The following is a 71,257-nucleotide window of genomic DNA, read 5'->3' on the forward strand; positions in this document are numbered from 1 at the left end:
TTATTGACATTTCTCCTGGCAATCTTGATTCCAGCTTGTGCTTCCTCCAGTCCAGTGTTTCTCATGATGTACTCTGCATATAAGTTAAATAAGCAGGGTGACAATATACAGGCTTGACGTACTCCTTTTCCTATTTGGAACCAGTCTGTTGTTCCATGTGCAGTTCTAACTGTTGGTTCCTGACCTGCATATAGGTTTCTCAAGAGGTAGGTCAGGTGGTCTGGTATTCCCATCTCTTTCGGAATTTTCCAGTTTATTGTGATCCACACAGTCAAAGGCTTTGGCATAGTCAATAAAGCAGAAATATATGTTTTTTCTGGAACTCAACTGCTTTAGATGACGTGAAAAGCCAGGTAAAAGCAATGTCGAATGAAAACATTCCTTTCTGAACTTCGGTCCTATCTTGGGTGAAGCATGATTGGCGGAAACCTATATTTGCCATGGTTGTAGTTGCCTTGATAGTTCTGCTTTGTGGACTCTGCATTTTACAATGTATTATGAACTTTGTAACCCAAAGGTCTGTGTCGTTCTCCCAAATTGGCAGTTGGAGAGCCAGGGTGCAATATATCCTTAATGAATGATGCTCATAATATGAGTTAAGAGCATCAGGAGTGGGGAATGAAGGAGAAAACAGACAGAGCTGGACTCCATCTTAGGCCAGGCTGTGAACATTAGGCTACACGCATGGTCACCCTCCCAATGGACTCTGAACTTTGTGCCTGGTGTCTATAGAAATGGCATACCAATGGAAAACCAGACCCCGCCAGATAAAAGAGCCTCAGGACTTGTACTTGGAGTCTCTGTTGCCTAAAAGAATATGCTAATTATCTCTGTAACAGAACAAAGTTGTAAATTCCATTATGTTTATCGGGATATGACCACAGGCCTATTGATAAATATCCACTGTTTATCTAGTCTTGTGACGCATGAATCATGTGTTAACTTTGATCGTATCTCTCTTTTACCTTGTTCAGATTAGTTTCAGGGAATTTGGGGAGGCGGGTTTGAGCAAGTACACTTAGGGTATATAAGGTTTTCACAAAAACTGGTCGGGGTCCTCGGCTAAGAGGAGACTCTGCCTTGGGCTCGCCGATGTAATAAACTGCACTCCACTATCTGCATTGTCCTTCTGAGTGAGTTTGTTTCCCGGAACATGTGGCTACAACACCACGTTCTTATTCAATATTATTCTTTACAGCATCAGACTTTACTTCCATCACCAGTCACATTCCCAACTGGGTGCTGTTTTAACTTTGGCTCTGTCTTTTCTTTCTTTCTGGAGCTATCTCTCCACTCTTCTCCAGTAGCATATTGGGCACCTACCAGCCTGGGGAGTTCATTTTTCAGTGCCATATGTTTTTGCCTTTTCATACTATTCATGGAGTTCTCAAGGCAAGAATGCTGAAGTGGTTTGCCATTCTCTGCTCCAATGGAACATGTTTTGTCAGAACTGTCTTGGGTGGCCCTACAGGGCATGGCTCATAGTTTTACTGAGTTAGACAAGGCTGTGATCCATGTGGTCAGTTTGGCTAGTTTTCTGTGATTGTGGTTTTCATTCTGTCTGCCCTCTGATAAGAGGCTTGTGGAAACTTCCTGATGGGATAGACTGACTGTGGGGGAATCTGGGTCTTGTGCTGATTGGCAGGGCCATGCTCAGTAAATCTTTAATTAAATTTTCTGTTGATTAAAGGGGCTGTGTTCCTTCCCTGTTGTTTGGCCTGAGGCTAAACTATGGTAGGAGTAATGACAATAATGGTGATCTTCTTCAAAAGGACCTAAACTTGAACTATTGTTTTCAGTTCCCCTACCCCGCAGCAGGCCACTGAAGACTCACGCCTCTGCTGGAGACTCCTGGCCACTCACAGGCAAGTCTGGCTCAGTCTTTTGTGGGGATGCTACTCCTTTTTCCTGGGTCCTGGTGCACACAAGGTTTTGTTTGTGCCTTCCAAGCATGTTTTCCCAGTCCTGTGGAAGTTCTGTAATCAAACCCCACTGGCCTCCAAAGTCAAATTCCCTGGGGGTTCTCAGTCCCTTCACTGGATCCCCAGGTTGGGAAATCTGTTGTGGGTCCTAGAACTTTCTTAACAGTCTGAGAATTTCTTTGGTATAATTGTTCTGCAGTTTGTGGGTCATCTGCTCGGCGGCTTTGTGGTGGAGCTAATGGCGACCTCCTCCAAGAGGACTTGTGCCGCGTGACCCATAGTCACATTATATTCCCTTACACTGCTATTTGTATTCCTCCCAATTCATACAATGCTGTTTGTACTCCTCACTTATTTATACATATTCCTCCCTAATACCCCACACTCATGGTATTAGGAGGTGGAGTCTTTGGGAGGTGGTTGGGTCACGAGGGTGGAGCCTTCATGAATGGGATTAGTGCCCTTATAAAAGAGACTCTGGAGAACAAGCTTGTCCCTTCTACCCTGTGAGGACACAGTAAGAATCTGGCCAACTGAAACCCAGAAGAGGGTCCTCAGCACTGATCTTGGGCTTTCAGCCTCTAGACTCATGAGACATAATTTATGGTGTTTATTAGCTGCTTAGTCTGGTGTTTTGTTCCTGTAGCCTGAACAGACTCAGACACCCACCCTATTCTTCATCCATTGCACTCACTCTTCTGGACACCTTATATGATTATCTGTCTATGGTCCGTTTTTCATGCTAGAATACAAACTCCTTAACAGTATGTTTTGTTCACTGCTCCATCCCTAGAACAGTGCCCAACACACAGTAGTCACTCAGTAAATATGAATGGAATCAATGAATGGAAGTTAGAAAGCAGAATTAGTGAAAGGCAGGTGTAGGTTTCAGAGCTCTCAAGGAGGGGGCAGAATAGCTGACTAACAGCTCAGCTTCTAGAGCTTAACAGCCTGGGTTTGGGTTTCAGCTTTGTCACATACTAGTGTACAAAATGAACAAGTAATTTAACCTCTCTGTGCCTCAGTTGTAAACCACAATAACAGAAAACTAACCAAACTGATCACATGGACCACAGCCTTGTCTAACTCAAAGAAACTATGAACCATGCCCTGTAGGGCCACTCAAGATGGACGGGCCATGGTGGAGAGTTCTGAAAAAATGTGGTCCACTGGAGAAGAGAATGGCAAACCACTTCAGTATTCTTGCCTTGAGAACCCCATGAACAGCATGAAAAGGCAAAAAGATATGACACTGAAAGATGAACTCTCTAGGTCGGTAGGTGCCCAATATGCTACTGGAGAAGAATGGAGAAATAACTTCCAGAAAAAATGAAGAGACAGAGCCAAAGCAAAAACAGTGCCCAGTTGTGGATGTCACTGGTGATGGAAGTCGAGTTTGATGCTGTAAAAAATAACATTGCATAGGAACCTGGAATGTTAGATCCATGAATCAAGGTGAATTAGAAGTGGTCAAACAGGAGATGGCAAGAGTGAATATCAACATTTTGGGAATCAGTGAACTAAAATGGACTAGAATGGGCAAATATAATTCAGATGACCATTATATCTACTACTGTGGGCAAGTAGTAGAGGAAATGGAGTAGCCCTCATAGTTAACAAGAGTCCAAAATGCAGTACTTGGGTGCAGTCTCAAAAATGAAAGTGATCTCTTAATTTCCAAGACAAGCCATTCAATATCACAGTAATCCATGTCTATGCCCCAACCAGTAATGCTGAAGAAAATGAGTTTGAACGGTTCTATGAAGAACTACAAGACCCTCTAGAACTAAGTCCCCCCGCCCCCTGCCCCAAAAAAAGTCCTTTTCATCACAGCGGACTGGAATACAAAAGTAGGACGTCAAGAGATACCTGGAGTAACAGGCAAGTTTGGCCTTGGAGTACAAAATAGGGCAGGGCAAAGGCTAACAGAGTTTTGCCAAGAGAATGCCCTGGTCATAGTGCATTCATAGTGCAATTCATAGTGCATTTTCCAACAACACGAGAGACTTCTCTATACATGGACATCACCAGATGGTCAACACCGAAATCAAATTGATTATATTCTTTGTAGCCAACGATGGAGAAGCTCTATACAGTCAGCAAAAACAAGACTGGGACCTGACTGTGGCTCAGATCATGAACTCTTTATTGCCAAATTCAGATTTAAATTGAAGAAAGTAGGGAAAACCACTAGACCATTCAGGTATGACCTAAATCAAAGTGACAAATAGAATCAGGGATTAGATTTGATAGAGTGCCCAAAGAAGTATGGATGGAGGTTTGTGACATTGTAGAGCAGGCAGTGATCAAGACCATCCCCAAGGAAGAGAAATGCAAAAAGGCAGAATTGTTATCTGAGGAGGCCTTACAAATAGCTGAAAAAAGAAGAGAAGCTAAAGGCAAAGGAGAAAAGGAAAGATATACCCATTTGAATGCAGCATTCCAAAGAATAGCAAGGAGAGAGAAGAAAGCCTTCCTCAGCAATCAGTGCAAAGACACAGAGGAAAACAATAGAATGGGAAGGACTGGAGATCTCTTCAAGAAAATTGGAGATACCAAGGGAACATTTCATGCAAAGATGGGCACAATAAAGGACAGAAATGGTATGGACCCAACAGAAGCAGAAGATATTAGGAAGAGGTGGCTAGAATACATAGAAAAACGATACAAAAAGGATCCTCATGACCCAGATAACCACAATGGTGTGATGACTCACCTAGAGCCAGACATCCTGGAATGCAAAGCCAAGTGGGCCTTAGGAAGCATTACTACGAACAAAGCTAGTGGAGGTGATGGAATTCTAGTTGAGCCATTTCAAATCCTAAAAGATGATGCTATCAAAGAGCTGCACTCAATATGCCAGAAACTTTGGAAAACTCAGCAGTGGCCACAGGACTGGAAATGGTCAGTTTTCATTCCAATCCCAAAGAAAGGTATGACAAAGAATGTTCAAACTACCACACAATTGAATTCATCTCACAGACTAGGAAAGTAATGCTCAAAATTCTGCAAGCTAGGCTTCAATAGTATGTGAACTGTGAAATTCCAGATGTTTAAGCTGAATTTAGAAAAGGCAGAGAAACCAGAGATCAAATTGTCAACATCCATTGGATCATCAAAAAAGCAGGAGAATGATTGAAAAACATCTACTTCGGTTTTGTTGATTACGCCAAAGCCTTTGACCATGTGGATCACAACAAACTGTGGAAAATTCTTCAAAAGATGGAAATACCAGACCACCTTACCTGCCTCCTGAGAAATCTGCATGCAGTTCAAGAAGCAACAGTTAGAACTGGACATGGAACAATGGACTGGTTCCAAATTGGGAGTATGTCAAGGCTGTATATTGTCACTCTGCTTATTTAGCTTATATGCTAAATAGTACATCATGTGAAATGCCAGGCTGGATGATGCACAAGCTGGAATCAAGATTACTGGGAGAAATATCAATAACCTCAGATATGCAGATGATACCACCCTTATGGCAGAAAGTGAAGAGGAACTAAAAAGCCTCTTGATGAAGGTGAAAGAGGAGAGTGAAAAAGGTGGCTTAAAACTCAACATTACAAAAACTAAGATCATGGCATCCAGTCCCATCACTTCATGACAAATAGATGGGGAAACAATAGAAACAGTGGCAGACTTTATTTTTTTGGTCTCCAAAATCACTGCAGGTGGTGACTGCAACCATGAAGTTAAAAGATGTTTGCTTCTTGAGAGAAAAGCTATGACCACACTAGACAGCACATAAAAAGCAGAGATATTACTTTGCTGACAAAAGTCCATCTAGTCAAAGCTGTGATTTTTCCCATAGTCATGTATGGATGTGAAAGCTGGACTATAAAGAAAGCTGAGCACCGAAGAACTGATGCTTTTGAACTGTGGTGTTGGAGAAGACTCTTGAGAGTCCCTTGGACTGCAAGGAGATCAAACCAGTCCATCCTAAAGGAGATCAGTCCTGAATATTCATTGGAAGGACTGAGGCTGAAGCTGAAACTTCAGTACTTTGGCCACCTGACGTGAAGAGCCGACTCATTAGAAAAGACCCTGATGCTGGGATAGATTGAAGGCAGGAGAAGAAGGGGACGACAGAGAATGAGACGGTTGGATGGCATCATTGACTTGATGGACATGAGTTTGAGCAAGCTCCGGGAGTTGGTGATGGACAGGGAAGCCTGGCATGCTGCAGTCCATGGGGTCACAAAGAATTGGACACGACTGAGTGACTGAACTGAACTATGCCTCAGTTTCCCCATATGTCTAATGTGGATGATAATATAACACCTAGTTCATAGGACTGTTGTGAGGACTAAAAGAGTTAACATTCATAAACTGCTCAGAACATACTAAGCCTCAATATATGTTTGATCATCTAACAAATTATTGTTCAGGGGATTTTTGCAAAAACTAACACCTATGGCATTCATATGTGTTGTGTTAAAAATAAGCAACCCACCAACCAACCAACCAAGATATTTTGAATTCAGCATTCCCTCCCTACACCATGTTATGCAGAGCTGTATAGTTTTCAAATGATTAACATATATATGATTTTATTTTATCTTTCTATCATTTTTCTATCTTACCCTGTGAAATGAGCAAGAAATAATAATAACTATTTTTTGGCAGTGCTTCATGGCATGCAGACTCCTAGTTCTCCAACCTTTGGTGGAACCTGTGCCCTCTGCTATGGAAGCACAGAATCTAACCACTGGACTGCCAGGGAAATCCCCAAGAAACAATTATTGTTCTCATTGTACAGAAGAGAAAACTGAGGCTAGAAATAATACTAGCTTAATATCACACAAAAACTTCGTTAAAATCACCTGACTTCAAATCTATGGCCCTGTCTCTGATTCCACAGGTAATTCTCTCCCCTAGATGTAGCCTGAAACAGGAAAAAAATCAAATCAGAGACTGGCAGAGATTCTCAGAAGTCCTATAAACACCAGTCTCTCCCATTTTCAGAGTTTTGAAATGCACTTAATTTTCTCCAATCATGGGCTGTTATTGCATATAGAACAGGTGTTTCTGAGACTTTAAGGGCAAGGAAATCTCCCAGAAATTCAAGAGCAATGGATCTGAGGCATCAGATGTCTGGGGAGCTCCCTGCTGGCCAAAGACCTGTCTTCCCAAAACAGCGGCCATGGGCTCAGGACTGTGCCGGGGCATGGCGGCAGGGAGGACACAGTGAGTTCCACCCACGAGGTCCTCTCTCTGATCCAGTTTGGAGGGTGCAGGCAGAGTCTTCCTTGGGCTAAACGTTCCGTCCGCCTGCTTCCAGACGCTGCATAGGTGTGAGAATTGGATTTTGCTTTTACAAGTGACCACAATGCTAACCAGGCAGCTTGAGTCCCAGCAGTCAGTGAGGGAAGAAGATGAGGAGGTGTGAACAGGCTGGATGGCTTCTTTTGTTTGTTCTCTCACTCATTCATTCATTCAGTTCATTCATTCATTTAATTGCACACTTAACAAAGGTAAGTTAAAGAATCTGATTACCTTTATTCACAAACAGATTTAAGCCAATCCTCCTGAAACTCTTCCTGACCCAAGAATAACCACCATTTATTGCTGGCCCTACCACCTTCCCCTGAGACATAAACGGAGATTTATTACAGATCTCACACTTTTAATACACTTTACAACTCTACCAAGATAATATTAAAGATCCCCCCAAATTTCAGATCTGTTTTCTTGGCTAATGCCATAAAGAACAGCAAAGCTAGTTGCGGGTCGTCCTTTGAAAACTCCTTTCATATTGACCTGTGGTCCTTCTCTACTTCTCTAACTGTGTTTTCTTAGATTCTATATCTGTCAGTTTGGCAGTAACTAATCACAGGGCCAACCTCAGAGCTAGAGTTGTTTGTGTCTCTCCTGCAAGTAGCCTGCCTGGAGCACACCTTTCCAGTGTAGACCCAGGCCTCTGCCACCTTCGACTCTCACACACCATGTAAATGTTTCTCCTGTCCTAAATCAACCCAGGGCCAGGAACCAGATGACTAGGTAAAGAGCCAGTTGCCCCAAAGCCTGTGGAAATTACTTAAGCCAGCCAATCCTAAACTTTTTACTCAGCCCTGCCTTGCCTTTCCTGCAGAAACCCCAACAAAGCCCGTGTTCTAGGGATCACCATTCTTTCTCCTAGTTTTCCTTCCTGATCACCCTGGTCACCAAAGACAGAAACATGTTAAGATGTATTATTTGAGGGACTAAAGTGATAATTTAATGTTCATTTTGTGACATGCCAATAAAATATTACAGGAAAGGACCAAATGAACAGAAATGATGGAGAATACTTTACATACTATGAGACACAGTAATTATGGGCTTCCCAGGTAGCTCACTGGGTAAAGAATATGCCTGCAATGCAGGAGACGAAGGACACTTGTGTTCAATCCCTGGGTCAGGAAGATCCCCTGGAGGAGGACATTGCAACCCACTCTAGTATTTTTGCCTGGGGAATCACATGGACAGAGGAGCCTGGCAGGCTATAGTCCATGAGGTCACAAAGAGTTGGACACGGCTGAAGCGACTGAGCATGTGTTGAGCATCTACTACAAGCAGGCACAGCACATACATAACCCTTAGAGGGAAACATTATTATACCTATGTACAGATGAGACCATGGGCGCTCTGAGAGGTCAGGGGACAGGCCCAAGTTCACATAGCTATGGAAAAGAAAGTCAGGCTTCAAACCCAGAATGGCCTGATGCCAAGGCTCAGACTGTGGCTAAAATTTTTAGAATTGAATCCCTGAGTGGTTAAAAAACATGTAATATATGTAGCATACACCGAAGATACAAACTGTAATAACAACATGACTGCCTGTGGCCTCAACCCAACTGGAGAAATAGAAGTCTTCCAGCGTTGTCCTGGTGCCTTGAGTGTCTGGCCCCTATTGCAGCTCTGCCTCCCCTGAACCTGACCCTGAGCCTGTCAAAGGTAAACACAGTCTAAATTTTGGGTCCAGGTTTCCCTTGTTTGCTTGCCTTTTATTGCTTTCTGTTGTTTTGCCACATGCATTTATGATAAATATGTATGAAGATAAGCTGTTAAGTTTTAAACTTTACATAAATGGTTTACCGTATGTCTTCTATGGCTTGCTATCTTCCAGAGCTTCTGAGTTTCACCCAGTTGATGTATGTGGCTTTATTTATTTCCAGTGCTGGGATGTGCCACTGTTTGAATATACCACATTTTATTTATCTGATTTCCTGGCAGATGTCTAGATCATTTTCAGTTTCTTAAAAAAAAATTTTTGCTATTACAAACAATGCAACAAAAAATTCTTTCAGGGGAGACTTTCCTGGTGGTCCAGTGGCTAAGTTTCCATGCTCCCAATGCAGGGGTTCTGGGTTCAATCCCTGGTCAGGAAACTACATCCCACATGCTGCAACTAAGAGTTCACAGGCTCCAACTAAAGATCCCAAATGACACAACTAAAGTCCCCAGATCCCACAAGTAAAGACCCCACATGCTGCAACCAAAAACAAAGATCCTGCATGCCACAACGAGCATCAAAGATCCTGAGTGCCACAAGAAATAAGCAAATTTTTTAAATTCCTTTTTAAAATTGAAATAAAATTGAAGTTTAGTTGATTCACAATATTGTGTTAGGCTCAGGTGTACAGCAAAATGATTTGGTTATATATATATATACACATTCTTTTTTAGATTCTTCTTGCATTATAGGTTATTACAAGATACTGAACATAGTTCCCTGTGCTATACAGTAAACTCTTATTGTTTATCAGGGGATCTTCCTGATCCAGGGATCAAACACAGGTCTCCGGCATTGTAGGCAGATTCTTTGTCATCTGAGCCACTAGGAAAGCCCCATTTTGTATATGGTGATGTGTATCCGTTAATCCCATATTCCTAATTTATCCCCAGCCCTCCTCTTCTCTCTTTGGTAACCATAAATTTGCTTTCTATGTCTGTGGTGAATTTGTTTCTATTTTGTAATTAAGTTCTTTCGTACTATTCTTTAGATTCCACATACAAGTGATATCATATAATATTTGTCTTTGTCTGACTTACTTCACTTGGTATGACAACCTCTAGGTCCATCCATGTTGCTGCAAATGGCATTTATTTCATTCTTTTTCAATGGCTGAGAATTTTCCATTATATATATATATATATATATTTATTTATGTATATGTGTATATACACCATATCTCCTTATCCATTCATCTGTTGATGGACACTTAGATTGTTTCTATGTCTTGTCTATTGTAAATAGTGCTGTTATGAATATTGGGGAGCATGTATCTTTTTGAATTATAGTTTTCTCCAGACATGCTGCTGCTGCTACTGCTGCTAAGTCGCTTCAGTCGTGTCCGACTCTGTACAACCCCATAGATGGCAGCCCACCAGGCTCCTCCATCCCTGGGATTCTCCAGGCAAGACCACTGGAGTGGGTTGCCATTTCCTTCTCCAATGCATGAAAGTGAAAAGTGAAAGTGAAGTCGCTCAGTCGTGCCTGACTCTTAGTGACCCCATGGACTGCAGTCTACCAGGCTCCTCCATCCATGGGATTTTCCAGGCAAGAGTACTGGAGTGGGTTGCCATTGCCTTCTCTGAACATATTCCCAGGTAACTCCTGAGTCCCTTGGATGGCAAGGACAGCAAGAAGAACAAACCAGTCAATCTTAAAGGAAATCAACCCTGATATTCATTGGAAGAACTGATGCTGAAGCTGAAACTCCAGTATTTTGGTCAACTGATTTGAAAAACTGACTCATTGGAAAAGTCCCTCATGCTGGGAAAGATTGAGGGTAGAAGAAGAGGGCATTAGAGGATGAGATGGCTGGATGGCATCACTAATGCAATGGGCATGAGCTTGGGCAAACTCCAGGAGATGGTGAGGGACAGGGAGGCCTGGCATGTGGCAATCCATGGGGTTTGGCTGAACAACTACAACAATGGTAACTTTATTTCTATATTTTAAAGGATCCTCCACAGTGTTCTCCATAATGGCCACACCAACTTACATGCCTACAAATAGCATAGGAGGGTCCCCTTTTCTCTGCACCCTCTTCAGCATGTATGGTTTGTAGACTTCTTGATGGTGGCCATTCTGACTGGAGTGAGGGGATCCCTCACTGTAGTTTTGACTTGTATTTCTTTAATAAGTAGTGATGTTGAGGATTTTTCTGTGCCTGTTGACCATCTGTTGTGTTATGTCTTTTTGGAGAAATATCTATTTAGGTCTTCTGCCCATTTTTTTATTGAGTTGTTTGTTTTGTTGTTGTTGAGTTGTATGAGGCTATTTCTATATTTTGGAAATAAAGCCCTTGTTGGTTGCTACCTATGCAAATATTTTCTCCCATCCTGTAGGTTCTCTTTTCATTTTGTTTATGTATGGTGTGAAGGAGTGTTCTAACTTCATTGATTTACATGTGGCTGTCCAGCTTTCCCGATACCACTCATTGAAGAGACTGTCTTTTCTCCATTGTATAGTCTTGCCTCCTTTGTTAAAAATTAGTTGACCCAGCTGTGTGGGTTTATTTCTAGGCTCTCTATTTTGCTCCATTGATCTGTATGTCTGTTTTTGTTCAATACCATGCTATTTTGATTACTATAGCTATTGCATGAAGTCTGGGAGGGTTATGCCTCTAGCTTTGTTCTTTTTCCTCTGGATTTCTTTGGCAATTATAGATCTTCTGTGGTCCCATATAAATTTTAGGATCATTTGTTCTAGTTCTGGGGAAAATACCATTCATACTTTGATAGGGAGCACTTTAAATCTGTAGATTGCTTTGGTTAGTATGACCATTTTAACTATATTGATTCTTCCAACCCAAGAGCACAGGATATGCATTACCCATTTCCTTGAATCTTCTTTGATTTCCTTTATTAATTTTTATATTTCTTAGTGTGTAACTCTTTCACCACTTGGTTAAACTTAATCCTAGGAATTTTATTTTTTTCATGCAAATTTAAACAGGATTTTTGTGTTTACTTTATGATATTTCATTGTTAGTATAAAGAAATGCCACAGATTTCTATACATTAATTTATATCCTTCTCCCTGATGAACCCATTTATCAGTTCTAATAGTTTTGGCTCGATAAAGGACAGAAATGGTATGGACCTAACAGAAGCAGAAGATATTAAGAAGAGGTGGCAAGAATACACAGAAAAACTAACAAAAAAGATCTTCACAACCCAGATAATCACGATGATGAGATCACTCACCTAGAGCCAGACATCCTGGAATGTGAAGTCAAGTGGGCCTCAGAAAGCATCACTACGAACAAGCTAGTGGAGGTGATGGAATTCCATGTGAGCTATTTCAAATCCTAGAAGATGATGCTGTGAAAGTGCTGCATTCAATATGCCAGCAAATTTGGAAAACTCAGCAGTGGCCACAGGACTGGAAAAGGTCAGTTTTCATTCCAATCCCAAAGAAAGGCAATGCCAAACAATGCTCAAACTACTGCACAATTGCACTCATTTCACAAACTAGTAAAGTAATGCTCAAAATTCTCCAAGCCAGGCTTCAGCAATATGTGAACCGTGAACTTCCAGATGTTCAAGGTGGTTTTAGAAAGGGCAGAGAAACCAGAGATCAAATTGCCAACATGTGCTGGATCATGGAAAAAGCAAGAGAGTTCCAGGAAAACATCTATTTCTGCTTTATTGACTATGCCAAAGCCTTTGACTGTGTGGATCACAATAAACTGTGGAAAATTCTGAAAGAGATGGGAATACCAGACCACCTGACCTGCCTCTTGAGAAATTTGTATGCAGGTCAGGAAGCACCAGTTAGAACTGGACATGGAACAACAGTTCAGTTCAGTTCAGTTCAGTCGCTCAGTCGTGACCGACTCTTTAAACCCCATGAAATCGCAGCAAGCCAGGCTTCCCTGTCCATCACCAACTCCCGGAGTTCACTCAGACTAACATCCATCGAGTCAGTGATGCCATCCAGCCATCTCATCCTCTGTCGCCCCCTTCTCCTCCTGCCTCCAATCCCTCCCAGCATCAGAGTCTTTTCCAATGAGTCAACTCTTCACATGAGGTGGCCAAAGTACTGGAGTTTCAGCTTTAGCATCATTCCTTCCAAAGAAATCCCAGGGCTGATCTCCTTCAGAATGGACTGGTTGGATGTCCTTGCAGTCCAAGGGACTCTCAAGAGTCTTCTCCAACACCACAGTTCAAAAGCATCAATTCTTCGTCACTCAGCTTTCTTCACAGTCCAACTCTCACATCCATACATGACCACTGGAAAAACCATAGCCTTGACTAGATGGACCTTTGTTGGCAAAGTAGTGTCTCTGCTTTTGAATATGCTATCTAGGTTGGTCATAACTTTTCTTCCAAGGAGTAAGCGTCTTTTAATTTCATGGCTGCAGTCACCATCTGCAGTGATTTTTGGAGCCCCCAAAATAAAGTCTGACACTGTTTCCACTGTTTCCCCATCTATTTCCCATGAAGTGATGGGCCCAGATGCCATGATCTTCGTTTTCTGAATGTTGAGCTTTAAGACAACTTTTTCACTCTCCTCTTTCACTTTCATCAACAGGCTTTTTAGCTCCTCTTCACTTTCTGCCATAAGGGTGGTGTCATCTGCATATCTGACGTTATTGATATTTCTCCTGGCAATCTTGATTCCAGCTTGTGCTTCTTCCAGCCCAGCATTTCTCATGATGTACTCTGCATAGAAGTTAAATAAGCAGGGTGACAATATACAGCCTTGACGTACTCCTTTTCCTATTTGGAACCAGTCTGTTGTTCCATGTCCAGTTCTAACTGTTGCTTCCTGGCCTGCATATAGGTTTTTCAAGAGGCAGGTCAGGTGCTCTGGATTCCCATCTCTTTCAGAATTTTCCACAGTTTATTGTGATCCACACAGTCAAAGGCTTTGGCATAGCCAACAAAGCAGAAATAGATGTTTTTCTGGAACTCTCTTCCTTTTTCCATGATCCAGCACATGTTGGCAATTTGATCTCTGGTTCCTCTGCCCTTTCTAAAACCACCTTGAACATCTGAAGTTCATGTATTGCTGAAGCCTGGCTTGGAGAATTTTGAGCATTACTTTACTAGTGTGTGAGATGAGTGCAATTGTGCAGTAGTTTGAGCATTGTTTGGCATTGCCTTTCTTTGGGATTGGAATGAAAACTGACCTTTTCCAGTCCTGTGGCCACTGCTGAGTTTTCCAAATTTGCTGGCATATTGAATGCAGCACTTTCACAGCATCATCTTTCAGGATTTGAAAAAGCTCAAATGGAATTCCATCATCTCCACTAGCTTTGTTCGCAGTGATGCTTTCTAAGGCCCACTTGACTTCACATTCCAGTATGTCTGTCTCTAGGTCAGTGATCACACCATCGTGATTATCTGGGTTGTGAAGATCTTTTTGTACAGTTCTTCTGTGTATTTCTGCCACCTCTTCCTAATATCTTCTGCTTCTGTTAGGTCCATACCATTTCTGTCCTTTATTGAGCCCATCTTTGCATGAAATGTACCCTTGGTATCTCTAATTTTCTTGAAGAGATCTCTAGTCTTTCCCATTCTGTTGTTTTCCTCTATTTCTTTGCATTGATCGCTGACGAAGGCTTTCTTATCTCTTCTTGCTATTCTTTGGAACTCTGCATTCAGATGCTTATATCTTTCCTTTTCTCCTTTGCTTTTCACTTCTCTTCTTTTCACAGCTATTTGTAAGGCTTCCCCAGACAGCCATTTTGCTTTTTTGCATTTCTTTTCCATGGGGATGGTCTTGATCCCTGTCTCCTGTACGATGTCACGAACCTCATTCCATAGTTCATCAGGCACTCTATCTATCAGATCTAGGCCCTTAAATCTATTTCTCACTTCCACTGTATAATCATAAGGGATTTGATTTAGGTCATACCTGAATGGTCTAGTGGTTTTCCCTACTTTCTTCAATTTCAGTCTGAATTTGGCAATAAGGAGTTCATGATCTGAGCCACAGTCAGCTCCTGGTCTTGTTTTTGCTGACTGTATAGAGCTTCTCCATCTTTGACTGCAAAAAATATAATCAATCTGATTTCGGTGTTGACCATCTGGTGATGTGCATGTGTAGAGTCTTCTCCTGTGTTCTTGGAAGAAGGTGTTTGCTATGACTAGTGCATTTTCTTGGCAAAACTCTATTAGTCTTTGCCCTGCTTCATTCTGTATTCCAAGGCCAAATTTGCCTGTTACTCCAGGTGTTTCTTGACTTCCTACTTTTGCATTCCAGTCCCCTATAATGAAAAGGACATCCTTTTAGGGTGTTAGTTCTAGAAGGTCTTGTACGTCTTCATAGAACCATTCAACTTCAGCTTCTTCAGCATTACTGGTTGGGGCATAGACTTGGATTACTGTGATATTGAATGGTTTGCCTTGGAAACGAACAGAGATCATTCTGTCATTTTTGAGATTGCATCCAAGTACTGCATTTCGGACTCTTTTGTTGACCATGATGGATACTCAATTTCTTCTAAGGGATCCCTCCTGCAGTAGTAGATATAATGGTCATCTGAGTTAAATTCACCCATTCCAGTCCATTTCAGTTTGCTGATTCCTAGAATGTTGACATTCACTCTTGCCATCTCTTGTTTGACCACTTCCAATTTGCCTTGATTCATGGACCTGACATTCCAGGTTCCTATGCAATATTGCTCTTTACAGCATCGGACCTTGCTTCTATCATCAGTCACACCCACAGCTGGGTATTGTTTTTGCTTTGGCTCCATCCCTTCATTCTTTCTGGAGTTATTTCTCCACTGATCTCCAGTAGCATATTGGGCACCTACTGCCCTGGGGAGTTTCTCTTTCAGTATCCTATCATTTTGCCTTTTCATACTGTCCATGGGGTTCTCAAGGCAAGAATACTGAAGTGGTTTGCCATTCCCTTCTCCAGTGGACCACATTCTGTCAGCTGTTTCCACCATGACCCGCCCGTCTTGGGTGGCCCCACGGGCATGGCTTAGTTTCATTGAGTTAGACAAGGCTGTGGTTCTAGTGTGATTAGATTGACCAGTTTTCTGTGAGTATGGTTTCAGTGTGCCTGCCCTCTGATGCCCTCTTGCAACACCTACCGTCTTACTTGGGTTTCTCTTACCTTGGACGTGGGGTATCTCTTCACAGCTGCTCCAGCAAAGCGGAGCCGCTGCTGGAACAACAGACTGGTTCCAAATAGGAAAAGGAGTACATCAAGGCTGTATATTGTCACCGTGCTTATTTAACTTCTATGCAGAGTACATCATGAGAAACGCTGGGCTGGAAGAAGCACAAGCTGGAATCAAGATTGCCGGGAGAATATCAATAACATCAGATATGCAGATGACACCACCCTTATGGCAGAAAGTGGAGAGGAACTAAAAAGCCTCTTGATGAAAGTGAAAGAGGAGAGTGAAAAAGTTGTCTTAAAGCTCAACATTCAGAAAACGAAGATCATGGCATCTGGGCCCATCACTTCATGGGAAATAGATGGGGAAACAGTGGAAACAGTGTCAGACTTTATTTTTTGGGCTCCAAAATCACTGCAGATGGTGACTGCAACCATGAAATTAAAAGATGCTTACTCCTTGGAAGGAAAGTTATGACCAACCTAGATAGCATATTCAAAAGCAGAGACATTACTTTGCCAACAAAGGTCTGTCTAGTCAAGGCTATGGTTTTTCCAGTGGTCATGTATGGATGTGAGAGTTGGACTGTGAAGAAAGCTGAGCACTGAAGAATTGATGCTTTTGAATTGTGGTGTTGGAGAAGACTCTTGAGAGTCCCTTGGACTGCAAAGAGATCCAACCAGGCCATTCTAAAGGAGATCAGTCCTAGGTGTTTTTTGGAAGGAATGATGCTAAAGCTGAAACTGCATTATTTTGGCCACCTCATGCGAAGAGTTTACTCATTGGAAAAGACTCTGATTATGGGAGGGATTGGGGGCAGGAGCAGAAGGGGACGACAGAGGATGAGATGGCTCGATGGCAACACCGACTCAGTGGACATGAGTTTGGGTGAACTCCGGAAGTTTGTGATGGACAGAGAGTCCTGGTGTGCTGCGATTCATGGCATCGCAAAGAGTTGGATATGACTGAGTGACTGAACTGAACTGAATAGTTTTGGTGTGGAGTTTTTAGGGTTTTCTATGTAGTGTATAATGTTATCTGCATTTAATGAGAATTTTACTTCTTCCTTCTGATTTGGATACCTTTCTTTTCTTTTCTTGTCTGATTACTGTGGCTAGGACTTCCAATACTATGTCGAATAGAAGTAGTTAAAGTGAGCAACCTTGTCTCGTTCCAGAATTTAGTGGGAGGGCTTTCAGACTTTTACTGTTTAGTATTATGTCGGCCATGGGAGAAAATTCTTGATTATGTCCTCTGGTGCACCAGGAAGGGTTGTGCCTGTGCAGGGGCAGAACTGTAGGATTGGAGGGCCTGTATGTGGTGCCTTACTCAATGTAGCCCCCAAATAATTGCACCAGTTTACTTTGGAGCTTATAAGCTAGAGCAGCATCTTTTCAGGGGTCAATGTTTTGGTGAGGAAAGGGGGTTCCAGGGTGTTGATAAACTGGTAAGCCCTGAGATTAGCCTTGGGAAATTCCCAAAGCAGTGCACAGACTTGATAGTTTATCTCCAGAGCTGAATGTCTGAGACTGGAAACACTTGCTCAGTTACTAGCTAACATCCCAGTAAAGAGGATCCTCCTCTAGGACACAGGAGAACCAAGAGAACCTGAGGGGCTCTCACCATATCCCAGAGGACTCGGCATCTCGGCCGGAGCATGTGGGCTGGGAGGGCTTCTTAAGTGGCAGAATCTACGTTTGTCAGCCTTGGATTCTAGGCCGTAGGATGTGACTGATTGGAGGCAGGCAGATACTGGTTGGAGTTTTGCTTCTCTCCCTGTTTGTTCTTTTTTTCCATCAATACTCATTTTCCTTCTTTTAAATTATTGATTATATAATACATTCAAAGAATTCAAAATTTGAATTGCAAAATTATACAAAGAAGAGTCTTGCTGTCTCTCCTGTCTTGTGTTTGCGTAGTCTCTCTCTGAAAGGTAATCACTTTTATCCACTTCCTGTGCATTCTTCTAGAGTTTTCTTTATGTACAAGCAAAAATGAACATAAAGTCTTATTTGAGTCTCCTGTTATAGAAGATATAGCATATAATTCCCATGATTCTGCATTGCTTTTTAATGTAGCAGTGCATATCAGATATCTATTCCAGGTCATTACATAAAACATTCAATTGTAATTTAAAAAAATACATGTGTAGTATTCTATTAAATTTCACAATATTTGTAATCTACTATGCACCAGTCTCCATGCTGAGTGCTGGGGTTAAAGTGATTAATCAGAATAGGCCCTGCCTTCAGGGATACTACAGTCTAGGCAAATGGACAAACAACTGTGATAAAGTACTGGAGGAGCTGTTCCTTCCAAAACTATTTCTCCAGCCCCAACCACTTGTCAGGCATTGCTCTGGGAACGGGGGAGAAGATGGTGAATAAAACCAATGAAAATGCCTGCCCTGTGGCACTTCCATCCTAGTGGAGCTGAAGTTCTGGCACTGTGTTTACGGAGGGCTCGGGGATATACACAGTGGGGCCCCTCACTTTGTCTCGGGATCAGGGAATCCTTACTGAAGAGGATAATGATTTAGCTGATAATTAGTAGCTAAGGAGGAATTAGATTGGTGCAGGGCCAGAGAGGAACCAGTGCTCCCAACAGAGGTCCCCATGCCAGACGTGGCAGGGAGGCGAGAGGCATGTCTGGGGACTGAGAGAAGGTCCTTTGTTTGCAGCTGTGAGAGAAGCTGTGGCCAGAGCTGAGCCCCGATAAGCAGGCCCTGGCTGGTGGGGGCAACCCTTGCAGATCCCAGGAACTGTCCTGTGGATGCCACTGCAATGGCTGCCGTGCAGAGCAGCCAGCAAAGGGACAAGAGGGCAAGTGCTGCTGCAAGGGCTGCAGTGCGGAGCAGCCAAGAAAGGGATCAGCAGGAAGGCGGCGGGCTCCAGGCGAGGGCAGTGTGGTCCAGGAGAGGCATGCAGTCGGCTGGACCTGCTGGAGCAGAGAATGAGGGGAGAAGGGAATGATTCCAAGAGAAGGATGAGGTAGGATGTGAAGGGAGGAGGGGAAGCCTCTGAAAGGTGAGGCCAAGGCCTCCCCCCATGGCTGTTCTGGGGCTTCACTGCTGTGAGGAAGGCTCTCAGCAGCGTTTCTGTCCCCGCACTGCCAACACCGCTTCAGGTGGTTTTTTGCTCTCCTCCAAGCCTACGAGCTTATTTATACTTTGTCTATACTTCAGCAAGGGAAATCCACTCTCTGATCTTCTAATCCCTTGCTCCCCACCCCCTCCACCCAACACACACACACACACATACAGGCACACACTGGTCCTGGTACAGCGGTGCAAGCCGCTGCCCTCTAATGGAACTCAACTTCCCGCCATGCCTGACCCTGCTTCCAGCTTTCACCTTGGGGGGAGCCTCCGGGTGTGCACGCCGCAGGTCTGGCCTCACACCGGTCCACTGTCGCAGCTGGGTCTGCTGTGCATGGTAGTGGGTCTTGGGTGTTGCTGCGGCCAGCGTGGCTGCCCCTGGGACTGAGCTTCTGGGAACAGGACCACATCGTGGGTGCCTGCTGGTGCCTGAGAGCAGGACCTGCCCCTGGCTGTGGAGGGAGCAGTGGGAGCCTCTGAGGAAGAGCAAACACAGAAACAGCATTTCCCCCAATTCCCATGGGTGGTGGGGCCCAGCCAGGTTTGTTTGGCAATAAGATGTTTTTTTTTCCAAGGCCCATGGGCATGTATGGGCTTCCCTTGTGGCCCAGCTGGTAAAGACTCCGCCTGCAAAGCAGGAGACCCCGGTTCGATTCCTGGGTCAGAAAGATCCTCTGGAGAAGGGATAGACTACCCACTCCAGTATTGTTGAATTTCCCTTGTGGCTCAGCTGGTAAAGAATCCACCTGCAATGCAGATCTGGGTTGGATCCCTGGGTTGGGAAGATCCCCTGGAGAAGGCAAAGGCTACCCACTCCAGTATTCTGGCCTGGAGAATTCCATGGACTCTATAGTCTATGGGGTGGCTAAGAGTGGGACACGACCGAGTGACTTTCACTTTCACGTTTATGGGTGTGTGCCACACAGAGCCCTGGGCTGGATTCTCTCGATTATTCACTAGCAGCCTGCAGCTGCCCCTTGAAGCAGGGCTGTGGTGGGTCCAGGAAGGGCCTGGTCACCCAGTCTTGCTGGCTGGGTCCCCTCTCTGAAGGGATGCTGAGGGCAGGGCCCCATGACTTGCTGCCCCACCCTCATGCAGGCTCTAGTGGGCTCTCCTGAGCCCGGAGTTAGAGCCCCCACACCTTGCCTCTCTCTGCCAATAATACCTGCCCCTGCGGGGTGGGAACTGAGGGCCAGCCTGACTCAGGCGTGGGGCTGGGGGTGAGGAGCGGCCCACAGTGTTTCAGCTCAGTTCCATCTTGAGGCTGGTCACTAGCATGTCCCTTAGTCGTGACAGGAGCGAGGCTGTGGGCCGCGGCCCCCACTCTCCACCTGCATGTGAACATTCGGTCCTGGCCCCTGACTCCAAACAAGACTCAGAATGTGTGGTTTGGGCCTGGGGTTGGATCTCCACGTGACTTTTGCAAAGACAGAACCTTTTATCTCCAAGCAGCTCAGGTGGGCCTGGCCAGGGTTTGTCATTCTGGAGAGCCCTGAGAAAATATGCTTACTCAGTCATGACTTCCTAGGCAGGTGGTACCTGGGCTCAGAAGGACCCCATGCTTGTTTCAATAGCTCAGCGTGACCGTCTTGGAACTTTGCTCAGCGTGACCGTCTTGGAACTTGTCATGATTTTTGGACAAGGGACAAGGCATTTTCATTTTGCAGTGGGCACTGACCATTGTGGCCCTGTCATTTTACTTTTTGATGTCTTTGTCTTCTTTTGAATTTTGAACTATGCAGATATTGAAAAAAAAAAAAAAAGACTTTAAAAGCCAAATACCACAAAGGATTAAAACTAAGAAAGACATTTATTATCTGTTGTGCACTTTTAGAATGGTCCCTACGCCCACTGAAGTGCACCAGCTGTGGCACACATTCCACGCACCATGCAGCCAGTCCACAGTCCCACTGCCCCCCAGGACAGCCCGCATGACACGCAGAGTGCCGCCCCCGCGAAGGACGCAGGGACAGAGCTGTGCGCTGGGCCGCCTGTTCCTGTGGGGAGAAGGGGTTCCCCAAACTCTTACTGACCCCTCACCTCCCCTTTCCTCTACCTCTGGGCGAATCTGCAGTGTCAGGTGACGCTTGGAAGTCCTGCGCTAACATTCAGAGAAGGGTACTTCTGTGTAGACAGGAGACTTCTGTGGTGGGCATGGATGTGGCCACGGAAACCCTGGGGGGCGGTCGGTCATCTCGCCGACTCCCTTCAGGCTGGGCTCTGTAAGTGCTGCTCGTCACCAGCAGAAAAAAAATTACGGCTGTAGCATCTGCAGGAACAGACTACCCAGCTTTCCAGGATTTATCACCGATGCTGATTTCTTGCCTGAATCACTGATGCAGCAGTTTTTGCCCATCTCTCAGTAGGATTAAGAAATTGGGATGTTTCTGCCTCGGAATCTCGAAGGACTGAAAATGCCCGGAGCCAAAGAACGAGCTCTGAGCATCTCAGCAGAGGAAAACTGCGGCCCTCCCAGCGTCCATGGAGCCGCCCTTTCCTGCTCTCCTGGGAGGCGCACTGCTGCCCTCTGGTGGCCGGCTGACAAGGAGCCTTCCGGTGCTGGGGGCGAGGGGCTGGGGGCGAGGGGCGGTGTCCACCTTGTCTCTGGAATAGCAGCTTTGAGTTCTCAGGTTAATGAGTGTCTTTTCACTGTCCCTGGAATAAAACAAGCTTGTCCTTGACCTGGAGCCTTGGCCCTTGCTTCTACTTGTGCTCAGAACGCTCTTCGTCCAGTTCAGATGGCAGCCGTTTTCTCATTCTCCAGCCTTTGGGCCAACGTCGCTTCCCCAGGGAAGCTCTCCTGGGCTACTTTGTCTGAAACATCTGAAACAGCACCTAACGCCACCCTCCGTCCTTCTCTCTCCCATTACCTTGCTTGGTTCAAGCGCTTACCTGCTAATTGAAAACATCTGGTCAAATTCTGGGTTTACTGCCTCCCTCCCTCTCCAGAACGTCAGACCAGGAGAGCAAGGTCTTCGTTACACGCGTCCCTGGACCTCAAGGCATCATACATAGTAGATACCCAAAAGGACGTGTTGAGGGAATGGCAGTGTGTCTCCACGGGAGTGCCTGGGATTGAAGCCGACCTTCTGGTCCTTAAGAGCCACAGGATGTGGGCAGGGCACGTGCTACCCTCGTGTGGCAGACCAACCAGCTGAGGCCGCAGCCTGAGCCAAGGAGACACTCGCGGTCCCGGAGGGTCTTCCTGTGCTCCCTCTGTCCTGTGCTCCGGGGGCACAGACAGACAGTCTGTCCCAGGCCTGAACAGCTGCTGCCAGGGGTTGAGGGGGACCTCCTCCCCAGCCCTGGTTGCAGGGACCCTGGTCCACAGCTGTGCGGAGGCTCTAAGGGGGTGGGGTGCGGTGGGCGCGCTGAGGAAGGCTGGTCCATCACCTCCACACACAGCGGCCTGGATGCAGGGATGCGCCTTCCAGAGCAGGAGGTGTCCAGGGAGGGTGCAGGGCAGGAAAGCCGGGGCCAGCGAGGGGGCTGTGACTCCTCTGGGACTCGGCTGGGACTTCCCGGGTTCCGCCCTGTCTGCATTCAGTCTGAGGCGGGGCTGGTCTGGAGCCCGCAGGGAGGCGAGGGCCGCGGCTGGCCTCGGAGCCTGGCTGCCGACTGAGCGCGGGCGGCCGGCGGGCCAGCTCAGCGCACGCTCCGTCCTTGGGCGCGCAGAGCCGGGGTCCGGAGGGTCAGCAGCATCTGCTCTTGGGCTGGTCTTCCGGTGAGAGCTTGATGGAGTCTGTGAGGTAGCTCTCTAAGATGCTTCGATACTGCGGAAGGAAAAGAGGCGTCAGCGTTCGCCTCCCAGCGGGCTAAGCTCCCCCTGCCCTCTATTTCTCAATGGCTGCTGGTGGTCGGGCTTTCTGTTCACTCGCCTTGTGCAGCTGGGAGGCCCAGAGGACGTCTTCCCCGCCCGCTCCTGCCTCACCTCCTTCTCCAGCTACTTCCCTGGAGCCCAGAGCAGGCCGGCGGCTGCATGAGCTCCTGACCTCCAGCCGGGTCCCCTCACTCACCTTCTCCAGAGAGGACAACCCGGGGGACGTCTGACCTCAGGTGACAGAGATGATGACAGACCGCTGCTCGTGTCTGCAGAAGACGTCCCTGCGGACGTCCCCACACACCAGCTCCCAACCTCCCCTTTATCCTCTGTCCCTCCCACGTCCAGGGAGCCCTCCCAAAAACAGACTCAATGTTTCTACTGGGCCTTTTTGCTTCTCTGCCCACCCTCTCAAAGTCTCCTATCCCAGCAAGGTCCAGAGAAAGCCTACGGTCAGCCTAACAAGCCTCTGCCCACCTGGCTGGCCACCCCTTTGCCATGAGCCGCCCTTCTTGGCACAGGGGTGAGGCAGGCAGGCTGTCCTCCCACAGGAGATGGGCCTCTTCTTAGAGGGATCCTGTCTCTTTCTCTGCTCATGCTCCCCCGTCTCTGAGCTCCCAGCCTTCACTCTCCTCCCACGGCGGGTGTTGTGTGTGTGATGGTGAGTGGATCACTCACCACCCACACCAGTGGATATGCTGGTGTGGACCTGAGCTGGGAACCAGCCCCCTCCATGCGGCTGTCTGTCTCAAGTGCCCCTCCGAGGGGACAATTTCCAGAATGATGTCTGTTCCTTTACTTCCTCTGTGGGTCCCAGCTGGGAAATGTCAACCAAATCCTTAGTACCCATGACTCTGGATCCCAGGAGGCTGCTTCGCCCTCATGATGGTGGCCCCCAAGACGCACAAGAAGGTCCTCTGATGCCCTACCGCTCACTGCCACCCTCAGGCTGAGCAGTAGTTCAGCCTGACAGCCCAGAACTCAGGGCACTGGGCCTGGGACCCAGCCCTTCTTCATGTGTTTGCTTCTTGCAGAGCCCCCATCTCCCAGCTCTACCGGCCAGCAGAGCACAGCTACCCTTAGTCAGCCTGGATGATGGGCTTGGAGTAGCCCTCAGCAAATTCTCTGGGGAAATTAGAATTTTCTTTGTCACATATGCATGTGTGCATGCTAAGTCCCTTCAGCTGTGTCCACCTCTTTGCGACCCTATGGACTGTAGCCCTCTAGGCTCCTCTGTCCATGGGATTCTCTGGGCAAGAATACTGGAGTGGGTTGCCATGCCCTCCTCCCTTACCCACCCAGAGATGGAACCCATGTTTCTTACATCTCATGCACTGGCAGGTGGGTTCTTTAGCACTAGCGCCACCTGGGAAGCCTTGTCATATATACATATTAATAGCAAGTATTAGTTTTGGGGAGTGGAGGCCTGCATCTCCCAATGAAAGCCTGTCCCTCCAGGGATGTCTCCACGCCAGTCCCGTATCCCCCTCTGCTGGGGAGGATCCTAGCCCACTGCTTGTAGACCCAGCCCAGCACACCCCAGATATCCTCACCCCGAGAGAGCAGACTCCTACCCAGAGGTGCCCAAGCAGAGAAAATGGCTAGAGAAGCTCCTTCTCCCAGCACCATCGAGGCCTGGTGTGCGGGCTGGGTCTGCACAGCTCGGGACACCGCCCAGTCCTGCAGTCAGCCCTTTCTGCAGGGCATGCACACTCCACTGAGCTGACTGTGGTTAAAAGCCTGACTCTTCTGAGCCTCACAGGGAGGGCAAGGAGGAGCCGAGCATTACTGTTTAGGCTGACCGATTCACTGCTTCCAGAAAGACAGGCTTTTGAAAGGAGCCTCTTATTTTAGTGCTCTGTCAGTCCCCCTCTCACCGGGAACAACAAAGATACCTTGGCTGGAGTCAGAACATTTCTTCTTGGACCTGTTGGGCCAGGAGGCTGGGCCTGCTGTTTCACCACCCTGAGAGTGCCCCAGCCTCACATCCAGGCTGGTTGAGACCATGAGCAGAGCATGGGCCTCAGCCTCAGTGCCGGACTGTGGGAGGAGAGTCTGAGCTGCCGGAGCAGCTCTGCACTTTGGGGAACAAACAGAATGCTACTTGGGAGGATGTGAGAAGCCTACTCATCCGTTACACAGGTAAAGATTGAGGTCTTCAGGCCGGCTCTCTTCACCCAGTAATAGTCACATCCTCTCCAGGGTCATGTCAGCCCTGAGCTCTTTCCATTTATGACATCATTTCACTCGAAAAGGGCATCATCTCAATCCTCGGGTTTCCTACAGAGCTTCCAAGTCATCGCAGGCCATAATTAGGCTCCCGGTGAAATCCGGACCGCAGTCCTCTTGGCAAGTGTGTGCATGCCAAGTGAAATAACACCTAGAATCCTAAGACATCATTTCGGTGAGGATGTGGCTGTGAGTCTGTCTCTCCAAGCCTGGTCACCTCATGACCCTGCCTTTACATCCTGCACCCCAAGGACCTTATAAAAGTCCTGTAATTTCACTAGGCTTAGCTGTTAGTCAGCCTGCCTTCTCCCAGACACGGTAATTATGTCTTTCTCTAATTAACCCAAAAGGAACTGGGCCTCCGCACTGCGGCCCATGCCAGGCCTGACCAGCCCATCAGGGGTGGTATTGCCAACTCAGTAAGAGCAAAATCCTATCAGCCCAAATCCCCCAAAGCAGGTGGGTTTCCCTTCTTTGATTATGAGGGCATTCTTTTTTTTAAATTAAAGAATTAATTTTAATTGGAGGCTAATTACTTTACAATATTGTAGTGGTTTTTGCCATACATTGACACGAATCAGCCATGGGTGTACATGTGTCCCCCATCCGGAACCCCTCTCCCACTTCCCTCCTCATCCCATCCCTCAGCGTCATCCCAGTGCACCAGCCCTGAGCACCCTGTCTCATGCATTGAACCTGGACTGGCGATCTGTTTCACATATGGTAATATTCATGTTTCAGTGCTATTCTATGAGGGCATTCTTAACCATGAATAGCTAAACACCTGATCCTTCAAAATGGCCAGATCGGGACACTAATGTAACTACCTACCTTCTCTCCTTTCAGAATGCAAACTGAGCACCTCTTCTGGTATTCTACCTGTAAATCGCTCCTTCCATCCAGAGCTCACTGCAGAACTCAGACATTCTCAAATGCCCGAAAGCTCAGATGCCGTGTGTCCCAGTGGACCACATTGTTCCTCCTCTTGTGAGGCTTCTGCTTTCCCTCCTCTCTTTTCTATCTTGGTCGACAGCAACACTAATCAATCATTCCTCCGTTTGGCAAGCTAGAAACCTCGTCATCAACCTCAGCAGCTCCTGATTCCTTCTCTCCTCTGTTTGATCATCATCAACCGTCAACAGTGCTCCCTCCAAAGTCTCTTTAATCCGCCGCATCCTTGCCATCCCCATCCTCTCATGCCTGTACCTTCAGAACCACCCATCAAGCTCATCTTCCCTGCAGCATGAAACTTCCCTGCGCTTTCATTTAAAAATAGCTACCTTTTAGGGACTTCTCTGGCGGTCTAGTGATTAAGAATGCAGGTTTGATCTAAGAGTCACATGCCTCGGGGCAGCGAAACCCACATGCTATAACTACTGAGTCCAGGTGCCACAATGAAGACCCAGTGCAGCCAAAATAAATGAATAGAAACAGCTACCTTTTATTTATAGCCTTCTCTGTACCACCATATTATTTTATCTAGCCCTGGCAACAGCCCCATGAGGAAGACACCATTACTTATACTGTAAAGGGAGGGAAGCAATGGCTTAAGGAGGCACGTGACTTGTCAAGGACACAGTAAGAGGTAGAGGCAGGATTTAAAGCCAGATCCGCTGACTTCAGACCCCAGCTCTTCCCACCCCAGGCTGGGCTCCCTCCGTCATCCTCCTCTCCAAGGATTCTGGGCTGCTGTGAATGAGCACATAAGAAGGAGAGACAGGTCCTTGGAGGAAATGTCCTTTAAAACTCTTCTTTGACCTTAAAATATAGTTTTGCAAACTCCAGCTTCACCTTAAAAGCCCACCTGTGTTTTTACATTCTGTGTCCTAGTACGCATGTTTGCTTTAGTGCAAAATGTTTCTCCTCCAAATCTCTCCATAACAGAGACATTGCAGAGGGATACACCCTGCTGGCTTCCAGGCCCCAGGTGGGCTCCTGTGTGGCCCAGGGGTCTGGCAGCGGGTCTAGAGACGATGGGCCTATCGTATGCAGCCTGAGGTCTGGTCGGGCTCAGCAGGCCTCCATGGTCTGCTGCTGTTGACCTTGAGAGCCTCGCTGCTCACCTCGGCCCAGCGCCCCTGGCTCCCTCCAGGCCCCATTTCCCCTCGTACAGATGGAGCCTGTGGTGGCCCCTCACATGAGCCCCGTGGACTCACACCTGGGCCTCTGTCACGCCCTTCTCTCCGCCCTCTGCAGCTGCTGCTCACACCCTCCCTGGCCTAGCTGTCCACCTGCAAACTGTCACCTCAACATCCAGCCGACAGGCCCCTTCTCTGGGTAGGCATCCTCACTGGCCTTGCCACCAGCACCTCTCAGTCACCTTGATGCCTTGGCCATGCCTGCCCCACCCCCCACCCCATAGCACTTTCCTCACCCCCTGACTATTGTGGACACCTTAATCCTCTACCTGACCATGGGCCATGAGGTCTACATCTCTAGCCCTAGCCTGACATCTCAATAATATTTATGGGATGCAATTATTCCCATTTTACAGATGAGGAAACTGAGGCTCAGAGAAGTCATACGTCTTGCCCAGGAGTCCACCTGAAAGCATAAGGCCAGGATCCAACCGAGCTCAGTCTGACCGTGGACATCACACCTGTGACCTCTAGACTTCTGGTTGTAAATTTCCTCTATCATCATGAGGGACTGACACGGGGTTGCCAATCCGTTCTTTTGACAAGTAAGGCCATTGGGAAAAAGCAAAAACAAGAACAAGACAAGCTACCGTCTGCTAACACCGCTGCATCATGACAGTGACACAGCAGGAAGGGCACATGCCTTCTCCAGAAAGGACAGACGCTAACCACACACAGACACGGGCTGGTGGAGCTGATGGAGCTTCCCCTCGAGTAAGCATTCGGTGATCACAGCACTGTGTTTGTGGTGGATCGTTGATCACACGTCACCCTACAAGGTCAAACAGCTTCCCGAGCCTTCCAGGGAGTGGCCTGAGCAGGCACGTCTGTATTACCGACTGGGTGATGGAGCTGCACTTGACCAAGTGCTGGAGATAACCCCTGCTTCCCATAAAGGAGACGGCGAGCGCGGGTGGCCTAGAGGGGATGTATTAAGAATAGCCCACGAGGACAAACCCTAAGGCTAAGGCAATGGGGTATGAAGGTGGCGAGCTTGAACCCTTTCCCTGGGCAGCTTCTGGGGGTGGCTGCTGTCCCTCCCCATGGTGGGCAGTGCCAGGCAGCGGACTTCTCCGCAGAGGGCAACCCTCCAATCGCCTGTCCTCATGTGTGCTTTTCCTTAAAGATTAAAAATTAAAAATCACTGCCGTGATGGCCTTCTCCCTGCTTCTAAGAAGCCCACCTTGGCTGGATGTGGCAGAACAGTGAAACGGGCTGCGCCCCTCCCAGTGCCAGTCTCTCATGGACCCTCTTCACAGTTTCCAGACTCCACACAGAATGGCAATGAAACCCTCTAATGCTGCCGGGCAGCCTGCCCTGAGCTTCCTCTCCTCTCTCCTGCCTCCCTTCTGCAGTTCGGGCTGTGTGCCCCTCCTCTGGGTCCCCCTCACCCATCAAAGCCTGTGCTGCAGCTGCTCCCCTGTGGGCCTGTCTTCTTACGAGAGCGAGGGGCCCTGGGGCACCGAGAGGGGCCCGGCGCAAACGGCGCACTCAAGACCTGCTTGTTGCAAGACCACACCACGGGGTCTACATCTATCCATTGTCTTGATTGGAGGATGTCAGCAAATTCCCCAGGCTTGAATATTCCTCCTGGACCAATACTTAACACCACGGGGCTGCTCTCCCATCAGTGAGGACTGAACTAGCTCATTGCTTCTCAGACTCTTACTGAATTCGAATCTGTGGGGGTGAGATACAGGACTGAATTTTATGCGAACTCCACAAATGGTAATCAGTCAGATTGAGGAACCACCAGTGATGAACCCCCCATAAAGCTAAGGAAGCTTAATGCCTCTGGAATTCTGTGGTTCCAGAATTAGAGTACTGTCGAGCTCATTCAGTAACTAATTAACCAAGATAATGAGCACTCCTGTCCCAGCCGCATCCCTCCCTGTGCCCAGCATGTACTTTTCTAGATGCTTCTGAGCCCGCCCATCCTAGGGGGCAGCCCTGGCGTGTGCCACTCACCCTTGACAGAGCCCGACTGGCCAGCATCTCAAAGGCTTGTACCACGTTGATGTCATTCTTGGCACTGACTTCAAAATAGGGAATATCCTTCTCTTTACACCAGCCTTGGGCTACCTCTTGCGGAACCTGCATGAGGGTAAGAAATGACCACCATTCCTGTATCATCGTCGCCATTATCCCTGCAGTCATCATGTCTGCACCACGATCATCACCACCATCCAAGCCCACCGTCCCCACCACCACTCCCATATACTGAGAACCTTCCATGTGGCTGTAAGCTTACCTGTGCTATTTTTTTTTTTTTTTTAAACACAAGCCAATGAGGTGGCTATTGTTAGCTCCATTTCACACACGAGGAGACTGAAGACTGGCATGTGTAGGACCGAGCAGGATTTGAACACAGGCTTGGAAGAACTAAAGCCCTCCTCACTACAGCATCTTCCCAGCCTGGACTGGGAGCGGCTTCTTGCCACCAGCTCCTTTCTCAGTGCCTGCAAAGGCAGGTAGATGCAACAGACACCAGCCAGGGCCTGGGGGGAGGACCCCATTCTCCTGAGCTGGCTTATTAGGCCCGTGCTGCTGGGCAGAGACCTGGGTCCCTGCTAACCTTTCTTTCCCAGGGGAAAGTCCTGGGAGCAGCTGATAAGCTTCTACTCTGGGCCACATGCTGGATTAGACGTCTGATCATACTAACTCATTTAATCCGCTAACAACATTGTGGGTCTTTTTAGCTGCACTTTATAGGTAAGAGGGCTTCCCTGCTAGCTCAGTTGGTAAAGAATCCACCTGCAATGCAGGAGAACCCAGTTCGATCCCTGGGTCGGAAAGAGTCTTGGGCTTCCCTTGTGGCTCAGCTGGTAAAGAATCTGCCTACAATGCAGGAGACCTGGGTTCGATCCCTGGGTTGGGAGGATCCCCTGGAGAAGGGAAAGGCCTTATCCTCCAAGATCCTTGCCTGGAGAATTCCACGGACTGCATAGTCCATGGGGTTGCAGAGTCGGACACGCCTGAGCGACTTTCACTCACTTATAGGTAAGGCCCCTGAGGCTCAGAGTTTCAGCAGCTTGCCTCAGATCACACAGCTGAGAAAGGCAGAGCTCGGAGGCGGCCCCAGCCCCGCGCTCTCACGCCACCTGCACTGCCCTCTGCCGGGTCCTGGGCAGGAGCTGTGCTTCTGTTGTCTCCCGCTGGACTCTAGCTTTCTTGAGCTCAGAAAGAAACAAAGAAAGTGAAAGTGAAGTCGCTCAGTCGTGTTTGCGACCCCATGGACTGAAGCCTGCCGGGCTCCTCTGTCCATGGCATTCTCCAGGCAAGAATACTGGAGCGGGTTGCCATTTCCTCCTCCAGGGGATCTTCCCGACCCAGGGATCAAACCCGGATCTCCTGCACTGCAGGCAGACTCTTTACTGTCTGAGCCGTGAGCTCAGAGTCAGGACTTTTTAGCTCTTGGCCTGGCCGCACAAGCCACTCTCCACAGGCTGAATGAATATACCTCTACCCAAATGCAAATGCCCGGAGAAGGCAATGGCACCCCACTCCAGTACTCTTGCCTGGAAAATCCCATGGAAGGAGGAGTCTGGTAGGCTGCAGTCCATGGGGTCGCTAAGAGTTGGACACGACTGAGCCACTTCACTTTCACTTTTCACTTTCATGCGTTGGAGAAGGAAATGGCAACCCACTCCAGTGTTCTTGCCTGGAGAATCCCAGGGACGGGGAAGCCTGGTGGGCTGCTGTCTCTGGGGTCGCTCAGAGTTGGACATGACTGAAGCGACTTAGCAGCAGCAGCAGCAAATGCAAATGCCAATCACAGTTTGAGGACGTTGGCTTGGAGAAGGCTCTGGCAGCTTCTCAGTTACCTCCAAAGACCATTGGCTCCGCTGAGTTTAGTCTAATCAGTTATCTGGGGGATAGGGAATGACCATATGTTGCTATTTGCTGTGCCTGGTGCTTTATAACCATTGTTTCACTTTGTTTAAGGGAGCCAAGGTTTTTCTCATAACAAAGAATGACTCAGCTCCTTTTCCTGAACACAGGGCAGCCAGGGGGAGATCTGAGACTATCCTTTGTCTCCTGCAGGTTCTGGAAAGTCTGTCTTCCTGGGGTTAAAGGAGCTCCACTGTTGCCTGTCTCTTTGGTCCTTGTTGTTCTGGCCGCAGGTCTAGGCATTGTGGTTAGCTGAGCAGCCTGCCATCTGGGGCGTCCGGATGGCATCCCCACACCCTCTTCCTTCCCCAGCCTCCCGGGAGCTGCTGCGCTGGAGCAGAGCAGGGAGCGGCCCCAGCGCTGGTCTTGGCCTCTGGTCCTAAGGTCCTCCTGCCTCGTGGTGCGAGGGGCTCCCCAGCCGGCCAGGACGGCCCCCTCCTCTGGACCATAAGCGCCCTTGACCCGGCGAACAACCAAGATGCCTCACAGCTTGGGCAAAATCCTGAGCTATGTGGATGAAGCATCAAGGATGGCCAGGTTGCTGATTATCGTTGTCCTCACCAGTAATACACACATAATCGACCCTTAGAAATTAATATGTTGTGATATGTTGATGGCATCTTAGGAGTGCAAGGGGCTTTGTATCTTTTATAGTCCTTAAAAAGACTTTAGGTCAAGGACTGGACTTCCTCTTCTTGTTGTTCTCTCCTTCTTTATATCCTACCCCCGCCCCCGCCCCCCACCAGGTGACGAGCATCTTTCTGGGCACACTGTTGGTCCTAAGGGGTTGCAGTAAACATGGAAGCGAACTGAAATGAGCTCAAGTGCCTCTGCTTTTCCAGGAGGCAGGGAGCTCCTTCGTATCTCATGGTGTGAGAAGCAGAAGCCCAGACTGGTGCCCAAGTTCACCCAGAGACAGAGCTAGGAAGATAAGCCCACACGTACAGTGATACACAGGCACAGCCCCTTCACGCCGCGGACAATGACCAACCCTGCCTGCTGCCTGGCGTGACAGACGTTTATCTCATTTCTTCCCGCTCCTTCTCTGTCCAGTTTTTACAGAGTGGTTAAATACATACTCCAGAATATCAGTTGAGATTGTATTGTGAATTAACGTTCTCTTTATAATCCCCTCACGTCTTCCAGTCAACCTTAGAAAGTCGCCACGGGGCAAAAAAACGACCCACACGGCACTTTTCACTTTTCCTTTCCAATTCTAGCACCAACTTCAGGATTTTTAAAACCTTGTTGTCTTTTATTTCTAAAATAACAGTTATATATCACTTAGGCTCTGACTGTAGACATAAAGTCAGGCTGTGGTCCATGGAGACATGGGCAGGGTAAAAACTTTGCAAGTGTTACTCTGTTGGTTTTTGCTTTGGCTGATGTGTGTGTGTGCTAAGTTGCTTCAGTCATGTCTGACCCTGCTGCCCTATGGGCTGTAGCCCACCAGGCTCCTCTGGCCTTGGCAATATACGAGCTTCCCAGGTGGTGTACTGGTAGAGAACCCAACTGCCAAAACAGGAAACGTGAGAGATGTGGGTTTGATCCCTGGGTCCGGAAGATCCTGAGGAGGGCATGGTAACCCACTCTAGTATTCTTGCCTGGAGAATCCCATCAACAGAGGAGCCTGGTGGGCTACAGTCCATAGGGTCACAAAGAGTAGAACATAACTGAGGTGACTTAGCATGCGCACATACTATTAACATTTTATTTTTCATCAGCGGTCAAATGTTTGACAAAATTAGTCCATTTTGCAGACGTTTATCTATGATGCTTTTCCATCTCATATGCATTAAAATGATCAATTGTGTGTCTTGAGATAGGTCAGATACATCTGAAACCAATAAAAAATAACAAAGAATATCTTCAGAAAACATAATCCCAATGTTATGGATCAGCAGTGAATCAGAAACTGCCTACTTGAGAGCAAAGAATTTACATCCTAGTGAATAAATTCCTCATAGCATAGATGCTAGCAGAGCTGGTTTTTTTTTAACAATTTTTTTTCCCTTTTACCTCTGTAAAACAGGTAGAGACTTTAAGAAAAACCTAAGTCAGCAATTTCTTTACAATTATCCTGGTGAGATACTGATTGATTGATTGTGGTAAAATATACAAAAATATAAAATATAAATATATATATATAATATATAAATATAAAACATAAATTTTATATAAGTATAATATATTTTATATAATTATATATTTAATGTAATTTTATATATTATATATTCATATGTTTATATAAACATAAAATGTATATTTATACATAAATGTAAAATGTATCATTTGGACTATACTGAGGCATCCAGTTCAGTGGCATCAGTACATCCACGTCTTTGTACAACCATCAATGCTCATTTCCCCAGCTCAGTCAATAAAGAATCTGCCTGCAGTTCAGGAGACCCAGGTTCAATCCCTGGGTGGGGAAGATCCCCTGGAGAAAGGAATTTCAACTCACTCCAGTATTCTTGCCTGGAGAATCCCATGGACAGAGGATCGGCAGGATACAGTCCACAGGGTCACGAAGAGTTGGACACGACTGAGTGACTAACACTTCATCGTGCCATATCTAGTATGTGCGTTTTAAATACTCATTTTCTTTTTGTTAAGTAGGAAGAACTTCCCTATATTTCCAGCCCCCACACTGGAGATATTAAATTAAGAAGGTGGGTAACAATCTCTTTCATGTATTAAGATTGCCATGTGCTTTATAGGCATCATTGCCTATGAGCCTCAAATAACCTCATGAAATCTGAGTCTGGTGTCCATTTCATAAAGAAGCTGGAACTGGCCAAAGACACACATGAATTTGAGCTCAGAGAAGGTGGTCCTTCAGGGTCCTTATCCACTCAGCCCTGTGCAAGTGAGGACTATCTGCAGCCTGCTCTCCAAGCCCCAGCTTCGCCTCTCAGGCTTGGCAGCATCCTCTGCCTGGTCTGTGCCCTTGGAGGGCAGCGGTGTCCCAGCCTCACCTCTGGCTCCCCATCCCTGGTCTCTGGATCAAAGTCCCTCTGCGAGCCCCACTCCCAGCTCCTCCTCTGCATTTCCCTGTGCTTGTTTCATGCCTGTGAGCACTTCCTCACCTCTCTTCCTCCGGCTTGCCCCCCTCCAAATCCTGTCACCTTCTCCAGTGGGGGAGCTCTTTCCACACCCTGTTCAGCACAGATCCCAGAGACGGAGTTGGGCTTGCCTTGGGCTTCACTGTTTCTTTCAAACCTTTATTCTTCCTCTCTCTGCAGAACAAAGCTCATGCCCCCGTGGCTGGGATTGGATGCCTCTACCCCTCTGAGTCATCACTTACACCTCCCATCCGGTACCCTCATTCCTTGGATGCTTGTGATCTGGTGAAGCTTCCTTTCCACGCAGCCCCGAGCCTCACACTTCCTTCCCCTCCCTCCATCTCCACCTCCTCCCCATTCCGCCTGCCCCTCCAGGCCCAGCCCAGGGCCTCCATGAACCTTTACACGTGGTCTCTTTTTCCCTTCCTCCTTTTGCCTGCTCTTCAACCTCTGACAGCCCCCTGGTTCTTCAGCCTCTCCTGGTCTCTCTTCTTCCTTCCATGGGTCTCGGTGTCCTCACGGCTCTGTTCTTCAGCTACTCTTGTCTGGAAAAACCTTCCCTCAGGTCCCTGGCCTTCACCCCATGCACTGCTGTTGAAGAAAACCACAACCCGGACTCCACTCAGCTGGTCTCCTGGTCTCTTCCCTTAGCGGAGCCCTTGCTGCACCGTCAGTCCCGCGCTTCGTCCTTGGCCAGCTCCTTCACCTGTTTCTCTCCAGAGTGCCTGGCGCAGCCTCACCATGATTCTCAAGACTCCTTCTTGCCTCCCTTCCTCCTCCCTCTCAACAGAAGATGCTGCCTCTTATCTCACTGAGGGAAAGTTAGACTCTCAGTCTCGAACACCCCTGACCTCCCACCCCACGACCTACAGAAGCAAGATGCTAAAATGGAAGTTGTGGCAGAGACACTACCATCTGATAGATGCCGGATATCAAGTTGGTTGGAAGAGAGCCCACCCATGGGACCGTGCACATTTCCAAAGGTTGATGAGCAAGAATCTGCTGAATGACTCCAAGCCCTCTGGCATGGATAGAAAAAGATTGAAAAGGAGGGTTTAGAAAGGATATTTTTTGCAGAGAACTGTGTTGGGGGAACACTGACACAAGAGGAAGACCATATAAAGCTTCAACTCTGACCAAAAGAGGGCTTCGGGGAGGCCACGTGACAGTTGGTGGCTACAGTGAACTGGTGTCTAACTGCACCCGTGGGGCTTAAGGTGAAAGGCATCAGGGCAGGGAGAGGACGGTGCCCTGAGAATGAACTACCCCGGGCTATCAGTGCGGCCAGCACGCACCGGTGTACCCTGGGAAGGGGAGCTCGCCAGCCTGCGGCTGTTACAAAGCCCGTCGGGAGAGCATCTGCCGGAGAAGCTGAACTGTAGGATGGAGGATGGCTCTTAAACTCCTAAATTAGAAGCTAAGGAGAGAGAGGAAGAATATGCAAGACCTTTGCCATGGGAGGTACATTTAAATGTTCCACTGGAGGCTTCTTAGGACCCAAAGGAGTCACCCACCAAGAGACAGCGTGACATATCTGCTGGAGCGCACGAGACAGTACCAGTCATATAAGGATTTCCCTGACCTTCTGACCACTTCTCCTCTTTCTGCTTCACTCCTAACAGAGCCTGAAACCAGAATCATCCTGAGAAAGGGAGCACGCGTGGATGCGTAAAGCTGGCAATGGGACCTGCCTCCTAGGCCACCGTGTTCTCACCTGCTGCTGGCCCCAGTGCAGAAATTCGAGACTGCTTGGCTGGTGAATGAATTTAGGACTTAGACTCTTATTTGAGATTGAGGATTTGTACTTAGAGAATTGACACTAAATTTGCAACCTGTAGTAACCAGAGAATTGATGACTTCTGTATTTCTATTTCTAGCACAGACTTCTCCTTTGAAGTTTCATTCTTATGTGTTCTAAAGCCTACTGGTCATCCCCAATCAGTTGTTCTACAAGCTCCTCAAACTCAGCGTGTCAAACCCAAACTCGTCTTTCTCTCTGAACAGGAGGCTCTTCCTTATGGAGGGGGTGGCTTAGCTGGAAGTACCCTTCATCCTTCCAAATGATGCCTCGGTTCTCCTATCACTTTTTACTTGAACCCTTTTGAAAATGTGGTTCAAATATGATGACTTAGTTCCCCATTTATTGTCTCTATTTGAAACACTAAGTCAGCCTGTTCAAACACTCTTTGTGGTGTCTTTTGGGTTTTGTTTGGCACAAGAACATCTTTTATAAATTAACTTACTTTTACTCTTTTCTTATTAGTAGGCAATGATGAACAGAGCTTGACTCAATGCCTGCAATAAGTAAATACCCACATAGATGTGGTCACTGCCGTCATGGAGCAAGCAGATCATTTGTTAAGCGGTTAGCCAGATGATGTAGAATATGCTTAAGCTAATAAAAATACAGATTACTACTTTCTGAGAATATTTGAAGATTCAAGGAGGCATAACTACAGACTCCATATCTGACCTTGGGTAGAACAAATATTCTACCAAAAAAAGAAATACTACTCTACAGGTTAATTCAAATCCCACCTGCCTACTTCTTAGGCCTTCATTCTTCCATTCCCGGTCTCTAGATAGAATTGCCTTTGGTTCTCAGCTTATATCATGATGCTATTTCCTACCTTTGCTGATGCTATTTCTTACGTTTGCTCATGTTGTTTCTTCAGCCTGGAACCCGCTTCCTCTAGGAAGCCCTTTGTATACCCTGGATTTGAGTAGATGGTTGCCCTTTCCCTGTGGTCCCCAAGGTGTTCTCTATGATTGCTCATGGTTTACCATATTGCATCATAATTACCTTTAAAATACATCCATTACTAGACTGTGAAACTCTTAAGGGAAGGACTATGCCTGCTTCAGCTCTGTATGTGTGGGACTTAGCTCAGCGCCTGGCATGTAACTGGTCCTCACATGTTTGGTGAATGGATGAATGAGCCGACGGTACCTGCCGGTCTTCCAGATCGATCTTGTTCCCCAGCACCACCATGGGGTAGGGCTGCTCCATTGGAATGGTTTTGGCCAGAACATCACCCCGCCAGGTTTCCAGGGCTTCGAAGGACTCCAGGTCAGTTACATCGAAAGCCAGGACACAACCATCAGAGCCTTTGTAGAATGTAGACACCATGGAGCGGAATCGCTCCTGGCCGCCTGTGTCCCAGATCTGGAAGGGAAAGAGCAGTGGCCCCATGGGGCTGTGATGAGTGGCTGAAGGGACGTTCAACCAGGCCACCTCATGTCAAAGCTTCCTTTCTGGGTAAAGGCGCATGCAGTCCTTTCATGCACGGACATGACTCTCTGTCATTCATGTACACTACAGAATCTCTGCACTAATATTTAGATTCCCTGATGGTTCAGACAGTAAAGAATCTACCTGTAATGCAGGAGACTCAGGTTCGATCCCTGGGTCTGGAAGATCCCCTGGAGAAGGGAATGGCTACCCACTCTAGTATTCCGGCCTGGAGAATCCAATGGACAGAGGCGCCTGGCAGGTTACAGTCCATGGGGTTGCAAAGAGTCAAACACGACTGAGCAACTAACACTTTTAAGAGTACTGTCACATCTGAGCCCTCATTTTCTCCCAGGTCAGGTGTGAAAGTACTCCTGAATAACAGGCTTTGCAGACACTGTCTGTTGCTGCTGCTCAGTCCTGCTGATGTAGTGTGACAGCAGCCATAAGGTCACGAGGTCACAAATGGGCAGGACTGTACTCCGTTAAAACTTCATTTTCAAAAGCAGATGGAGGACTGGATTTGGCCCATGAGTTGAAGTTTGCTGACCTATGCTCTGGACGACTCTATTTCTGGGTGCACGTTGCTGCGTGAGAGCCTGTCCGGGAACTGTGGGCTGACTTTCAGGCACGTATGTTGAGGAGGGGATGGGAGGGCTGCTCACCTGCAGCTTCAAGGTTGTGTCCTCCAGTATGATAATCTTGGAGAGGATGCTGGCCCCCAGCGTGGTCTGATAGTCTTCGTAAAACGTCTTATGCACATATCGGTGGAGGAGGGAGGTCTTTCCAACACTGAGAGGAAAAACCAGGACACGTGAACACACCCCCCCACACCATTCTCAGCATCTTGTCCGTCTCACCACCGTTTCTCTCTGAGACTTTGAATTTCTAACATTTGCAGTTTGAGGAGCAAGGGACTAGGGAATGGACTCTAGAAATAGGACCAAAGTGAGCAGAGAAGTTTGTAGAGAGCTGAGTGCCTCCCAGCAAAATGGTCAGGCCTTTCCTGCGTGTGGCCAGACGGAGGAAGGCAGACATGCTAAATGGTTTGCCCAGTTCACGTACCCGGTTACTGTGGCGTTGCCGCAGACCTGGGGTCAGAAACCAGGTGGTCTGACTCCCGGCCTGTTTCTCCCACCTCGGCTCCCTTCCTTGGGGTGGAACGCCCTCCCTGGTGCCACTCTGAATCAGAAAGGGACCCGTGGAAGCGGGCAGCACATCCTGGATGTCTCACTGTCCTTGGAAGGGGCTGCTTCCCAGACCCCAGGCCCCGGGCTGAACTTGGCTTACCCCAGGGCTCCAATGATGATGAGCTTGAGGTCCACCTTCTTCCGAGGATTCATGGAGGGGCTTCAGAATCTGCAGGGAAACAGAAGTTGTCCTCAAGCTGGCCAGAGGCCCCTGTGGCCTTTGTCACTGGGGCTGGCCTCTCCTCTCCCCTGCCACATGCAGATTAGTACCAGGGGCTGGGGTGGGCTTGTTCTGTGAAGGAGGCAGATGACTGAGCAACCTTGACACACTCCGTGCCCTCACTTCTCCTGGGGGTCTCCCTGGGGCTGGAAGGATGGTGCCCCCACGGGACAGGCTCTCCTCTCACCTTTAGCTCTACCCTCCCTGCTGTTGGAGGCAGCAGCCTGGAGCACCAAGACTGCACTGGACTGAACAGAGGCCTTGCAGACAGACAAGCCGCGAGCCGGGAAGGAGGGCCGTGCGGGAAGAGGAGATGGGGGTGGGACAAGGGGCCCATTGTTCGGATGCAGAGACGCCTCTGGTGAAGCGGTGCCCTCCCCCAGCCCGAGGTGCTGCTGCCTTGGCAGAATCAAAAGGCTCTTCTCTCATGCAGCTGGTGGGGGTGTAACTGGTACATGTTTCTGGAAAGCTGCTTGGCAGCAAGTAAGGAGAGCCTTAAAAACGTCCCCGCCCTCCACTTCTAGGAATTTGTTCTAAAAAAGTTATCTGAAATGCGGGCAAAGGATCTTGTTCAAGAATGTGCTTCCCCAGTGTCATTTATAAACATCCAACAATTAAGAAATGGTTAAAAAAAATTATGGCACAGAGTGAACTCTTAAGCAGTCATTACAATGGAGTTTGTGAGCGTGTTATAATAATGCGGGAAAGTGCTTATGCCATGGGATCTAAATGAAAAACAAAAGACACTGAACTGTAGAAACCATACCCCCATCCCCATCCCCAGTACTGAAATGAATTCCTGTGGTGTGCTTAGTCACTCAGTCATGTCTGATTCCTTGGAACCCCATGGACTGTAGCCCACCAGACCCCTCTGTCTATGGGATTCTCCAGGCAAGAATACTGGAGTGGGTTGCCATGCTATCCTCCAGGGGGTCTTCCTAACCCTGGGATCGAACCCAGGTCACCCACATTGCAGGCGGAATCTTTACCATCTGAGCCATCAGGGAAGCCCAAGAATACTAGAGTGGGTAGCTTATCCCTTCTCCAAGGGATCTTCCCAACCCAGGAATTGAACCGGGGTCTCCTGCATTGCAGGCAGATTCTTTACCAGCTGAGCTACCAGGGAAGCTTGAAATGAATTACTACCTGCATGGAAAAAGTTCTAGAAGGAAATATATAAAAAATGTAAGTGATTAATTCTGGGTGGTAGAAAACTACATGATTTTAATTTTGTTCTCTATACTTTTTCGGAGGAGGCAACGGCACCCCACTCCAGTACTTTTGCCTGGAAAATCCCATGGATGGAGGAGCCTGGCAGGCTGCAGTCCATGGGGTCGCTAAGAGTCGGACACGACTGAGCGACTTTGCTTTCACTTTTCACTCTCATGCATTGGAGAAGGAAATGGCAACCCACTCCAGTGTTCTTGCCTGGAGAATCCCAGGGACGGGGGAGCCTGGTGGCTGCCATCTATGGGGTCTCACAGAGTCGGACACGACTGAAGTGACTTAGCATAGCATAGCATAGCATACTTTTTAGTGTGTTTCATTTTGTTTTTTTTTTTTTTTTACAGCAAACATGTCAAACATGTATTGTTCCTGTAAGAGGAAAATGCTTATATGTATGTTTATATATATATGAGTGCATGCTAAACCACTTCATTTGGGTCCAACTCTTTGTGCCTCTATGGACTGTAGCCCGCCAGCCTCTTCTGTCTGTGGGCTTCTCCAGGCAAGAAAACTGGAGTGGGTTGTCATATTCTCCTCGAGGGGATCTTTCAGATCCAGGGATTAAACCTGCATCTCTTACATGTCCTGCATTGACTGATGGGTTCTTGACCACTAGTGCCACCTGGGAAGCCTCATGATTATACATGCTGCTGCTGCTGCTAAGTCGCTTCAGTCGTGTCTGACTCTGTGAGACCCCATAGACGGCAGCCAACCAGGCTCCCCCGTCCCTGGGATTCTCCAGGCAAGAACACTGGAGTCGGTTGCCATGAAAATGAAAAGTTAAACATATATACATACAAATTATATATTTATGCATATATAATTATTATTTTTAAGAAGATAAAGCAAAACTGTTTTCAGGGAATTGTGCTTACTTAGCTCTTTCATTCCACCCCTATGTACACACACATATGTACTATTCCCAACTCCCGGGTCTTCTAATCTCGGATGCACTAGATGTATGTACTCACCTTGATCCGACTTTACTGGTTAAGGTTATCAACTTGAGTTTCCCCGGTACTGGGAAAAGCTCTCCCTTGGACGTCCTGAGGGTTTGGTTCTAGTTCTCACTTTGCTGCTGGGGCCTGTTACTTCCTGTCTTTGAGTCTTGGCTTTCTGACTACAGAATGAGCCATCTGGGACCCAGTGACCCAAGGCCCCTTCTAGTTGAAAAATGCTTTATCTATTGGAGTTGTAAGTCGCTGGGCCATGAGAGACTTGCCCTGGACACTGGGAGGAGCAAAAGACAAAGCAAATAAGCGATAACAGCAGAGAGAAAGTGGAAACTGTCCTGACCAAAGCCTGGAGAAAGTGCTGTGAGGGGGTGTGTGTGTGTGTGTGTGTGTGTGTGTGTGTCTGTGGTAGCCGGCAATCCACCTGGGCCCTGCAGAAATGACACATGAGGTTGGGGGAATACTTCAGAGGAGAGAATGAAATAATCAAGCTTGGGGGATAGGTGAGTGGAGGACGTGGATGGTTTGCCTCAGGAAGGGTGAAGTGAGAGTGCGGGGAGAGAAAAGCCTAGGAAGGAAGCAAGGTTAAGGGTCATGACTATCAGGCCAAGAATCTTGTCAAATGCTTACTCATTTGTCATACGTTTCCCACACTTCAGACAGGCAGAGGAAGAAAAGTCAGGCTACTAAGCGGGGCTGGTATGTTGTAATGGGGTCACTGCCCACCAGAAGCCAGCTGCAGGATAAGTGACTCAGAAGCTCCTAAGGGCACGTGTCTCTAAGCATCAGTCACCACTCAGGAAAGGGAGCGAGGGTGGGCTCCTACCTAAAGGCTTTGGTGTAACCTGCTAACTTCACCTCAGAAGCCAGTACAGAGCCCTGGGGAGTCAGAAAACAGTGGGGCAGGGGAGTGGGAAGGGAGCCAGCACTGGCTGAGCATCCACAGGGGCTGCTCTGTAGGACTTGGAGAATCCTGAGCTTCAAAATGAGTACAACGGGGCTCAGAGAAGCCAAGTCACTCATAACTCATCTCAGGCCACACACGCAGCGTATGGATGAGCTCATGTGTGACCCGGAGGCCAGAGAGGCTGCTCTGTGCATGTTGCCCCCTGACCTCCTGAGCTCGAATCTGTGGAATCCGTGTGTGCTGGATCTAGGGTATTCGACTCAGGTCTGGTAAACCCCAACCAAATCCTGGTAGAGCTGTAGGGGACCGAGAGAAAGGCAGCCAAAATGGTAAGAGGCACAGCAGAAGCTGAGGGAATGGGCCGCTGGACAGGAGCTCTGGTGTGCAGACTGACCACAGGGGTCCATGAGCATCCTGAAGCAGAGGAGTGAGACATGTCACCACACAGCCATCAGCACTCACTCTAGGCTAAGGTTTACTTGCCTGGTGTTGTGCAGAGCACTATGTGAATATGGAAATAATATGCATATCATCATGAGGTTAATAACACATAGTACATTATTATAATGCATTTATGGCACAAATTAAGGGCTCAAGAAATGTTAGCTATCTGATGGCTATTATTTATACCCAAAAATAGCCTGGGGGATTGATGCTACTATTATCTCTGTTTTACCACTGAAGAAGCAGGTGTTTAGAGAAGCCAGGTATGTAGTTCACCTCTAGAAGCCGTCTGTGAGTGGCAGAGCCTACGTTAATAGTTGCTGGGATTTGACTCCAGGCCTAGCTCCAGAGAACACACTCTTAACTGCTAAGTCCTGCCTATTGCCTTCTGCGAATCTGCAGTGAGGATCACACACCCTTTTGGTGCCCCTGTCAGAGTCTTGGGGGCTGGATGGCTTGGGATTGACATGGTGCGGCCGAGCCGGGGTTGAGGGCAGGGGAGGTAGAAAGCGTATGTGAATAACAGAAGATCAATATCCACTCTGTGTAAAGAACTCTACAGATGACAATCAAAGACAACACAGAACATAAAAGTGAGCCAAGAATAAGTAAGCAGCAGAGATCTTACAAATGATAAGTAGTAAGTTTTGAGCGGTACTCACTTTTTAGGGATATGCAACGTTAAAAAATACTACTTTTTCCACCCACCAGAACAGCAGAAATTAAAAAGATTGATGATAGCGACTTCCCTGGTGGTCCAGTGGTTAAGAATTTGCCTTGCAATGCAGGGGATGTGGGTTCGACTCCTGGTCAGGGAACTAAGATCCCACACACCATGGAACCGCTGAGCCTGTATGCCACAACTACTGAACCTGCACACCAAAACTGGAGAGTCCGAATGCTGCAGCGAAGATCCTGCATCACACAGCGAAGATCCTGCGTGCCACAGCTAACTCCTGGCACAGCCAGATAGCTAAGTAAGTAAATAATAAAAAAGATTGATAATAACATGGGGAGAGGGGAGGAGAAGGTAAGATGTATGGGAAGAGTAACATGGAAACTCAATTACCATAAGTAAAATAGATAGCCAATGGGAATTCTATGTATGGCTCGGGAAACTCAAAAAGAGGCTCTGAACCAACCTAGAGGGGTGCGGTGGGGAGGGAGATTTAAAGGGAGGGGATATATGTATACCTATATCTGATTCACGTTGAGGTTTGACAGAAAACAAAATTCTGTAAAGCAATTATCCTTCAATTAAAAAATAAACAAATTAAAAAACTAACTGTAAAAAAAATTAGTGTTGACAAATGGGTGGGGAAAAACTCGTTTATTGCTGATAGACTATGAATTGGCACCATCTTTTTGAAGGGCAATTTGACAAGTAACAACATTTAATAGGAACATACACTAGATTCTAATTCTAGAAGTGTATCCAACAGAAATACACATATGCTCAAATACACATTTTTTGTAAAGGTAATTGCTGAAGAACACTGTAACCTAAATGTCCATCAGTAAGAGACTGTGGCATTAAATTATGATCATTCATACTCTGGAATACTAGGCAGTTTTCAAAGGAGTCAATTAATGAAGTGGAAAAGGATGATGACTTAAGTAAAATAAAATCACTGAACATTTTGTACAGTATGATCCCAATTGTATAAAAACAAACAACAGCCCTACGTATGTGATCATATGTTTAATATTATATTTATGCTTGTCGCACAATACACAGACATTTTATTAATTCACTCCTTTAAGAAAAAAAAAACTGCCTTGTCCTGTAATACACAGAGGCTTCCCTCATAGCTCAGTCGGTAAAGAATCTGCGTGCAATGCAGGAGACCTAGGTTCAATCCCTGTTTTGGGAAGATCTCCTGGAGAAGAAAATGGCAACCCATTCCAGTATTCTTGTCTGGAGAAATTCTCCATAGAAATGCTGAATTATCATGGCTCCAGTGTCACCCTGAACCATGCTCTTAAGACATTTGAGGGGACTTCCCTCAGGTCCAGTTTTGGGCTTCCCTGGTGGCTCAGATGGTAAAGCATCTGCCCACAGTGTGGGAGACCCAGGTTCGATCCCTGGGTCGGGAAGACCCCTTGAAGAAGGAAATGGCAACCCCCTCCAGTATTCTTGCCAGGAAAATTCCATGGACAGCGAAGCCTGGTAGGCTACAGTCCATGGGGATGCAAAGCGTTGGACACAACTGAGCTATTTCACTCTTTCGTTCTTTGCGATACACAGAAAGCTATGAATAGATACATACTGAATGATTAACAGGAGGTTGGGAAAGGTAGATTAAAGGCTAGGAGCTATTGTTTTATTTTATATACATCCTGCTAAAATTTGTTATACTAGTCTAAGTTATTGTAATTTAAAATATCTGATAAAGATAATATTCCTTTAAAAAGAGCAGGTGGATGGATGGATGGCAGCCCAAAGTCATCTGACAGGATAGTCACGTTTGTGTCTGGGGCAGGAGAGAGGCCTCTGGGGATCATGGCATAATCATGAGTTTCAGAGTCAGGATTTTCATCCCACCTCTGTATGCTTGTGGCCTCGGGAGAGTTTCCTAATCTTGATGAGTCTGTTCCCTTGTGGGTAAAATGGACACCCCTCATGGCTGAGGCTGATTCTGCAGGGTAGCCCATTTGTCACGTTCTTACAGCAAACTGAAAGGACCCAGTTAAATGGCTAACCGTGGCGGGGGACACAGGCCGGATCAACAGTGCCTGCTGCTTTCTTCGGTGGACTCCCACCATGGCTGATTTCAAGTGACCGGTGTGGATCCTGCTCCAGTATGCTAGAGACGGACCCTGAAGCCCACCTGGTGCCACCTCCCATACCTCCCCATATTCATGGAGACATGGACAGATGTGCCCCCCAAGAGCTTCCCTCCACGAGGGGAGGATTTCCCCCAGAAGCCGCAGAAAGAAGGCCCAGCTCCTCTGCTCCACGCCAGCCCTCCTGAGATTCATAGGGTGGCAGTTTTACTTGAGTCTTTTCTTCTCCAGATTCTAGCTCACCTCAGCTTCTACTGAGCTCCCTTGCCTACCACTACCTGGTTCTTCCCCTAACGTGCCCTCCAAGTGTGCTGCCAGGCAGCTCTCCCCCTACCCCCCGACGGCAGGGATTTGCTGCGGGGGCTGTTTACAACAGCAGGTCACCCCCTCCTGCCGGGAGCCGTCTCCCGGCATATTGCATATTGAGCACATATTGCATATTGAGTGCAGCACCTTCACAGCATGATCTTTCAGGGTCTGGAATAGCTCAACTGGAAGTCTATCACTGCCAGGAGCCAGCGTGAGGAACTCCACCCGTGGCAAAGGTCATGAGGAAGGAGGCTCAGCATGCGCAAAGGCGGGATCGAGCCTCAGGAGTCCCCCTGGAAATTCTCGAGCATCTACCCCCAAAACCAGAGTCTGCCTACTTTCTGCTTTGTGCTTTCACCTACACCTCTGACTTTACGGGGGGCTGTCCCCCACTATCTCTCTCTGAAAAAAGAGTTAGCTTACAGCTCCAGTTAATAATTCCTGGGTGTGACAGTGTTTCAACCTACAAACTCCTTTGGAAATCCTCTAGCCCGCCTGAATAGGTTTTTCTGGCCACATGTGATTGTTCAGAGCCTCCCAACTGTGAGAGGCAGGAGATGTTCTAAACTGTCTAAACACAGATTCCTTTGAGCAGTTAAAAGATTGATTAGAAATTGTATTGGTGAAGGGTTTTTCACTTGTTGGGCCAATGTTTGCTGCTAAGTCTCCGTATCCCTTACCTGCTGTGTCCCTGGCAGTGTGTTGATTAATATAATTGGTGTAAGTAGTAGCTTTAATGTTTGTAACCTTGGACCCTTGAGCTAATCCCTTTTCTTGTTATAGCCCACCACACCTTTGCCCTATAGGAATGCAACTTCAATGCTTTTGGAGGGTGGCGCCTGCCTAATCACCTTTAGAGAAAAATAAGTTTTCTGAAGAAAGGGTCTTAAAATGTTAACAGGCCTCTGGGCCAGAAGATGATGCAAATCACCTAAACTTTTGCATATGATAAGTTTGCAGGAAGAAAGCCTGGCTTACTGCATGACTCTACCCCTTCCTCCATTATCCTCTATGCATAACTTAAGGTATAAAAACTACTTTGGAAAATAAAGTGTGGGCCTTGTTCACCGAAACTTGGTCTCCCCATGTCGTTCTTTCTCTCACCTTCTGGCTGAATTATTCAGCCTCTTTTCTCCACTGAATTTCCTCACTGAGCTATCCTCATTCTATTACTCTTTATATCTTTGGTGACTATTTAAATAAATAGGTCGCTGAGGCCGTCTCTCCTTAGAATACCCTGGATCAGCCGGGGCTGGACCCTGGCACCCTCCCCTGCTCCACCCCTCGCTGTATGTGGTTGACTCTGTTCCTCACCATGCCTTCTCACAAGACTTTCAGGATCAAGCAGTTCCTGGCCAAGAAACAAAAGCAGAAGAAATATCCCATTCTCCCAATGGATTCACATGCCAGCTGGTAATAAGATCAGGTACAACTCCAAGAAGAGACCCTGGAGAAGAACCCAGCTGGGTCTGTAAGGAATCCCAAGTGAGAGGGTCCCATGTTGATCCGGGATAAAGGTCACTGCTATTTATTGTATACATAGGATAAATCACTGCTAATCCGGACAGCTGGGCACATTCTACTGGGGAAAAAATGTTTTTTTCTCTTTGTTTCTGTGTTTATGCATTGGTAGGGTGGTTCAGTAGTAAATGTGTGAGTCCTTCTATTTGAAAAATAAAACAGCCTGGTCCTTGGCCCCAGGATAACTAGCAGTAGGAGTGTGACCAGACTGCATCCGTGGTGACAGAAGGTGGCTTGTGAGTAGACACTGGCTGGGCTCACCAGGGAAGCGTGTGCTGAAGGCTCTTCCCATATCCTCCCGGTTCTAGCCTTGGCTGGGCTTTGGCAGTGGCTGTCCTTTTAAGCTTCCTCCCTCCCAACCCAGCTGACTCAGATGCTTTAAACCAGTGCATCCTCCTGGAGGCCAGACTGAGTCATCACCTTCCACTGTTAAATAACAGAGAAAAGCAGATTTGGAAAGCAGAGCCCCTGTTCAGCCAGCCCAGGCCCACACAGAACAGAGTCTGCCGGGAACTATTCTCCTGCCTGGCAGGACTTGGCCTTGCCCATCTGCTCAAGCTGCAGCGTAACTGATTGCCCGGAGAGTAAGAAAGAAAGACGGCGCTGGTACCTCCCCACGCACCTCACCCCTCCACGCAAGTGTTTTCAAGCCAGTCTCCTAAGGACTCTTGGACCTGCTCTGCTTTCACCTGCCCACTTTCCTTCTCTCTCTGCCCTTCTGGCCCCGACCAAGACCCAGACACAAGCTTCTGCCTCCTTGGTGTTGGGTGAGGGGTCACTGCTGCGGACAGGGAGGAGGGATGAGAGGCAGTGAGCAGGGGCAGATGAGCATTCGGCAGCCGGCGAAGCCTGCCCCCTCCTCCCACCCCATGGCAGTGCCTCCTGTCTCTGCTCCCACGCCTTGGCAAATCACAGAGGTATCCACCCTAACACATAAATGGGGTTTACAATCTTGGGAGCAAGTTTGTCTTTGAAAAGAGGCTATCAAGAGAGCACAAGTCTTTATTGCCTCTCAGGAAGGCTTGCCAGTCCACCTCACCCACCCCAAACCTAGCAGGTTTAGACCTGCTCCCTCAGGGAAGTGTACCGAAGTCTTGGTTTCAGGAGGCTCAGCACTCCCGTTCTTTAAGTTCTTTGGGCTTATTAGTCTTATCTCCCCAAGTAGACTGTCAGTGCCTAGAGGGCAGGACAATGCCTCACACCTTTCAATCCCTCTAAAGAGGCTGACCCATGCCAGGAATATTGAGTCTTCAATAAATAGTCATCTATCCATCCATCCATCAGGATATGTACTGCGTGCCTACCACACATCAGTACTATGGAGGTCGAAGATATAGATCAGTCACTATCTCCGCGGCACTTGTGTGATGGGGAATGGATTAGCCACTCCAAAGCAATTATTTTTGTTAATATACAATGATGCCTAGCAATTATACGACACTTTGCAGTTAACAAAACACCATCACAGCCCAGCGGGCTCGAGTCGGGAACAACTAGCTTGAGGTGAGCCGAGACTAAGCTCTGAGTCTATTCAACTCTGTTCATTGACTCCCCAAGCCCTGCAGAGCTACGCGAGGAATATTTACGATTTAGAACAAGAGGGACGCTTTCCTACTCCAGGAGTTTCCTGTTTCCCCTCGAGACCCTTAGGTCGACCCGGTTCCCTCCTGGAAGGTGCCCTGTTAGTGTGATGGGGTGCTGAAGGACCCAGCCCTGCTGGCTCCATCTCTGCCCTCCTCTGACCGTGTGGCCAGCCGCACCGTCCTGCCCCCTGCCTGCGGCCAGGCAGAGCCCCGACCGGGCAGGCTCCCTGGGCTGGGCAAGCAGTCCTTTCTGCCTTGGCTTGTTGCCACCCCTGGGAGCTGCTCAGGCGTGGAGGGGTCTCTGGGCTGGATCTACGCTCCACAGCTGCCAGATTCGAAGCCTCCCTTTCCTCCAGTCCTCCCCACACCCACAAACCCAAGTACCTCTGGGGTTGCTGAAACAGACAAAAACCAGGAAAAGCTTCCAGAGTCTTTTCAGCCTCCGATGGCAGGTGGGGGGTTCTCTCTGAGTCTGGAGGGCTCCTCTTAGAACAGCAGTCTCAGCTAGATCAAAGGAAAAAGGCTTTGGGAGCAAACTTGTTGAGGCCAAGTCACTTCCTTCTGAGTTTTCCTCCTCTCTCTTTATGCACAAACTTGGGAAAGTTGCAAAAGAGGCTGGGCCGGTGTGACCTCAGCTGTGTGGGTGGAGTGGGTGGGGAGGATGGAAAGCTGGGCTTCCTAGCAGACTGGATCTAGGGCCCGCTGAGAACTGAGTTTACAGAGACTCTGGGCCCTGAGGCAGGGCAGGACAGGCGGGGCGGATGGCAGGGATGAGGCAGGAGAGGCCTGAGGATCTGAGTCTGTGGCTCAGAGGGTCTGTTACCATAAAAAGCCTCTGGCTGTTTTTAGGAACTTCTGCAAATGCTGCTGGAAGCCAGCCAGTAAAGCTGCCCTTCTGCTGGTTGAATTATCAGACTCACGTGTGTCCTGCCGTCAGCCTGCTAGGGAGAGGTTCTGGTCCTCACACCTTGCCCTCACTCTTACGCTGCACACGCACACCATATCAATACCTCCCTCCCCACCAACCCCCCACACCCGACACACACACACACATAACCAGACTCGTGAGATGGGAGGCAAGTCCTGACATCTCCCCAGGCTTCTCAGGTAAGAGCATGTGACCCAACCCGAAGTTCTTAGGAACCTACAGTGAGTTAAAATGTTAGTGTTCCCTAAAGCTCAACTTCTCTGTGCACCAGTACCAAATCAAATCCCAGAGACAGACTTTGGGGTGAAGCAGAAAAGGATAGCTTTATTACTTTGCCAGGTAAACGGGGGGACATAGCGGGCTAATGACCTCAAAATTGTGTGTCCCAACCTAAGAAGATGGTGAGAGGTTTTATAGTAATTGTTCAAAGAAGTTGTGATCAGCTCATGGACATTCTTGGATGAGGTAAGTAGAAGTCAGTACCCTCATCCTTCAGGTCCAACTGGCCTGGGGTCTGTATGCCTGTGGGCGGCATACCATTGATAATCCTTAACTTCTCTCACCTGGAGGGGGTTTCAGTACCTGCAAAATAGCTTAAAGATAGTGTTGTTGTGTGTATCTGTTGATGGAGAAACAGGACTTTGCCCCAAGGCTGGTCTGCATTGCTTCTCCCTTGTCCTGCATCCCCTCCCTTCCCTAACTAACAACTCCTTGAAACTGCCCATTGGCGCTCAGAGTAGGTCACAGAGGCTGAATGAAGGCTTTTTCCTATAATCAAAGAAATGAAGTACACAGAAAGATTCTGTGCCTTTGAAGCTGTTAGGTGTCATTTCCGGAGCCTCCGAAGAGCCTGTGCCATAGTCCTTATGTCCCAGTGCAGAGAAGAGTTCAGTGGCAGCAGAGAAGTGGTTTGTCAGAATAGGCTGCTGCTGAGGCTTACAGGTGGCAGCTGAGAAATGCCGCACCCGAGAACCTGGTGGGCTACAGTTTTATAATCAAAGGAAAAGTAGGAGCGGGAGAAGAACTGCTTTGTCTTTCCTGAGTAGACATCATGTTTCCATCAGCAGCTCCTCCTCCAGCGTGAGCAGGGGAGTTTTCTCATCCCTCCGGGGTCAGGCGAGGTCCACAGTTACTGTTTTTCCATGTGTGCAGAGAGCGTGTCCTAGGGATCATTAACACACTGAGCTCACTGGGCAGTGCATGCTCTCTTGCCATCATTGTTTCATTGTTTGGGGGGTGTCGCGTGCTTCTGTTGCGTGGTTTTGTTGCTAAGCAAGCCTGCTTGGTTTTGTGGTTAAGCAAACCTACTTTCTTGAGTAATCATTAACGTATAGGGGTCTCCCATATTTTTTTTTGGCAGCTCCCTAGTGGGATTAACTATTCAGTCACCTACTTTGTCTGGTTACTCCCTATCACCCTAGAGTCCCACAGGGTCCTGCTCAGTACCATTAGCGTGAGGTTCATTTGAGCTGCCTGTAACTATGCCTTGGGGGACTATGGTTGGCAGATTAAAGGGGAATAAAGTGAGTTTCACTTCAGTTCAGTTCAGTCGCTCAGTCATGTCCGACTGTTTGCGACCCCATGAATTGCAGCACGCCAGGCCTCCCTGTCCCTCACCAACTCCCAGAGTTCACCCAGACTCACGTCCATTGAGTCAGTGATGCCATCCAGCCATCTCATCCTCTGTCGTCCCCTTCTCCTCCTGCCCCCAATCCCTCCCAGCATCAGAGTCTTTTCCAATGAGTCAACTCTTCGCATGAGGTGGCCAAAGTACTGGAGTTTCAGCTTTAGCATAATTTCTTCCAAAGAAATCCCAGGGCTGAGCTCCTTCAGAATGGACTGGTTGGATCTCCTTGCAGTCCAAGGGACTCTCAAGAGTCTTCTCCAACACCACAGTTCAAAGGCATCAATTCTTTGGCACTCAGCTTTCTTCACAGTCCAACTCTCACATCCATACATGACCACTGGAAAAACCATAGCCTTGACTAGATGGACCTTTGTTGGCAAAGTAATGTCTCTGCTTTTGAATATGCTATCTAGGTTGGTCATAACTTTCCTTCCAAGGAGTAAGCGTCTTTTAATTTCATGGCTGCAGTCACCATCTGCAGTGATTTTGGAGCCCCAAAAAATAAAGTCTGACACTGTTTCCACTGTTTCCCCATCTATTTGCCATGAAGTGATGGGACCAGATGCCACAATCTTCTTTTTCTGAATGTTCAGTTTTAAGCCAACTTTTTCACTCTCCTCTTTCACCTTCATCAAGAGGCTTTTTAGTTCCTCTTCACTTTCTGCCATAAGGGTGGTGTCATCTGCATATCTGAGGTTATTGATATTTCTCCCGGCAATTTTGATTCCAGCTTGTGCTTCTTCCAGCCCAGCATTTCTCATGATGTACTCTGCATAGAAGTTAAATAAGCAGGGTGACAATATACAGCCTTGATGTACTCCTTTTCCTATTTGGAACCAGTCTGTTTTTTCATGTCCAGTTCTAACTGTTGCTTCCTGACCTGCATACAGATTTCTCAAGAGGCAGGTCAGGTGGTCTGGTATTCCCATCTCTTTTGGAATTTTCCAGTTTATTGTGATCCACTTGCAAATGAGGTGAGTCCAGATCCCAAGGAACCCCTCTAAGGCTTATAATACGTTTACACACTGGGGATGTGCCTGCCCCCCATCCCCACATTCCTCCTGAGGTGGGATTTTTCGCTCCTCATGAGGTCCATCCTTTGTTTAATAGTCCTCATTGTTAGAAAGTTCTTCCTTTATCCAGTCTGAGTCTCCAGTACTGCTTCATCGCTGCTTACTGTCTAGGTCTGTTTGGTCAACTAGACTACACATTTCTTAAGGGTGGACTTAATATCCTCGAACCCACACCTAGCCACATGTAGTGACAGATACAGGGCCTGGAAAGGAGTGTTTGATGGAACAAAAGCTCTAGTTGAAACTCGTTTCTTTGTTTCACTGGCAAACATGCCTGGAGGGAGGGTGCAGTGATTTTCATGAAGTGTAATAATTGGACAGCATACATTAAAGTTGGAAAAATTCCAGGGCAAATTCCTCGTGGTTACTTAAACTGAAAGGGTGTATCAGTTCACCCTCAGGACAACCACTGGTTTCTGACAGCCGATTTGCTTTTAAATGGGTGCCCTTTGGAATCCCCCGGCCCCCATTCTTCTTTTCTGAGACCCGGTTTTAAATGACACGTGTGTGCTGGGGGAGGGGACAGACAGGTATCTGTAAAGCTATAGAAGTACATTTGAGCCTCTTTAGGGAGCATGTAGAAGTGATCATGGGCCCCTGGCTGCTGTGGGTGCTTGTGAGCAGGGGAAGTGGGCTGTCCTCAGCTGATTTTGAACGTGAGACCGAAACTTAAATTTTCAGGAGATGATTGCAGAACTGCCCTTAACGCCTTGGGAAGCCAAGTCACCAAGCACCTTTGGGCTCTAGTCTCTGCTTCCTCTGTCCACATGGATCAAAAGTCAGCAGCTTCCCCTCTCTCCCTCTGACGCAGGCTCCACTGGAAAATGGCATCTGGCCTCTGCTCTGTGGGGGAGGCCCTGACTATGTGTTCATTGAATTTCCTTCCTTTCTTTCTCTTTCACGCGTCAGAACCTTCGTGGGGACACAAAATGGATACTTGGCATTTTATCAGTGGGAATAAGACATGGTGCAAATAATGGTATAAGAAACACAGCTAAAGGGTTGTGATTTAAAGGATCTCAAACAGGAAAGCTTTGTGGAGAGGAAGGATTTTCATGGGAAGATGCAGGCCTTGGGAACATGTGCAGATGCGTGGTATGTGGCCAAGGAGTGAGGTTCACTATGAGAAGTGGTCTTGGTGGGGGACGGCGTGGGCCCTGGGTGGCAGGGAGAGTGATGCAGGCTCAGCTTCTCTGCACACTGGTGCTGAATGGAGTCTCAGAGTCAGAGTTTCGGGTGAAGTAGCAAAGGACAGCTTTATTCCTTTGCCAGGCAAAGGGTGACACAGCAGACGCCCACCTTGAAAACTAAGCGTCCTCCCCGGGAGGACTTGATGAGAAGCTTTGTAACAATACTTCCCAAGAGTAGGCTTGCTGACCAGAAGAGGGTGTGTGCAGAGTCTCCTAAACCTCTGGGCCCTTTAATCCTTGCCTCAGGTGGTTCCTGGTGGCTCCTCTCCTGATTAGCAACTGTTCACATCTGCCCTTTGGACCTCAGGAAAGGTCACGGAGGCTGGAGTCTTGCCTACAAGAAATGAGGGGGAAAGGGCCTCTGTGCTGGGAGCCCCACAGGGCCCCCCTTGGTTTCAAGAGGAGGGGCCGATCTGCTTGGCAGAAGAGAGATGGCACAAAAAAGGCACCTGTCAGGGCTGAGCGTTTCACAGGCGCACCCCACAGCGCTGAGACGCCAACCTGGATTTTTGTGGCACTGGGTCTAATATCTCGTGGCTACAATGTCAACATCTGTTGAAAAGGAGTCCTTCTGGGGACTGTGCACCTTTGGTGAACAGCGAAGAAAGAATCTTGGAAGTAAACTATGAAGCTGAGGAAATGGAGGTGGCTCTGTTTGGTCCAGGGTAGAAGACACGGGAGTGGAGGGAGGAGGTGAGACGGAGGCCAGACCCTCCAGAGCCCGGGAGCCCGGAGCCTGGCTTTGAGGTGAGCCGTGAGGAGCTGCTGGGAAGCTGGAGCAGGGGCAAATGTGGTTAGAGCCGGGCTTCCGAAATGTGTCTGGGAGGAGGAGAGACCCGGTCAGATGGTTGGGATGCTCCGGAAATAGTCCTGGTGAAAGGCAGTGACTGGGGCATAAAGGAACAAGTGGCGGAAGCGATCTTGTGACAGACCTGCCAGGGCCGCCGTGGAGTTAAGCCGCGGCCTGGCGCCATCACCGCCCCGGCAGACGTCATGGCGGCCCTACTGGGCCAGGTGTGGCTGCAAGCCCCGTACTCGGTGGGGAGCAAGACGCTGCCTGTCCTCACTTCAGGCACTTGGAGGGTGCTTATGGTCGCTGACTGAACCTGAGGACTGCTCGGGGGATGGAGGGCATGTGAGGGCCAGGGGAGCTGCCAGCTCTGTAGAGGAGGCTGCAGCCGGGGGGGTCAGGGTGTGATGCCGCTCACCCTGGGGGGAGACAACGCGATTGGCCGGTGGTACGGGGCTCCTGTCAGCGGGACGTCTTCTTGACCCCAGTTAGGCTCCGTGAGGGCAGACTCTACCTGTCTGGTGCACGCTTCTGTGCCTAGGCTTCTGTGCCTGGCACTTGCTCTGGGCTAAGCCTGCCTCTTCCCCGCTCCACATCTTGTTTCTGGCCAGAGCAATACTGGGGAGGGCTCCTGCCGTTCCCTGGTCTCAGACCTGTGAACACGACCACCAGGGTCAAGGAGCCTGCGGGCAGGGTGCTGACCAAGCACAGGGTTCTGGGCCTCCTCCCAGGCTGGGGGGATGGCAGGAACCCTGGCTCCCAGGAGTTTCCTGGAGAGGACGCAATTACAAGTCGGACGTGCAGGGACCAAATCCCCCAAGAAAGGCTCTGAGCAACAGATCCAGGAGAAGAAAGATGCTGGCAGATAGGAGTCCTAACTCACTCATGGCTCTCACATCATCCTGCCAATGGTCCATTCTGAGATCACCTCCTTGTATCTATTCCCCTTCTCTGTCTTTCTCACTTCCCTTTTCCGCTTTCTTGTTTCCTTGGAATTGAACTTCCCAATAAAAAGTTAAATATAAGCTTCTGACTTAGGCATTTCAAAAAAATTTCCCCTTAGGGAAACAGGACTAAGGTAGGGCTCCATAAATATTTGCTGGGCAAATGAAAGAATTGTATGACCAGACTACTGCAGGATTGAGAAACAAAGATACAGGAGCTAATTTGAAAAAGTCACAGGTTTAGAGATTGTCTGTCAACTCGGGAACTGTCTCCATAGGCCATACCCAGCAGAGACACCCCATCCCAGAGTGGTGGGAAGGGGACAGAGAGAAGAGGCTGAGGCAGACGCGAGACACACTCACATTTAAGAAGCAGGAGAAAAGAAGGGACCCTTGCAAGAGGCCTGGTGAAGCAGAGACAACCAGTGTTCATTCAAGCCCCCGTACACCGCCAGGCCACAGCTCGCCACCCGTTCCCAGCCCCTGTAGACAGGTGTGGCCGTGGACCACATTTTAGCCGATGGACAGAATGATGAACAAGACAGAGCGCCTGCTCCTGTAGACCTCAAGTCAAAGAAATCCAGAGAAGTGTCCCGCTGGTACCTGGGCCGCTTTTAGATCTGGCCTGGGAAGACTTCCTAGCAGAGCTGCTGCACTCTCCCTGTCCACAGGACAGTAGAATGACTCTGAGGTCCAAGGGGGTGCGGGAACCACAGGCACATGGAGTCCAGGGTTTGGAAGCATGGTCTTTTTAACTGGCCTCTCCATGAATGAAGAATACACTTCGATTGTGTTAAGCCACTCGATTTGGCCGGGAGGTGGGGTTCTCTGTTAAAGAAGCTAGTGTTATGTCATAACCTAGCAAGTGTGGAAAAGATGAGGGCAGATGCTGAAGCTGAGGAGTGGAACACACTATGGCCCTGAGGCCTGGCCTTGTGGCTCTAAACCCTGATGTCCTCCACACACCCCAGGTTTGTGTGGATGTTGGGTGAGTTCTTGCATACCTCCTCTCAAGCACAAGTTCTTTTAAGAGCTCCCTAGCCAAAGTCACTGAGCTGTGCTCCTGAGGCCACTGACATCCACATGGGGCAGTTATCCCAGCGTCCCTTCCATGGTGATATGCACATGCCAGAGCTCTTTAGCTGAGAACAGTAGACACAGCAGGAAGGACAGAAGCAGAGAAGCCCTGACGACCTCATCACTGAGGCCTCAGGAGCTGCCTCTGTGTGCCTGCCACGCACGACTCAGCGCCAGGTGCCCCTCCACCCTGTGGGGTCCACTCAAGATTCCCATTCCCAGGCGAGAGCCTCAGACAGGGGTGACTTGAGGCCTGTATTCTTCCTGTCATGTCGGTGGTGATGATGGGAACCCCAGGCCCCCCAGGAGAGGCTATAGGACTTAGAACAGGAGGACGATGCCTCAAGGAAGTGATGCCTCCTGTACCCCTACAAACAATAGCAGGTTCCCTGGAATCCTCTTGGCAGGATCTTATCTCCATGTAGGAGCAGGCAGGAGGAAGGTGTTTGGATTCTTTGGGGGAGTCAGCAACCACTAATCTTTCAGCAGCTTATACATTTTTATTTTAACAAGAAAACATTGTTAGGGAGACTGGCTGGAATCAACCTTTCATCTTTACCTTTGACATGCCCTGAACTGCCAGTTACCCGAGCGGGGGAGGAATATGAATCAGAAGCTGTGGGTGAGGAGCTGCGAGACATGCATCCTATTTTTATCTCTATTTTTGACAAATTGTGTCATTGTTTTATACTCCAATTTCCCCATTAACAAAGCAAGGTAAGAAAACCTCCTCTGCCTGATTTATAGATTTTTTTGTGAGGGAAAGAAGAAAAAGAAAAGAAGAACAAAACACCAAAAACCCCTGAAAGGACTTTAGGGGTCCTTCTAAGAGCAGTTAGTTATCAGAGCATTTGCTTTGGCTTGTATTTTGTTCTCCTGAAAGATAGGTTGGAGTCTGAAGCCCTATGCCTCGGAATGACCCTATTTGGAAATAGGGTCATTAAAAGTGCAATTAAAATTGCGATGAGGTCATTCTAGAGTGGGGTGGGCCCTCCATCTGATATGGCCGGTGTCCTTATAAGAAGGAAGAGACACAGACACACACGGGGACGGCATCAGGGGATGAGGGAGGCAGAGCTCAGAGCGGCACAGCTGCAAGCCCAGGACGGCGAGGACTCCAGCCGCCACCAGAGGCTGGCTCAGGTGAGCAAGGATTCTTCCCCGTGATTCCAAGGAGGAGTGTGGCCTTGCTGACACCATCCGTCTTGGGTTTCTAGCCTCCAGAACTGTGAGGCAATAGATAACTGTGACTTAGGCCACTCACTCTGTGGTGCCTGGCTGTGGCAGCCCTAGGAAATGAGTGCAGCATCCTTCCCAGGGCACGGTGAAGCTTGGCCAGAGCTCTTGGCCCGTCCCTGAGAGGTGGTGACCTAGTGTCAGGCATGGAACAGGGTCCTGGATTTCAGAGGTGAAGGTCACAAGGAGCCAAAGTCAGTTGTGGAAAACCCAAAGCAGCTATTCGGGCTAAGCAGGTTTACACAGGCAGCAGGAGTTGAGTCCATACTGACAGAAAGCGTCACTTCTGCTTTGAGGGGCCAGAGTGTTCAGAACAGAACCAGGTGAGGGCAGCCTGGAGACAGAGCGCGCTTTCACTTCCTGAGACGTGACTGAAGCATCACCTTCACACTCAGCTGCACCACTCAGGCTCCTGGAACCACAGGTACCAGGCGGCTGCACCAGCATAGCGGCCCACGTAGAAATCATCCTCGAGGAGAAAGACTGTGAGGGTGTTCTCTAAACGTCGGCCCCGCCTCCACAGAGCTTGTGTTGTTAACCCCTCTATTATGCTAAGTGAAGTGAAGTGAAAGGCGCTCAGTCGTGTCCAACTCTTTGTGACCGCATGGACTGTACAGTCGATGGAATTCTCTAGGCCAGAATACTGGAGTGGGTAACCTTTCACTTCTCCAGGGGATCTTCCCAACCCAGGGATTGAACCCAGATCTCCCACATTGAAGGCGGATTCTTTACCCGCTGAGCCACAAGGGAAGTTCAAGAATACTGGAGTGGGTAGCCTATCCCTTATCCAGCAGATCTTCCCGACCCAGGAAACGAACTGGGGTCTCTTACATTGCAGATAGTTTCTTTACCAACTGAGCTATCAGGGAAGCCTATAGTGAAGTTGCTCAGTCGTGTCCGACTCTTTGTGACCCTGTGGACTGTAGCCCGCCAGGTTCCTCCGTCCATGGGATTTCCCAGGCAAGAAATTTCTTATGCTGCTCTTGGTTTATTTGGATCAGATTATTCTCAATTCACTCTGAAAGCAATAATTTCGTTAAATATATATATAGGCAAAAAGACTATACATATATTATATATATAAAGACAAAAAAGACTAAGAACAAAACCAAAAAAAAGTGTGTGCATATATGTATAGTCATGAACTTTTTTGGTGTGTGTGTACCTGCATGCTAAGTTACTTCGGTCATGTCGGACTCTGCAACCGTATGGAGTGTAGTCTGCCAGGCTCCTCTGTTGATGGGATTCTCCAGGCAAGAGTACTGGAGTGGGTTGCCATGCCCTCCTCCAGGGGATCTACCTGACCCAAGGACTGAACCCTCGTCTCTTACATCTCTTGCATTGGCAGGCAGGTTCTTTACCATTAGCACCACCTGGGTAGCCCAGATACCAATGTATGTCTTTCATAAAATCTAAGTGGTATAAAGTGAACTTTTGAAAAGCAGGGGATACCTGTATTAGAGAGGTTTATGGATAAATTTTCAATGTGATGATTTATAATATAATGCTAAGAATTTGCTTCAAAATAATCCAGGTATGTGGGGCTGGGGAGAGGAGTGGCTGGTGGTGCAAGATAAAACAGGCCTGGCCGTGTATGGCTGTGTTGTAAAAATTGAGCTGGGGTGCACAGGGATTTACTGCATTGTGATCTCTGCTTGGGCACACGTTTGGAGATTTCCATCGTAAGACAGAAATCAGTAAAGCAATAAAAGTTTCCCATATCCCTTAGGATTGTGGTTGTGGTTCCCACATCCCCTAGGACCTCAGAGTTATTCTACTATCCAGTAGCTCCGGTAAGAAGTCTTCCCAGGCCAGATGTCCACCATTAGCAAAAAGTAATAAAAAGTATGGACATACAGTTAGTTCTTCCATCATGGAGGTGGAGTTGGTGTGCATGTGGGTGTGTGCGAAGTGTGTGTGAGTGTATGTTTGTGTGTACGCTCTCATGCTGTTTCACTCTAATTTGGTTGCAGCTCTGAACAACTGCATTCTATCGAGAACAACTTTTTGACAGCTGTGGAGAATACCCGACTGAATTTCCAAGGGGGTAGGCACAGACACACGGGCCCTGCTTAGGGGGCTGCTGGGGCCAGCCCCACACGGGTGTCCCCTTGGCCAAAGACAGAGGAAAAGCAGCTAATGAAGGTATTGCCTCGTGTCCAGAAGGACCCCGCTGGAGGCTGGATGGCAGAATCTCGAAAGCCACTGGCTCAAAACTTCATTCCAGCCGTGAATTTCTGGAGTTGGAAGGAAGAATGCAAATCCAGGGAAAGGAGGAAGTAGGGCTGACGAGAGGCTCTGCTGTGTGGTGGTGGCAGCTGTGCTGAATGGTGCTGGAAAGCTGCTTCACAGCTGTGGCTGGTGGGCTCTGAGGCGGGAGATGGATAAGCCCCAAGCTGAGCAGGTTCTGCCCAGTGCTCAGATACTGCAAACTAGAGGGAGAAACAGGCTGGGCCCTGCCCAGACAAGAGATAAAAGACTCCAGATTCCTGATTCTTGAAGTTAAAGAGACCTCCCAGACTACATACAGGCAGAAAAGCTCTCTGGAGGTCAGAAAGGGAGGAGGCGCCACCCCACAGTAAGTGATATCAGCTACCCATGGGGCTCTTTACTAGACTCCATCTTGGCCAAGAGATACGTGTGCACATGTGGGAGGACCCTAAAATACACCGAATACGGACTCAGAACCAGGCAGAGCAAGATGATTGGCCAAAGGAAACCCAGAAGAAATGTCCCATAAAAGTGATTCTAACTGCCATGAGAGTTTGACTCTCTCTGAGCCCGTGCATGTGTCTATCTGCACATACTCTTTTTCCTCCTAATAAACATTTTACTCGCTTCACTACTTCCCATCTCTATGTGGAAATTCACTCCTACACAGCTGATGGGCCAGGGCCATGCCACTGGCGACTGGTCCCTGGTGGTTTAGTGGCCAGGACTCAGTGCTCTCACAGCCTTGGCCTGATTACAGTCTCCGGCTGGGAACTGAAACCCCGCTTCCTCTGCTATAGGCTGGGGCAACCCGAGATCAGTTTTTCTCCCCTTTTCATATACTTATCCATGTTCACTCAATGAAGTGTTTGCACAGTTTCATATATGTAGGTCTTGGCTTCTAAGTTCTACATTCTACATTTTTGATAATCGTTCATCTGTTATACACCCACATTTTACAACTGGGAAAACAAACCTTGTTGCATGGCTGGAACAGCAAAAGGTTTGCATTGGAAGATCTTGGCTTAAATTCTGGTTTCTTTAGTTTCCAGCACAGCTCAACTTAATTTGTTAAAGTAGAGACATTGCTCTGTAAGTGACTCACCACTGCTATTCTCTTGATGATTTTCTGAGAAGAATCATTTGAGTGGCTTCTTCTGGCTTTAAGGCAAGTAGGCATCCATTTTTCCATGAGAAGAGTGTGACCTCCCCGAACCTGCTTTTTCGATTTGGTGGAAACTTGAGGTCTAACAAGTAGGAGTTGTTGTTTCAACAACCATTTGAAATTTGAGGTTGCCAAGGAGGGTTTGGGAAAATTCACTGAGGGCTTCCAGAGTCTTCCTGAGAGGAAGGAGATAAAGATGCAGATTTATGACAGCATCCTTGATGGGTTGAGGCGGCTGTGATTGGAAACTGCTGGCATAAAAGGACAGCGGCACCATCAGGGTCCAGGGGAGGTGTGTGGGTGAGCGGGGACTCATACGGAGTGGCCACGAGAGAGTGTGGGGCACTGGAGGGGAAAGGGTCAGCCGATGAGCTGAGCGCGGTTGGAATGTCTAATTTGCCCTCAGCATGGTGTTCACAGTGACAGCTCCAGAATTCCTTTGTTGGAGGAGTTTAGCGGGCTTGACACGGAGCTGTGTTTTAAAGCAAAACGTTCATTTTCATTTGCTTTGCCTATTTATACTTGGTGGCTTTGAGAAGAGGTTAACGGAGGTCAAGGCGTAGGGGTAGGCCAAGCCCTCCATCTATGCCTTACTGCTTCCAACCTGGGGCAGCGACCCCGATGCCACGTGGAACTCTTGGGCAAAGCCAGTGTACTAGAGTGTGTCGCCAAAGAAATGCTGTGTTGAAAACTCGGGATCACAGATTTCCAAAACGCCTGGCAGTTCCCTTTCTACCTCACTCTCCAAATCTACCAGTCCCCTGGAACAAGCATTTTCTTGTTTGAAGAGAATGTTAGCTTGAATGTTAGAAGAGATATAACCTTATTCTGTATCCCCACCCCCACCCCAGCAGCTCATATCTTGAATCACTTAACTCTCTGAATCTCTGTTCCCTTATCTATAAAATGGGATGAAAGGATCCTGGTCTGTCTTGGTGGTTGAGGGATTAAACTTTGTCAGTTGAAAAGTCCCCCCCCCCCCCCACCCGCCCCCACCAACAATGTCAGGAAACCTCATTAAATGTCTTGCGCAAGGTTGGCTGCTGCTTCACAGCAGAACAGCAAATTAGAGGCAGCCCCACGGCCTTCCCACCCCAGGCAGCTGGGCCCCTGGCAGAGGGAATGCCTGAAACTGGGTCTGACGGGAGGGGGCATCCTGAGTGCAGGCGACTGTTTGAAAAGGGGAAGTGGCAGGCGGGTGAGGACGGCCTGTGACTTGAAGAAAAGGAAGCCGTTCTCACCAGCAGGGTGTAGATAGTTGGTTGGAGGGTGTAGGGGACTCCGGGGATGGTAAAGGTGACTTCCGGCAAGGCACGGATGTTGACGTACTCTACAGTGTTACGACAACACAGCACTGAGGACCCGCTCAGGTGCGTCTCCATTCTGACTCGCCTACTGCCAGCCCCTTCCCCGCCCCAGGCGAGCACTCGCTTCTCCATGCTGGGCACTGCCCCAGTGGCCTGTGCAGCTGCTTGCTGCTGTCCGAGGGGCCTGTGATGATAGAGGTCCCTTGGGTCCACAGTGACCCAAGGCCCACGGAGCCAAACATCTTGGTACCTTCCGCCTGGATTCTGAAGGTAAAGGAAGCATCATCAGCCACTCCCTCCCCTCCCTTCTCTTGTCTCCTCCTAAGCTTCCCTGGCCCCCAGCAGCTCTCACTCGCTGCCCGTTCTCTAATGCACTGAAGCACAGGAATAATCTCCATTTTGGTCTCTCTCACTACATGAGGGCTCTGAATTTTTCTTTTTTTTGTGGGGGGTAAGATCTATGGCATTCTGGAAATACATTTACTTCTCAACCCAGTACACACACACACACACATGCACACACATCAAAAATTTCATGAAACATGCTTAGTATGTGAGGTTCACTCTGATATCTTCACTTCAATGAAGGTACCCATTTCATTAAAAAATGTAGGTCAGAGAGATCAGAGATCAGTCGCTCAGTCGTGTCCGACTCTTTGCGACCCCATGAATCGCAGCACGCCAGGCCTCCCTGTCCATCACCAACTCTTGGAGTTCACTGAGACTCACGTCCATCGAGTCAGCGATGCCATCCAGTCATCTCATCCTCTGTCGTCCCCTTCTCCTCCTGCCCCCAATCCCTCCCAGCATCAGAGTCTTTTCCAATGAGTCAACTCTTCACATGAGGTGGCCAAAGTACTGGAGTTTCAGCTTTAGCATCATTCCTTCCAAAGAAATCCCAGGGCTGAGCTCCTTCAGAATGGACTGGTTGGATCTCCTTGCAGTCCAAGGGACTCTCAAGAGTCTTCTCCAACACCACAGTTCAAAAGCATCAATTGTTCAGCGCTCAGCCTTCTTCACAGTCCAACTCTCACATCCATACATGACCACAGGAAAAACCATAGCCTTGACTAGACGAACCTTTGTTGGCAAAGTAACGTCTCTGCTTTTGAATATGCTATCTAGGTTGGTCATAACTTTCCTTCCAAGGAGTAAGCGGCTTTTAATTTCATGGCTGCAGTCACCATCTGTAGTGATTTTGGAGCCCAGAAAAATAAAGTCTGACACTGTTTCCACTGTTTCCCCATCTATTTCCCATGAAGTGGTGGGACCGGATGCCATGATCTTCATTTTCTGCATATTGACCTTTAAGCCAATTTTTTCACTCTCCACTTTCGCTTTCATCGAGAGGCTTTTGAGTTCCTCTTCACTTTCTGCCATAAGGGTGGTCATGACCCCCTAAAATGGTGTCATGACCCACGATGGATAAATGCTTTCGGTTTGAAAAGCCCTCAGTAGACAGTAAACATTGGAGCCTTTTTGGTTTTTGTGTCTCTGTGCCAAGCATATGCCTGTTCTCTTGCAGGAATTTACCCCCAGCTGAATTGAACCTTAAATTATGTTTCTTTGAATTCCTGCATTGTCTGGAACAGTGCCAGGTGTGTGGCAGGAATCTATCTCCACTTCTCTCGATTGTTCCATGCCTCTGAGTGCGTGTGTGTGTGAAGGTTCAGTCAATGCCGCCCCCTCCATGAAGCCCTTGAGGAGTTCTTCGGAGAGAAGTAGACTCGCCCTTTCCTTTGGGTCGCTTTGGTGGCCCATCTTACGGAGCACTGACCACCTTCCACTCTACACAGTAGTAGTTTGTCCATATGTTTCCTCTTCTGCAGTGCTTTACGAAGGCAAAATCCGAGTCCAGCTTATTTCTGCACCCCCATGTCACTTAGCCCCTGTCTTACATGTTCATTTGTGTTGAATGAGTAGTTGGCTGAGTGTTAGTATTTACTGTCTGTTGAATGGAAGATGCACCACACGTGTAGGAAAGGAGCTGAGAGTTGGTGCCGTGTGCCTGCTGTCCTGCCCTGCACCTCTGCTCACATCTTACCTCTAGCCTCACACAACCAGCTTCTGGAATCTTCCCCAGTGACCAGTAGTTTCATTCAAGTCAACTCCGTTCATCAGATTTGAGTTCTGCCTGCTCTGTGTTCTCCCCTCTTGGTAACCACTCTGTGGAGGATCCTTATGTGTCCACTGCAATCTGCCAGGAGCCTTGCTTGGTCGTGTTGTTTAGTCGCTAAGTCGTGTCTGACTCTTTGCAACCCCATGTGCTATAGCCCACCAGGCAACTCTGTCCATGGGATTTCCCAGGCAAGAATACTTGAGTGGGTTGCCATTTCCTTCTCCAGGGTATCTTCCCGACCCAGGGATCGAACCCGAGTCTCCTGCATTGGCAAGTGGATTCTTTACCACTGAACCACCTAGGAAGCCCTTGCTTGGTGACTAGAACCCAACTTAGGTCCCCAGGGAGACAGGAATGGTCATAGCCTCTGAAAATCAGCTCACTCCCTGCACCACCTCCATGTCACCACATGGAAAGAAGGGCAGATTGTCAAGGAAGGGCCGCTGGAAAACCTGAGAGCTGAGCCTCAGCCAGGACTCTGCTTCTTGGTTTGGTCACTCACAGCAAGTACCGAGACAGGCAGAAATGTCAGCCTACCCTCTGAGATGAGGGCTTCTGACAGCTGTAGGTTGACAAGTTACAAGCGACAGCTGTAAGCTGATCAGCCTGAACCTTTGACGGGAAAAAAAGAAAGAAAAAGAAACAGCTCTGCTCAGTGATTCGTGAATATCCTCCTGCTTCTCTGATAGATGGGTAGGGAGGTGAAAAATGGAAACCACAGGTCTGGTCATGCCAAACTCATGTAGGACCAAGGCCAGCACCATCCTGGGATGTACATTCACCATGTGACATGTGGCGTGCCCCCAATATCCCTTTGCTCCAAATATCTTCCCCACTCTTGTAGTGGTGCCTGGGATTTCCACATTATCCACTCCTTTGTGTTAGGCAAAAATGCTATTTGAAATCAACATGACTCACTGGAGCTTGAATATTTATTAATATCGTGTTTATTTTTTAGAATGTGTTCCACCACCTAGCAGGATCCTGGGGAATAGGACCTAAAACTGATTTGTTTTCAGGAGGAAAAGGATCAGTGAAATACGAAACTTGGGGCCCTATATGCAGAGCAGTAAAGGGGCAGGGGAAATGGGCATTTGTGGAAAACTAAGGAAAGTGGTTTTAGAGGTGCGAGAGTGGACAAACTGACGTTTGTTAATGGCCTTTATGCAAGGCGCCATGCTAGGAATGTTCCCTGCCTGATCTTATTAATTCTCATGTCAACCTAGTGTCCATTTGAGGAAAACGGGGCTCAGGGAGATGAAGTAATGTAAGCTGGGGGCTTTGAGTCCAGGTCAATCTCATTGCAAAGTCTTCTATTTTCCATCACAGTTTACTTCATTCCAGGCTGAAAGGGAGCAGGAAGCTCTGAAAGGAGAAAGTGGAGGTGTCCAGACAACCTGCCTTCTTACTCCCAGTTCTGCTCAGGCATGGTCCCTACTGCAGCCAGGCTGGAGAGGAAGCTGTTTTAAGGAGTTTTCAATTCAGTTCAGTTCAGTCACCAAGTCGTGTCCAACTCTTTGCAAGCCCATGGACTGCAGCAGGCCAGGCCTCCCTGTCCATCACCAACTCCCGGAGTTTACTCAAACTCATGTCCGTTGAGCTGGTGATGCCATCCAACCATCTCATCCTCTGTCATCCCCTTCTCCCGCCTTCAATCTTTCCCAGCATCAGGGTCTTTTCCAGTGTGTCATCTCTTCGCATCAGGTGGCCAAAGTATTGGAATTTCAGCTTCAGCATCAGTCCTTCCAGTGATTATTTGAATGAGTAAGGAGTTTTAAGGCTCTCCAAATGGGAGAGGTGAGGGGGGAACTGGGTTTCAGTTGAAATAGGATAAGCTCAGGACAAGTCTCCCTGGGAAGCAGTCAGAGGTAAGAAATCTCTCCCTGACCTTCCTGGGACCCCAGGTAAGTGTGCCCAGAGACAGGTGAGTCTCATGACCTTTTCCAGCTACAACATGCAATTTAAAAATTGTATAAAAAAATAAAAATTGTATAAATTGGCAAAGCACATATAAAATCAAGCCATTTTTAAGAGTATAGTTCAACAGTGTTAAGCATACCACATGGTTGTGCAACCAATCCCCAGAAGCTTTTCATCCTGTAAAACTGAAACTCTACACCCATTCAATAACTTCCCACTTGTCCCTTCCCTGGTCTCTGGGGGCCACCATTCTACTTTCTATTTCTACTTTCACTACTTGGGGTGTGATAAGTGAAACGGTACAGTCCTTGTTTTTTTGTTTTTTTGGTGACAAGTTTGTTTCATACTATTAGAATTTTCTTCCTCTTTCAGGTTGAATAATATTCTATTGTGTGTGCTAAGTTGCTTTAGTCACGTTTGACTCTTTGCAACCCCATGGACTGTAGCCCACCAGGCTCCCCTGGCCATGGGATTCTCCAGGCAAGAATACTGGAGTGGGTTGCTATTTCCCTTCCCAGGGAATCTTCCTGACCCAGGAATCAAACCCTCGACTCCCTTGTCTCCTGCATTGCAGGAAGATTCCTTACCACTGAGCCACTAGGGAAGCCCAATATTCTATTGTATGTATATTACTTGTTATTCCATCCGTTAATGTGCATTATTTTATTGTCAGCTAGCTTTTGAATTTTTTCCCCACCTTCTCCCATTGGAATTAAGCTTTTTGAGGTCAGGGACTGTCTTCCTTGTTTCATTGTGTTCCCAGTGACTAGCAACATGGTCAGCACACAACTGGGGCTTGATAAATATTTATTCACTACATAAATAAATGTCTAATCCCAGGGATTTCTTCAATTAGTCTAGTGTGGTACTGGTTACAAAGTCTTTTCCTCAACAACTTTATGAGGCAAACCCCATTTTCTCAATACTCAGAGAGACTATGTTTCACCCCAAATCACACAGCTGGTACTAGCCCAAGCCAGAGCTCTAACCCAGGGACTGTGACTGCTGAAGTCTAGACATGCTGTTTCCCTGTGGTTGTAACCTTAATCTGGTGAGCCTCACAGGCCTTCCCTGTTCACACACACAGTAAACACGGATAGATTCACCAGCTCCTCAGCTGTCATGTTGAACACCAGGGTCTCCCCTTCTGCGGCCAAGCAGGGGTATCCCAGGCCCCGAATCCCATCAGACTTGGCATTCGTGGTTATTCTATGACACTCTCTCCAACTGCTGGCCGACCGCAGCCAGTCCTATGTAATGGTGAAGCCTGAAGGAGAATCATACAGGGGATCTCTTGTAAATAGTGCAGTCTCCCTCTGTGGCTAAAGCGAATTCTTCCCCTACTCAACTTTGCTTGATTAAATGTTTTCTCCGTGTTTCCATTCACTTTTCTATGTAAACATTTTTTATTGACGTATAATACAGAAATCACAAATATACACTTTCATAAACTATACACACACATAATCAAGCTCCTAAATTGAGAAATAAGACATTACAACTCCCTCCCCAGAAGGCCCATCACACATCCCTTCAATTGTGATTTTCCTTAAGAGCAACCAGTTATTACTGGCTGTTAGAAGCCATCAACCCCCTGGCTTCTAACAGCTTATACTTGTCTTTGCCTATTTTTGAATTTCATATGAACGGAATCATACGGTATGAATTCTTTTGTATCTAGCTTTTGTTACTCAACATGGTGTTATTGCATGCTGTTGAATTTTCATTGTCTTTAGTATTCCCTGGTATGAACATATTGTCATTATTTATCCATTCTACCACCAATGGATCTTGGAGGTGTTTCCTGTACTTGACTAGTGCTAACAGAGCTGCTTGTCTTTTGGTGAACATGCTTCCCAGGTGACCTAGTGGTAAAGAATCTGCCTGCCAGTGCAGAAGATGCCAGTTTGATCCCTGGGTCTGGAAGATTCCCCTAGAGGAGGAAATGACAACCCACTCCAGTATTCTTGCTGGGAAAATCCCATGGACAGAGGAGTCTGGCAGGCTACAGAGTTGCAAAGAGTGGGACATGACTGAGCAGCTGAGCACGCATGCCTGTGTACATATTACTGTTAGATATATGGCTAGAAGTAAAACTGCTAGATGATAGGGTTTGCAAGTGTTTCGTTTGAGTGAATGTGACAGAGTTTTCCATAGTGATTGTATCACTTGATGTTTCCAATATGCAATGTTTTGAAGGGTTCAGTTGATCCATAGCCTCATCAATACTGGATATTTCCTGTCTTTCCCCCTTCAGTCTTTTAGTGAAATGCAGTGGGAGGCACTGACGTTGTAGTTTGTGTTTCCAGATGACTAATAAATTAGACATTTGGATATTCTCTCTTGTGAAGTGGGTTATCTCCAAGAATCGTATTGATTAGTAGGAGGTCTTTATTCTGAATCAAGTGCTTTGTTGGATATATGGATTATAAACATCTTCTCCCAGACTGTGGCTGGTGTTTTCACTCTCTTAATGGTGGGTTTTTTTATTTTTTGATGAACAGAATATATGAATTTCTATGTAGTCAAATTTATCAATTTTTACCCTTATATTAATAATTAGTAGTTTTTAAAACTTGTTACAGAAATTTTTACCTACCTTAGGGTCATCAAAACATTGTCCTGTTTTTTTCTGAAACCTTTATTGTTTTACTTTCTCATTTATATATATCCACAATCTATTGGAAGTTTGATAACAGGTGAATTGATTCATTTTTTCCTTTCTTAGAAGTCAGATTTATTGAGATATGATGCATACACATTAAAATTCACCCTTATGGTTCAGCGATTTTTGACAAACAAATACAGTTTCTGTTTGCTAATATTTTGTTTAAAACTTTTCTTCTATATTTGTGAGAAAGAGACTGATCTGTAATTATCATTTCTTATGATGTCCTTTGCTGGCCTCATAAAATGAGCTTTGAAATGTCCCTTATTTATCAATTGTCTGGAAGAGTTTGTGTAAGACTGGTGCTATTTCTTCCTTAAATGTTTGAAGGAATTTACCAGTGAGGCTACCCAGACCTGGAGGTTTCTTTGTGGAAATATTTTAAATAGTAGACTCAGCGTTTAGGTAGACATTGCAGTATTCATTCAATGTTTAAATAGCTATTGTAGTATTCATATTTTCTAATTTTTTTCTTGTGTCAGTTTTGATAGGCTCTATTTTTCAAGGCATTTGCCAATTTTTAAAAATTGTCAAATTTGTAGAAATAAAATTATTCTCGATATCCTCTTATTATCATTTTAATGTTTGTAGGGTCTTTAGTAATGTATTACTTTTTATGTCTAATATTGTATAGTGTGTTTTCTTTTCTTTTTTCTTTCTTGAACAGTTTTGCTGACCCCTGGGTTGGGAAGATCCCCTGTAGAAGGAAATGGCAACCCACTCCAGTATTCTTGCCTGGGAAATCCCATGGACAGAAGAGCTTGGTGGGCTACAGTCCATGGGGTCACAAAGAGTTGGATACGACAGAGCGACTGATACTTTGACTTTGACTACCAGTTTGATTAATCTTTGTAAAGAGTTCATTCTTGGCTTTGCTGATTCTTCTCTATTGTGTGACTTTTCTATTTTATGAATGCTCCACTCTTCCTATTATTATTTTCTTCCTTCTACTTTCTTTGGGTTTGATTTGCTCTTCTTTATCTGTTCTCTTGTTTTCTTAATTATTTGTTACTTGAAATAGATGCTGAGATCATTGATTTTCAGCTTTTCTAATATACACATTTCAGGCTATACACTACATTAGGTGCATGCACAAATTTTGACATATTTTTGTCATACCTTCATTATCTGTATCAGTCAAGGTTTTATAAGGGAACAGAGTCATTAGGAGCTGTATGCAGGAAGGATTACATTCCAGACTTCTGACTCTCTGCAGCTGTAGGTGTTGACTAACAGAGGACTCTGGGATGTTGCTTCTGCCCTGGTGCTACAGCCTCAGGTCTACAGTTTGTGCAGCCAGCAAGGGAAGACAGAGGTCAAGTGGGAAAGGAAGGGAGAGTTCAGTCCTCCAGGTTGAAGGAGAACAGGAACCTACCCAGTTCTCTCACTGCCTCTAAGTCAACAATGAGGGGGCCCGCAGCTCAAGGCACACCGTCTGTCACAGCAGCCACCACTGGCTCACATGTTAGCTCTGGAGTAGGAGCAGGGGGCCCGGGACAAGGTCAGCTCTGCCCTGACCAGCCAGAAATCTAGAAAGTCTCTTCAGTGCTGCTATGAGCTCTGCTTTCCATCTCTGAAGCCCAAGAGGCGGATGGACTTGGAGCCTGGAGACAAGTTGGGCCCTGCCTCGGGCTCCAAAAATGTTAAAAAAGGACACGAAAGGGATTTGGGGACCAGCCTGGACCCTTGACCCCTGTCCTCAAGGAACCAAAGCCTCTTTGGCCTTTACCAACTTCCCAGGAGTCCTTCCCTTTGACATTAGGGAAAAAGCATGAGCTAGAAGTGGCTGGATATGGAAAATTTGTTTTAACACTGAATCTGCTGTGGTTTGCCCCTAATCACCCATACGTGCCATCAGGACTAAAGACAGTCATTATAGAAACCTAGCCCTGAGACACTCCCTCCAGACGCCCCAGGCAAGCCCACTTCTGTAGCAGGTGAGAACACCAAGGCACAGAGAGGTCAAGTGACTGACCCAAGGGCATGCACTTCACTCGGTGGCCAGGATTAGAAGTCAAGCCTGATCTTTCTGCTGCAGAATTGTCATCATGATCACCGTGATCCCTCCCTCCCCTCCCCTCTTCCAGGCCAATTAGTTCCCACATCCCCTTAACTCTGTTGCGAGTGGCAGGTTTGGTAGGCTCAGATGTGAGAAGAAATTTGTTGGTCTGTGCAGCCACGGACCATCTGGCCACTGACCAGATCAAATTCATCGTGGGTGGTGTGCGAGGAGCTCCAGGCTCTGGTGGATTTGGAAGGTGTGGCAGAGATTAGAGGTAGGAGCGTGGGACTGTGTCAGAACCTGGGATTCTGTTATCTCTGGAAACACTCCTGCCCCTGCTGCAGGTTTCCGATCCTCCTAGGCTGGAACCAAATACTGTTGTGGAAG

At 47.7% G+C, this 71,257-nt stretch overlaps 1 protein-coding gene and 1 pseudogene across 2 annotated transcripts; one reads left to right on the plus strand and one right to left on the minus strand.

Annotated features, from left to right (window-relative positions):
- Window positions 1–20,888: 20,888 nt before the first annotated feature.
- On the minus strand, window positions 20,889–49,332 carry RAB7B (RAB7B, member RAS oncogene family). 2 transcript variants are annotated; one of them, XM_027564299.1, is made up of 6 exons: window positions 48,998–49,332; window positions 38,763–38,831; window positions 38,138–38,264; window positions 37,191–37,406; window positions 29,253–29,378; window positions 20,889–22,870 (listed from the first exon to the last, which is right to left on the minus strand). In XM_027564299.1, the coding sequence occupies exons 2-6, from the start codon at window positions 38,813–38,815 to the stop codon at window positions 22,790–22,792; spliced, it is 603 nt and encodes a 200-aa protein (XP_027420100.1). In that variant the 5' UTR covers window positions 38,816–38,831; window positions 48,998–49,332; the 3' UTR covers window positions 20,889–22,789. The 2 variants fall into 2 exon arrangements, with proteins under 2 accessions (XP_027420100.1, XP_027420101.1); XM_027564300.1 differs by lacking the exon at window positions 48,998–49,332 and adding an exon at window positions 39,070–39,160.
- Window positions 46,822–48,989, plus strand: LOC113906328 (annotated as a pseudogene).
- Window positions 49,333–71,257: the final 21,925 nt, after the last annotated feature.

This window comes from Bos indicus x Bos taurus, chromosome 16 (assembly GCF_003369695.1).
Source record: "Bos indicus x Bos taurus breed Angus x Brahman F1 hybrid chromosome 16, Bos_hybrid_MaternalHap_v2.0, whole genome shotgun sequence".
Classification (NCBI taxonomy): Eukaryota; Metazoa; Chordata; class Mammalia; order Artiodactyla; family Bovidae; genus Bos; species Bos indicus x Bos taurus.

What these genes read in the sequence shown, in the direction of transcription:
- RAB7B (XM_027564299.1), bottom strand. Translation starts at nt 38,815, where the DNA reads ATGAATCCTCGGAAGAAGGTGGACCTCAAGCTCATCATCATTGGAGCC. An exon ending in ATCATCATTGGAGCCCTGGG is followed by an intron (nt 38,265 to 38,762) that starts GTAAGCCAAGTT and finishes TTTTCCTCTCAG; the next exon opens with TGTTGGAAAGACCTCCCTCC. An exon ending in CCAGTCGGGCTCTGTCAAGG is followed by an intron (nt 22,871 to 29,252) that starts GTGAGTGGCACA and finishes TTCCTTCCGCAG; the next exon opens with TATCGAAGCATCTTAGAGAG.